The sequence below is a fragment of the Bidens hawaiensis genome, unplaced genomic scaffold, assembly GCF_021521415.1.
Source record: "Bidens hawaiensis isolate Kalapana, Puna unplaced genomic scaffold, B.hawaiensis_p1.1 tig00047360_1, whole genome shotgun sequence".
NCBI lineage: Eukaryota > Viridiplantae > Streptophyta > Magnoliopsida > Asterales > Asteraceae > Bidens > Bidens hawaiensis.
In genome coordinates, this window is record NW_027498447.1 from 13,709 (window position 1) to 85,797 (window position 72,089).

Consider the following 72,089-nt stretch of genomic DNA (forward strand, 5'->3'; position numbering starts at 1 on the left):
TTGAAATCCTTGATGAGTTGACAAAAAACTATAGAAACCCAATGAATGGCTAAAATTGTATCACATCTCTCTTGTAAAACATAATAATTTAATCAGTAAGGGTATAATTGTTATTTTACACCCTTGTTGCCATCTCGTATTCTAAAAGTTTCCTGACACATTATTCATTGTATCCACGTTGTATATCTCTCTTGTAAAACTTAATAATTTAATCAGAAAGATATTGTGGGTGTAGCTCATACAAGTTATGAGCAAGGTAAAACCAAGTTTAACAGATTCTGTTACTTTTAATGTAGTTATGTTTAAGCATCCAAATTGGGATTTACAGAAAAACCTTCACATAAGACGTTCTCGTCCTGAATGTGAAAGGAAGATAGTGGTGATAGCATAAAAAATATTAAGGACTGTCGAAGATATAGACTATTGTGACAATTTCAACCCACACATGCCAACTAGCGGTGGTTCAACAATTTAGCATCCAATTGGTAGAGATGCAACTAAAATAAAAGGAAAATGTGAGGTTTTATAATGAGTTTGTTGAAGAATATCATGCAATGAGGCTTACTAGAGATAATGAAGTTAAGCTCATGAGAAAAAAAAAGACTCAAACTTAAGAAACAAGGAGGGTAAAAAGAAAGGAAATGGAAAAGATATAGGAATGGAAAAGAAAAATAATAAGAAAAAAGGAATATAAGAAACAGAAGAAGGTACATTTTATGCACTTGAACACAAGGATTCAAAAGCAATTATTGTCGTCTAAAGAAAAGCAGCTTGCATTTTGGCAAGCAGCTATTCACAATAGCTTGCATTTTAGCAGCTTCAAGGCTACGAAGAATTGTCAAGAACAAGAACACAATCTTCCTTTTGCATCACGCACTTATAACACAAGACTCATACATTTGTAGCCTTAGTTTACTACCCATTTGAAGTTGTCAAAACATCAAATTTTACACCCTCTTTGGGCAGTGAGAACTATCTAAGGAAAGAGAAATCAAGTTTCCTTATAAAGGTGGAGAACAATATGTTTTTTATTGTGGTTGACCAAGATCTTATCGAGATCTCACATAATTAGTTTCTTGCATTGGAAATGTTAAATGGAAAAGACAAGAAATGACCTAGAGATTGTAATAGATATTAAGGGCATCTCCGGAGGATGTGTTGGAATCCCAAGTGGAATTGTTTAAATTTCAAACAAGTGTGTTTTACCGTTGTAGGTGTTTGTCAAAATTGACTTGTCTCGGCAGCACGATCCATTAATTTATTTGAATATGGGGCCAACAACCACATTTATAATGCATGCGAGTAATTTCAATAGACACCTTTCTATTTTTTTACTTGAAATTGATAAATTATTAATAGATAAAACCCTATAATATACCATATGTGTATATGTATACACACCTTCATTCACATATATAAAACAAATAATCCCTAGCTCCACTTTTTCTTTACTGATTTAACATTCCTTTACACAAACAATGAGCTCGAGCGACGACAAAACAATGCATTCTTCTCCTTCACGTGGTCTTTTAGACACATACGACTCGAGTAACGAAGAAAACACTCAATCACCTCATCATCATCCACCCACAATTCCTATTTTTACTCATTATACTATAGATAATATGGTCATGCAATGCGTCATACAACAATTCCAGGAACTTTTGTCCGACGACATCATAAGCATGTTTATGGCGGTTATGGTCTGCCAAGTACTGGGGCAGGCTCGAGTTCTACACCACGTCCAAAGCGAAAGCACAAAATAATATATAATATATAGAGTTTGAGATGATGGAGGTACACGTCTTTGGAGCGACTATTTTTCTCTGATACCGGTGTACCCCGAACACATAACTAGATGTCGGTTTCGGATGATTCGTACACTTTTCCTTAGGATTGTCAATGATGTGACTTCCAATTGCCAATACTATAGACAAAGAAGAGGTGCATTTAGTAACAATGGTCTTTCTCCTATTCAAAATGCACACCCGCCATACGTTATGTAAGGCCCCGCTCCCGGTGCCCTACTTTAGCGTTGGATTTACTCATAAACACAGTTCTAAATATCAGAGTTAATTAAAACTTTCGTGAAATAAATAAATCTTCAACATTCATAACTTATCTTTAAAACACAACTTAAAACATGTCTTTTAGTTCAAACATAAACAACTGAGCCTTCAGATGTCAACTTCTTTATTCATCTGTCATGTGTCCCCTTTCAAGCCAACTGTCTCATCCTACTCACCTGCGTGCATACTAAAAGTTTGCTACGCTGAGTGAGTTCTAGTTAATCACGCATATGCAATACATTCACATATTTATATATACGTTTCCGTAGATACATATTACGTACTTAACCTGTTATCTTTCTTTCATTCGTACATACATACTTTCTTTCTGTCTTTCATACTTTCATACATTCATAATACATACATAACTATCTTTACCATCTCAGATATTTATAGGGTCTGGTCTCTTCCTTCTCTATCTCATATATTATTAGGGTCTGGTCCATTCCTTCTTTATCTTAGATATTATTATGGTCTTGTCCCTTCCTTCTCAATCTCAGATATTATTAGGGTCTGGTCCCTTTATTCTCTATATAAGATATTATTAGGGTCTGGTCCCTTTCTTCTCTATCTAATCAACCATTCCTGCGCTTCTTGATACATACATTCTATTATATACGTTCATATATATTCTTACTCATCATACATCATTCATGCATCTTATATAAGACACACCCTTCCTGGCGATACGTGCAATCTCCAAAGATCATTCACGTACCGGTAAGCATACATTCATAATATTCATACATACTATCACATCAATCATCATAGCATACACTTACCATTTAAGGTAAGAGTATTTAACAATCACATTGAGTATGCACACAGCCCCGAAAACATAACAAAGAAATGGGGCTAGAAACTCACCTGCGTTCTATTACGTTCACCGTTAATGGTTATTCCTTTCTTTAGCTGTGTGCGACTAACTGTATAACAATTACACGTATCAGTTAACTATCAGTACTCATATCGTGTTTCTAGTTTAATTATAACCCTTAACGAACGGGGGTCCGGGGGCAGCGCCCCTAGCAGCAAGGTTCTAGGGGCGGCAACCCCTAGCGGGGTCCAAGGGGTAGAGCCCCTGGCTGGGGTTATTTTCATTAATTGTTCTTAACAAAATTTCCATTAGAAAAATGTTTTATTGTTAACTCATTAACCATTTAAGGTATCTTTCATCGATTAATAAAGTTCAAGGGCTTCTATGTAATTAAACCATTTATTATAAGTCCAGGGACCTTTCTGTCATTCTTCAATCTTAATTCGTTATCCAGTTCGTTAACGAAGGAGGCTCCTTTGTTATTTCATAACGAATGGACCCCTATAACGAATGGACTATTATAACGAATTGGCTTTTATAACGAATTGACCTTTATAACGAATTAACCCTTATAGCGAACTGACGTTCATAACGAATGGACTCATTCGTTTGGTCTGGCTAACGAATGAACTCTATAACGAACGAGGTTCATTCGTCCCTCACTTAGCGAATGACCTTAACAAATGGGGTTAGTTCGTCATTCTTCCTTAACAAATGGGCATAAAAAATTAAGGCTTATTTGTTACTTTTCCTTAGCGAATGGGCATAACGAATTAAGGCTCATTCGTTAATCTTCTGTAACGAATTATGGTTAGGTCAGAGAATGTCAGAATATTCTCTGACATTCCCTTTAACCTCGTACGCCGTTTTCCGGCGCCATCATCGCCGGAAAAGCGAGATCTCACTCGTTTTCCACCGTTTTTCGTCTCGTTCGATCCAGATATGAGCTAGAGTGACCCCTAAGCTCATCTTTTGATTGGTTTATACCCGATTCCATCTGGATCCCGTGACTTTAATAGTTTAAGGTGTCGGCTCGTTATTTCACGACTAGATCTAGCGGGTTTGGATCCATATAATATCATAACATTATTACCTTGGATCGATGCTCGGGTTTTCTTAATTATTTCGGCTAAAGAGAAGAGAAAGACAGAGAGAGCTTAAGTGTGTGTGTTTTTTTTATGGTGTATGGAATGAGTGGAATGAATAGATTATGGGTTAATTAAGGTTTATATATCATGGGTCATGGGCTTAAGCCCCTGGTCTTTTCTTCCTTCCTTTTTAATCCAAGTCCACAACCCATATCTATTTAACCCAACACTAGCCCGACTCATAATAACTCATATTTTATTTTATTAACCGAAACGAGAAAACAGGATGTTACACATTAGTTAGCATACGGAACGGGAGCTGACGCAACCAATGAATACATATAGATAAGTGAAACTACAGCCATGGAATGCTTAACAATATTTTATCGGTATGTAATCAAACTATATTTGAAAACATATCTTAGAAGACCTAATGAAATCGACATCCAACAGTTTTTCGAGACTCGTGAAAGCCGACACGACTTTCCAAGAATGCTTGGTAGTATAGACTGCATGCATTGGCCATGGAAAAATTGTCTAGTTGCTTGGTAAGGGAAATATACACGAGGTGATCATGGATGTTCCACCATAATGCTAGAGGCAGTTGCATCATGTAACCTTTGGATTAAGCAAGCTTTTTTTGGAGTTGCAGGGTCGATCAATGACATAAGCGTCATAAATTAGTCACCGAAATTCAACGAGGTGTTAGACGGGTTTGCACCATCATGCGGTTTTATAGTGAATGAGGTGGAATACAATCAAGGATACTATCTTGAGGATGAAATTTATCCAAAATGGTCATCAATTGTAAAAACCTTATGGTTTCATCCAAAAAAGACAAGAATATGGTATACTTCAAAGAAAGACAAGAATCGACAAGAAAGGATGTTGAGAGGGCATTTGGTATCATCCAAGCTCGATGGAACATTATATGAGAGCCAATAAGGATTTGGAGCTTAAGAGTTATAATCGATATAATGTATGCATGCATACTACTGCACAACATGATTGTTGAAGTTGAAAGCTACGCAATATTCGAGTGGTCGGATGAGGATGATGTGGAGTTGCCACCAACGAACCATGGACCAACAAAAGATTTCCCCGAAAGCTTACAACGAATCGGGGATTTACGTACCAGAGAAACTCATCATACGCCTCGACACAATTTAGTCGAGCACCTTTGGTCAATACAGAGCAAGAGTAATTTTCTAGGTTTATGTTTAATTTTAGGTGTGATATATTTAATTTTCTAAGTGTATGTGTAATTTTAAGTGTGATGACTGTCGTTTGAGTCAATCAAAAACCTAATTAAACTACCTAGATATGATAAGTAAGGTATCGTATTGTCACAACCCCATCTTAGGCCTAGGAGTGTGACCAATAGTTGGTACCATATTTGTAAATATATCAGAGTTACGGTTATTAGCGGAAGTCTTATAAAAACATAAGGATCAAAGTTGTAAATATTTACATTACAAAAGATGAGACGAAAGTCTCATTTGAGTTTACTTGTTTATAAGTTTTACAAAACCACCATATGTAATATTTTAAGTTTAACAAAAATATCCGAGCCATCGGATTCTTGAGCCCTTCGCCTTCACAAGCCCTATTCTTGATTACCTGCAAAATATTTAAGAAAATACGTCAGCAACAAATGCTGGTGAATATGCTGATGCTAAAATATTTTTCTTTACTAGATCACCCCTCGAGACCACATAAGCCTCGCCCCATCTTGGCTTAGGAATAATCTAGTTAAAACATCATTATAAACTTGAGTCTCTACACTAGGTCACCCCAGCAAACACCAGTACCCGTATGTATACACATGGTCATTACTCCCCGCAGGCGAGCGTGACTATAACCAAGTGTGGTGCGATGTGCCCACCGCGTTATTACCACATATGTAAGGATCCAGACAAACGTATACCACGTCCTGAGGGCTAGGCTTATACTCTTATTTACAATATTTTTAGAGATACTTAATCTCATGTAAAGTTTTTCATATAACACTTTTGACTCATTTGAAAACAAGTTGTAAAAGTTGGGGCGTATTCACCTTTTTAATTGGGATCGGCTTCAAACATCGTCCGTGGACCTTTCCCTTGCTATCTCGCACCTATAGTACGAGTATAACTTTTGTTAGTCGGATATACAATCCGGCTTAAGACCTCTAGTCTTAGTTTTATAATTGCCACCTCGATTCTTTTATTCTTTTACCTTAAAACCTTTAGTTAAAAAGTAATATTTATAAACCTTTAGTTTATTTTATAAAACTCTACGTTTCTTCTTCTTTAAGAAACGTATTCTTTTCTTTATTATTTAAGAATACTCTTTATTACTTAAATAATATTCATAACAAAGAATTATATATTTACACACATATATATTTATACATATTTATATTTTTTTCTTTTCTTTTTTATATATTTCTTTTTATTTTCGAGGTATCGAGTATAACCTCGACTTTAGGGTTAAGCCTTTATGATATTTTATTATTATTTTATTCGGGCATTATGCCTACCTTTATCGGCTTAACAAAAACCCTATACTCTTAAGCAGCACTTCGTCGCCGCTTGATCAACACTCTTTCCTTCCTCGTCTCTTATTGGCAATCCTTCTCCACACCTTGGCACGCTTTACGAGGCACCAATTCATCTTGAAAGGGATCGTTGGGACGTCGGGATGATATCGCCTTCTTGAACGTTGTCGGGTGGTGGCGCGAATATCGAGGAGTCGAAGGCACGCTTATCGAGGAACCAGGGCACGTTTATCGAGATGGATCGAATGCACGTTTATCAAGTTTTAGATAGAGGTTAGAGAGAGTATTGTATGTGTGTTTTGGTGTGTGGAGAGTGAAGCCCCGAACCTGCTATTTATAGAAAAATTTTGGAAGCCCATCGCGGTACGCGATGGGTTCATTGGCTAGCCCGTCGCGTATCGCGATGTAGGCTAGCTGAGTCACAGTGTAGACTTGCCACGTGGCAGGTGTTGCGCCGCGTGGCGGCATATGGTGCCACCGTTTGCCACGTGGCACACGTGTCACAATTTGTCAGGCAACCCATCATGATATGCGATGGTTTCCCTTCTGATCCATCACGTATCGTGATGGGTTAGGAGAACATAATTTTCAGTTTTGACCCTAGAGTTTAGAAATTGGCAGGATTGGTCCCTTGACTTGGGAATCTAGACATTTTTGGCTCGAAATTTCCGTGATGTTATACGTATCCACCAGGAGTATGTGGTCAATGTAATTCGTGTACAGATTTAATATTATGAAGTGAATGGTTTTTAATGCTGATCACACAAGCAATTAAAGTGAATTTAGAGAACCAAGTAACAAGCAAGTAAACGAGTATCAAGCAATTAACAAAGCAAATCACACCCGAGAATTCAAGTAAGTAACCTACAGCTATCTCATGCAACCTAACAGATTAATTATTAACCATTAACTAAAGACTGATCAATCTGACAAAACCTTAGACATCAACAATCACTTTACACACGGCACTAGTTATCAAATAGTCTTTGCCAGTGTGACTCAGCTAAGGGTAATTGTATGTTTTATTGTATTCAATCTAACCAAACAGTCTTCAATTATCTAGCAACTGGTAACAGATCATTCAGGCTAACGTAAATGTAAACCGACCGAACACTCAGAAATATCAAACATCAATAATCATATATCAATCATAAATAAACATTCAAAAGTATTCTTAATCACATGAGAAAAAACTGTAAATGTTACAAACTATACATCCCGGGTGCGATTCTAGAAGATTAGACGAGCCTTGACATCATTGGATCTTCAATACGGATATAATGTATCATGTGTAGGGTCTTGGCACAAGCTATGGTGGTGAAAATCGCCTCTTGTAGCTGCTGGAATCGCCTCTTGTTCGTCCAAACGGAGTTAGGGTTGTTTATGATGAAGAATAGGATATAAACCTAATTTTCCCGTCTGCATCGCGATGGGGTCTTCACTGGTCCATCGCGTATCGCTATGGACCAGAAGTCAACATCATTTTAAATCCCATCGCAATACGCGATGGGTCCTCAGCAAGCCCATCGCGTATCGCGATGGGTCTTGTCACCAGCAAACATTGTTATATTGTCTCGTTTCGCATGTTGGACATCCCGGGTCTTCATTACGTGTCATAAGAGGTCCAAATTGAGTACTTTAACACCTGTGACCTGAAATCCAATAATACACGTATGAAGTATCGAAAGTTCTAGGATAAACAATTAAAACTAAATAATAAACGAACTAAAACATATACAAATTAACAGACCATCATATATTTAATTTTCAATGTATATATTTGGTGTGATATATATTATATAAAGTTGTTTGTTTAATTTTTAATGTGATATTTAATTTCCTAGGTGTAAGTTTGGTTTATTATATGTTAAATAACCTTTAATGATAAATAAAGTTTGCAGGCAATAGATTTGATGCAATGTTTTAGTAATAAAGTTGTCGGTAATACATTCAAAAAATTAATGTGTATTGCAGGTAGAATAATGTCTTTAGGTGATATATTTATTGCAATGTTTAGGTGACATATTTATTGCAGGTTAAATAATATTTTTATTGTTGTTTCACACTATAATAACTCTTTCAATTCACACTTTGTAATTATCTTCCATTCATTCACATTACCATGGATGATGAAATTCGTTTACAAGATTTGTTGGGTGTCGGCTCAAACTCGAACCCAAACAAAACTATCCCGAACTGCGGGTATACTCAACAACCTAGTGTTGAACTAATTCGATTAAGTGAACCAAGAACAGAAATTCGATGTTTCATAAACCTTATGCGACTCTTTTTAATAATAATAAACGAGAACACAATCAAATTACTAAAAAAATGCCTTATTTATAAACAACCAAGTTGAGCAACAAGAAACTTAAAATAGGAAACAAAATCAAATTACACGTCTAATATAAATAACAAAAATAAATAAAATATAATTTAAACACAAATTTATTCAACTTGGTCCATGATCTTTAACTCCCCACCAAGTTTTCCCTCGAGATCAGGCATCAAGTTTTACATTTAAAGATCCAAATTTATGCTAATGATCCTTAGGTAGAGTGGTTGAGGTGAGACGCTCAAATACTTCAATTTAACCTGTGATACAGAATAGAAGGCTTCAAGTTGAGTCATAGGATTTTCTCACCTATGGTGATATCCTCCTAAAAGCGGGGTTTTCGTGAAATGTAAACATACAGGTGAGCCAGTGCCCCGTTAATGATACAAATTATTAGCTGTAAAAAAAACCAAATTTATGAGTTTGTAACAAAGTAAAACATTACTAAAACTAGGTTTTATACGCGCGGGTTTGTGTTGGTGCATTTTGTGACCGTCGCTATGCAATTCTGATCAGCGGAAATGAAGTACGAAGTTAGGACAACTTCGCCATAGGCGAAGTTAGAACAACTTCGCCTACTGGCCCAAGCCCAAGCCCGCGAAGTTGTTTCGATATATATATACGTGTCTTGTTTAGGTTTGAGAATCCAGAAAATTGGAGTGTTTTGTGATCAGTTTATTTGTCTAGAGAGAAACCGAGAGGGTGAGTCGTGTGGGACGACCCGAGGTAGAGCTCACCTCGGGTCGGCCGTCATTTGTTTTCATGTTTGGTATGTAAGTGTTTCGGTTATTATATAAAAGATCAGCAGATGTGTTTATCCGTTCGTGTGTTTGTTCGTGTGTTGGTATGTGTGTAATCGTGTTCTTCGTCTTCTACACCATAAACGAGTCTAGGAGGATTCCGCACTCCTAGACCTCGTGCGGATCTCGTATCGATCGGAGACGCCCCGGGGGGACTTACAAGTGGTATCAGAGCCTTAGGCTCTTATGCTATGGTTCGAGATCTGCGTTTTGGTGTTTCTGGCACGTTTCTGATGCGTTTCTGGCTGAACAGCCGCCGCAGGCGAAGTTATGGGGTTCAGGCGAAGTTGTCGCTTAAATTTTAGGGTTTAGGCGAAGATATAAGGTTAAGCGAAGTTATTCACAACTTCGCCTACCTCACAAGTTCGCTTATCTCAGGCGAAGTTATGGCCAGGCGAAGTTATGGACAGGCGAAGTTAAGGAGGGGCGAAGTTGACTTTTAGGCGAAGTTGACTTTAGGCGAAGTTAAAAAAAAAAAAGTGTTTGGAGTTTTCGTCTGTATGGCCAGGTGTACACGATTATTGTGAGACCGAAGACGTTGTTCCGTCAACGAGTGAAACTTGTTATCTCTTGGTCTTACGTGTGAACAAATACGTGTCAACTCTGGATATGGAGTTGAGGTTGTGAATGGGATATTGATTGATACTGGATATTGACACATATTTGGGTGTTTGTGGGCAATGAATAGTTGTTGTTCGAGGTTGACCAACTGAAGAAAGTCAAATTGAACTGAAGGTTTTTGTCATTACTGGATTGCGGTCAGAGCATATTATTTATGTTATTTTCAAGGCGTTCGAGAATTGGATCCTGAAACGTGATGCTTATTTATTAAAGTGACAACTCTGGAACAAGTTGGATTTAATCTGGAATTAAAGTGTTTATGTTCTTGATCGTTATCCCTGGTGATTGAAGATGCTTCGGATTAATTAATGGTCATGTGTGTTAGATTCTGTCAAGGTGGTTTTGTGATGAAATTGATCACTTGATGTTGAGTAGTTGAAGATTAAACCTTATCGTATGCCGACGTGTTGGTGAAGTTGTGGAGAGAGCCCAACTTCACGTGTTAGTGAAGTTAGAAGGACTCACGTGATTGGTTGAGATGATCAATTAGGCACAGGGATGCATGCATTTCAAAGACCTCAATCTATTTAGTCAGAGAAGCTTACACTGAAGGGGAGATCTGATATGGAAGACGCTGGGTGATTGGTAGATTTGTAAAGCTGCAAGACAGTTTCAGACACGGCTGGTTGAAGAACAAACAGAAGATCATCAGTTAAGAGGGAGTCTGTTGGTGCATGTTTTGTAACAGATGATCTTTTGTGTTTGTTAGAATTGAGAGCAACGGTCAAAGGGGAGTCTGTTGGTGCATTTTGTGACCGTCGCTGTGCAATTCTGATAAGCGGAAACGAAGTACGAAGTTAGGACAACTTCGCCATAGGCGAAGTTGTAACAACTTCGCCGTAGGCGAAGTTGTAACAACTTCGCCGTAGGCGAAGTTGTAACAACTTCTGCCGTAGGCGAAGTTGTAACAACTTCTGCCGTAGGCGAAGTTAGAACAACTTCGCCTATTGGCCCAAGCCCAAGCCGCGAAGTTGTTTCGATATATATATACGTGTCTTGTTTAGGTTTGAGAATCCAGAAAATTAGAGTGTTTTGTGATCAGTTTATTTGTCTAGAGAGAAACCGAGGGGGTGAGTCGTGTGGGACGACCCGAGGTAGAGCTCACCTCGGGTCGGCCGTCATTTGTTTTCATGTTTGGTATGTAAGTGTTTCGGTTATTATATAAAAGATCTGCAGATGTGTTTATCCGTTCGTGTGTTTGTTCGTGTGTTGGTATGTGTGTAATCGTGTTCTTCGTCTTCTACACCATAAACGAGTCTAGGAGGATTCCGCACTCCTAGACCTCGTGCGGATCTCGTATCGATCGGCGACGCCCCGGGGGGACTTACAGTTTGTGTATAGCTTTTATAATCCATGTGTTGCATCGGTTTGTGATTTCATGTAATTAGCCACAACCTCTAGCTAGGGTAACGTTCAACATAAAATTGACTATGTATGTTACTTCATGTTCTTACCAAGGTCCAAGAACATATACCATTTTGTTACAAAAAATATTGATTCTAACAACCTAACTTTACGACACAATGAAATCTTATTATGCTAAAGATTGACTTTGGCTTCAATTTCAATACAACCTGCAGCCTCTTAACTAAAAATCAATTTGCCAACAGCCAGCCTCTTAACTAAAAATCAATTTGCCAACAGCCAGCGAAATACCCTGCAGCAACAACTGAATACAATAATTTTGCAAATATATTTATCTATTAGTTAAATTCTTCATAAGTTAATAAATGATGTAACTGTTCTTCATTTTCTTGTTCTAATACTACAATTTTCAACCCCCTCAATCAATAGAAACTCAAACATCCATCTCTAAGGCTAATCTTGAATTTTGTACCATAACTGACTTGAACTTAAATATGTATATATAATATGTAAACCGACCTTAGATGAGCTAATTGTCATCATCATCGACTCAACCCCACCAAATTTCACCGACAACTCAAACCCATAAACATCTAAAAAATCTACAATACTCAAAACTAAAATACAATGAAAAAATATAAACCAAACTATAAAAAAAATCAAAATGTAAAATAAATTACTTGAGGCTCAGATCTTCGCTATGGCTGCAACATAGGCTGCCATGCCAAATAGCAAAGCGTCATCATAACCTAAAAACAACATGAGGCACCAACCTATAGGCTCAGATACACAATTCCTCATTGCCATTGTGAACAAAGTACGGCTCAACGCCGCTACGGCTGCAACCGAGGTTGAGACACCAAGTAGTTGACCACCATCATCGCCGACTAAAAGATAGAAAGAAACCGAATCTTGCCACGCCACGATAAGAGATCACAAAGTTGTTCTCAAACAAAGTCAAAATTGAATTGTTGATTTCTAAAGTCAAACCTTCCAAAATACTTAATGTCCAACAGTCCATGACACATTATAGTTTAAGATGGGTAAAATTTGAGCTTTTGATCATATCCGGTTCCAAATAATTCTCATATTTCCAAACACGTCCAGAACTTCAACAATCATAAGAAAATTATTTTGAAAGTAAACACTTTCACATTAACCACAAATCATTAACTCATCCTACTGCAACACATAAATATATACAGTTGATTCATTTTCTTTGTATTGATTAAGCAAAACACTACTCATAGGCTCAGATACACATCATCATCATGTTTACCTCAACCAATGCCACCACCCAGGGTGCCAAAACAGAACCCGACAACAGTCACAACATCTAGTCGCCTAGGGTAAACAAATACCAACCCGGCAATAGAAGAATCATAACCATTATAAACGACATCGGAGTCACAAAAGTGGCACAACACCACCGTCATACTTTCGGAACCCATCAAAGAATTAGAATCACACGTGACCGACTTCATTCTCATATCCTTTATCAACAAAAAATCAACATTGTAATTCAACCGTCGGTTTTCTTTTCATTCTTTCTCTCTATAAAACATCAACGTTGTAGTTCAATCGTTGCCATAAACAACGATGGCAAACCAACCTGAAGATGGGGGTAAAACGTAGAGCCCCATAAAGCATCACAAAACATAAAAAAGTAGTTTTGTGAAGAAGCATCGAGATAGAAATATCATTTGACTTATCTAAAAAAGAGGATAAATTATTAGCATCTTGTGAAACATCTGCAATTCCCAAATTATGATAACCTTAAATCTCAAATAAAGAAAATTAGGACGATAACCCTAAATTGTATCAGCATTCTTGAATTCCCAAATTAATCGATCTAAAGTGCCAAATTGAATAACTTTCACTCAAAACGTTAATAAAAAAAATAATCAAATCAATTACCCCCATCGCCATCTTAATATGCAAAAGCAGTCTAGAATGTAGAATAAAGTCTATTGGAAACCTCAGATCCCGTCGCTGTCGCCTAGGGTTCCAAAATGGAACCCGACAACAGTCACGACATCGTCGTCACCTGGGGTTCCAAAATTAAACCTGGCAATAGTCACAACATCGCCATCGCCTAGGGTTTCCAAAATGGAACCCGACAATAGACGAATCGGAGGCGCAACAGTCAAAACCGAGGAGACTCCCACCACCATGAACTACCGCTTGGCATCGGTGGCCGGTAATGTCTCAATAGAGAGTGGGAGAAATACAAATACAAGTGACTGAGATACGGTGGGTGTATGACGTATCTAAAAGAGAGATGCTGGCAGGCAACGTGGACTAAAGCGAGGACGCGTGTAAAGATAACAAACAATATACAAATGACAAAGCATAGTTTACAACTTTTAAAGGCCTGGTCACAACTTGTGAAACACATTGTACAATCTTTAAAGCACAATCATGTTGAAAGAAGTTGTTATTTAATATATAGTATAACTAGGTTATAAACCCGTGTATTACACGGGTTTGAAATATTAAATCTCATAAATTATCTTATTATATTATTATGGTTTTCAAGTTATAATAATCATGTAAAAAAACATATCAAAACTCTTAAAAAGTTAAAGAGCTGAAAAATATAAACAAACTGCTTCTAAATATATTGTTCTGTTAGTTTCAACATATCTTGCTACCGGACTAACAGTTGCAAGAGGTTCTATCAGTAAAAAAATTACCAAATGATTCAAATTGAGGGTTTAATGATATTAAATTATTAACCATCCATAACCAATAAAAAATAAACTTTCTAACTCATTCCTTATGTTATAAAATTAGAAGCAAAGAAAGTGCAATGCTAATAAAGTTATATGCATTTTATCATAATTTTTTTCGATTTCAAACATGTCATCTTATTAAACTTTTAATTTTAGATGATCTTGACACACTTTACTCAACTCCAACGACATGCAAGAAACTAAACAGTTATAATGAGTTTTATATTTTTGTGTAAAGGTAAAAAAAAGTGTAAGGAAAGCATGTTCCGAACCAAAAGTAATATTTCTCTCGTCCCATTAAAAGTGTCTATATTTCATTTTTTAGTTTGTCACATATTACAACTGTCCACTTTCAAATTTTATTAGCCAATTTTTAAGTTTATCATTAAACACACACAACTAACAATAATAAATAATATTGATAAACGCAATTTCCAAGGGTATTATTGTCATTTGGTAAGCAAAAAAAATAATAATCATTCAATCTACCTTAAACGTTGTGTTTTTCAAGCCATGACACTTTTAAGGGGACATAGGGAGGATTTTTCTTAAAATAATCAGTTTTAACTCTAATTTATACCGATCAAACCGGTTCTTATGTGTTGCCCCTACTGGCACAACAATTATATTTGTTTATTATAATAGTAGATCTGAAAGAAAGAGTACTGATATGCACCATCATCAATCTATTATTATCCTTGAGTGTTGAACTATGTCAATTTAGCAAAAGTTATCAATACATATAACAAGGTTTATTATATAGAACTAATAGTACAAAATATCAAATGAGTTTAACCATTTTCGTATTGTTCAGAGTAAAGACGAATCGTGGCATTTTCTGAATCGGTCACTATTAAACTAAAACCATACAACACAAATTTACACACACTAAAATGAATTTCAAAAGTTCTACATACATTCTTTTGTTTAACTTTTTTATTTTATATACTACTATAAAATTATATAGATAAATCACTAATATGGAATGTTTAAAATATTCATTAATTGTTTTAATTAGATAGTTAACTAATATGGAATGTTTATATAGATAGTTAAGACTTATGACTTTCAAAGTGGAATAATAAGTATGCCATTTGGCAGAAAAATGGGATAATTAGGTGATATGTGGCACAAAAATGATTTTTGTTTATTGTAACAGTAGATTAAAATTGAAAAAAATAATAATAAAAGATTAGAAGGTAGGATTTGTTGAAGAAATAGTAGTAGGTTAAAAAAGCATAGGCCCGAAAGAAAGAAAGAATTGGAAAGAAGGTTTTGAAAATATTTCAATCCCCCCACAAATTTTGGTCCTGGCGCCTCTCTTTCCAAAATAAATAAATTGATGGTTTCTTCTTTCTTTTCTTTTCTTTTCTTTTCTTGTTGAATAAATATCAAAAATAATATCTTGTTGAACCAACCGAATCTAATATCAAACCCTCCTGTTTAGATCTACGGTCATGCCTATCAAGAAAGGAACTAAGCGTAAGGCCGCCGCAAGCCGCAAGGATGAAGCCTCCACCTCCACCTCCACCGCGGCCGTTACTCAACCGGAAGAGAATAAGGAGGTTGAGAATCCTGCGCCTAAAACGAAGCGTGCTAGGGCTTCCAAAGCTGAAGCGGAGCCTGAGTTCTTCGATGACCAGCGTGAATTGGTAAGGATACGTCTTCATTGTTTGCTGAAAACGTTGCTGTTTGTTTCAGTTTTCGATTGATTGAATTTGTGGTTAATTGAGCTAGGGTTGAATGTAGCATATGGAGGTTAATTTGAACAACACATATTTTGATTAATTGATACGCAGCTGAATCTGTGGTTAATTGATTGTATGATAAGTTAGGGTTAAAAGTAGCATTTGGAATTGAAAGCTAAAACAGTTATTTCATATGTTCAACAATTGTTTGATTCATTGATATTAAGCTGAATTCGTGGTTAATTGAACGTATAATAAGTTAGGGTTGAAAGTAGCATATGAAATTGAAAGGTAAATAGTTAATTTGAACAACACATATGTTGAACAATTGTTTGGTTGATTGATGCTGAGCTGAATCTGTGGTTAATTGGTTGTATAATAATCTAGGGTTAAAATAGCACATGGAGTTAAAAGTAAGTATAGTTAATTTGAGGAAAACAAATGTTGAACAATTGTTGGATGGATTGATACTGAGCTGGTGGTTAGTTGATTATCTAATAAGCTAGGGTTAAAAGTAGCATATGGATGTAAAAGCTAATACAGTTAATTTGAAAACACAAACAGAGAATTAACTTATTGGTACTTTTCTATTATGCTACACCATTGCAGGTAGGAGATTAGATAAATACTAATAATGAGATACAGGGGACATGGTTAGCAATTCTTGTGTAACTTGGGTTAATTGTTAGCATGCATCAAGGTTGAATCATTAGTTAGACATGTATATTCTTTTGCAAATTGATGTGCATGTTAAACTCAATCTTCAGAATCTTGAGGTTAAAACTTATATGGGCCCTGTTACGGATTTATATGCAGATGCTTCTATAATGCTATAGTTTTAGAGGTTGTGCTTGATTTATAATGAATTGTGTAATTTTCTCTTATCAAAATATGTATCACAATAGTTTTGCATTAATGCTTAACTGGTCATAATCTGTTTTTATTGTTGAATTTAGTTATCTTTTTGAAACACTTGAACATGATGCTTGTTTTTACTCTCTCACTAGTCATGACTAAGATTATACCTTCTTTTCTTTCAATGGTTTTATTTTTTTACTTGTTTTTGCAGGAGGATTTATGGAAGCAGATCTTTCCTGTTGGGACAGAGGTGTGTGTGATCATTAATGTTCATTTTTTATATTGTTCTTTTTTTTTTTGGTGTAGGCTACTTATTGAATTTTACATTTTCTTGACAGTGGGACCAACTCGACTTACTTTCTGAATACAATTGGAATTTCTCAAATCTAGAGGTGAGTAATACTGTAGCGTTTGTTTAACATCCAAAAAGAATTGATTATTTTTTAATGTTTTATTTATCTAATAAATGTCACATAACTAAGCAACTTTTTATCTCTTCATCAAACCGTGCAGGAGGCATTCGAAGAGGGCGGGGTATTACATGGGAAGAAAGTGTACCTCTTCAGTTGTACAGAACGTAAGTAGAACATGACACTCAAATATTTAGATTTTGAAATTCACATGTTTGTGGACTTATAAGCTTAGATTATTGCCTGATATGTTGCATTTTTTTATTGGTTGAAAATGATGCTATAATCCATGTTTATGTGACTTGATTTATCTTTCTTTCAGCACAATTGCTCTTTTATAATGGTCAATCAAAAGTCACATGCATACCTGTAGTGGTCGCGGTAAGTGTAACACAAGTTTTTTTTTAATTTTATTATATTTTTCATTTTTACTGTTCACAGTGTGCAAGATTTGCATATGTATTCCTGATGGTCTTAGGGTATAAGTGACCCTTTTGTGTAACCAAAAGAACACGAATGGAGCGTATTGTGTTCTTAACTTTAATTGAGCCAATGATCAAACATGAACCATTAACGAATGGGTTTTCTTGTTTGTGTTCATTTGCTAAGAAAATGAACGTTTATGTTCGTTCGCTAACAGCATAAATGAATGGTTCATGGACTGAAACGGATGAACATAGTTGAACATAAGTGAACGAGCATAACAGCTAAAACTAATTAAATTTAATTGTGAACAAAATTGTCCTGGCTTTAAAAAGTTAGCAACACCTGACAAAATGTAACGAGCATAAAAAGTTTAAATAAATGTATGAACGAATGTAAAATTCAAATGACCGAACGAGACATGTGTTAATGTTTGCTGGTTTAACTAAAAAAACACAAATTTGTTTTCATGTTTGTTCGTTTACTTAATAAACGAACATAAAGGAACCTTCTGCTGAACTATTTACAAACGGTTCACTGAACTCTTGGTTTGTTTACAGGCGTTTTGTTGATTGTTTTTGTTTATTTTAATCTTATGCTTGTTATTGTACTCTTGAGCAGATTGTGTCTCCATTTCCTCCTTCTGATAAGATTGGAATTAACTCTGTACAAAGGGAGTCTGAAGAGATTGTTGATATGAAACGCATGAAAATGGACTGGGTCCCATATATTCCATTAGCCCAACGGTAGTTGTTTCTTTTATATGAAAGACCAGGGTTAATAAATAATTTGTTTCAGTTAATAACCATAATTTTAACTCTGATACTGATATTTTTAATCTTTACAGGGGTTCTTCAGTTGAAAGACTCAAATCTCAAATCTTTATACTTACATGTGGTCAAAGAAGGTATCTCAGCTCTTCAAAATCACAATAAAGTTTATCTGAGAATCTTGGGTGCTTCAATCATCCTTGCTTTATTGTAGCTCATGCTGATAGTTACTTTAACTCAATTTGTCTTTTGCTTTATTATTTTCCCATAAACTTAATGTTATTGTTACAGTTGTCTTGCGTTCAGATGGGTAGATAATGTTGTTTACAACTTGTTTCTAATTCAGGGCCGGTTTAAAATTTTTGACGGAGGATCGTGTCAAGAAATTTGAGTACTGCTTACCATGTAAGTACATATGCAGATTCATTAACTGTATCAATTTTTCATCAATACTTAATTAAGGGCAATCTAATATGCATTATCTTGTGGTGGATTAACTTGTTTCTATATTTTTTTTGCAGACTTTTATCATCCTTTTAAAGAAGATGAAACTGAACAGAGTACTATTGTGGATATCATGTATCCAATTGAGCCAAAACCTGTAAGCTGTTTTTTGCACTTTAATTTATGCACTCAATCATGCTATTGGTTTTAAGTTTTTAAGCATTACGTGTATAACCTTAGAAGAGGCAATATATTTTAAAAAAGTTAAATACACTAACGAACAGAATGTTAAAAAACACCAAAACTAATCACCATTGAAGCATCTAGAAGTCGATACACATTAATTTTTTGAATGAAAAAGTGTTTGGTAACTAATACTGTTTTACACTTGTTAATTTAGTTATTTAGAAAAAGAAGGTTTAGAATTATGTACAAAAGGAATTTCAACCCTGCTTTAACCCGTTTTGATCCATGTAAAAAAATATATGTTTAAACTTGAACTTGCTTTGACCCTTATCCAATCTGTCATTTTCCTAAGTTACCACCTTTAAACATGTTATTATTGTTATGGCAAGTATATTATAATATATCACTCAATATGATATTTATGCCCGTAACCAACCGAGCATTCAGTGAACTCTTTAACAAAGATGAACACATGTCCCGTTTGTTCATTTATGTTCGTGATTGTTTATTTATGTTCGTGATTGTTTATTTATGTTCGCTCATTTAATTGTTTGATATATATTCGTTTATGTTCATTTTTTTGTATATTCATCTATCATTTTTAGTCCATTGCAATTTAGTACATTTTTATGAAATTAAATTATCAATTACACTTTAGTCTAGTTTTATTAATTTTTAGGCATAATAGACTGATGTTCATGTTTATTTTTAATTGGTGTTGGCTCAGTTATGCTTGTTTATATTCGTTATCTATCTTCAATTACATCTGTTTGTTTATGTTTGTTTACGTATGTGAGTCTTTTTTTTGTACCATTAAACACACACAAACACATTCTTTTTTCTTAATGAGCAAATGTGAACAAGAACTCCATTTGTTTAATTGTGATTGTTCGACCGTTTGCTCGGTTAAGCAAACAAACATTAAAACACACCATTCATGTTTTGTTTGGTTCGGTTCGTTTACAGGCCGATGATATTTCATAATGCACTCATGCTATGACTTTTGAACAAAGTCAACACTAATTTGCTTTATCATTTTGCTTGAATCTTGTATAGGTTGTCTGTGAGTTTGACTGGGAGTTAGATGACCTTGAGGTGAGCCATACTTTTTTGTTTTAAAAGACTTGACCAGATAAAAAAGGGTGTTTGACTTGGTTTTGGAAAACAAGTATCATTCTTAAAAATTTACTACTTATACCAATGAAAAGTTTTTTACATTTTGTAGGATTTTACTAATGACCTCGTTGTTGCTGAGGAGTTGTCTGAAGATCAGAAGGATGCCTTCAAGGTAAGCTTACTCGAGTACTTAAAACTAAACTATGCTTTCTTCAATTTATGTGACTATTAAATACTATATTTTTTTATATAGGAGTTTGTCAAGGAAAGGGTTCGAGAAGGAAAGAAAGCTAACCGTGAGGTAATTTTTCTAACTATTTTGTTACATTTTGTTTGTTTTAGAAGTAATTTGTCTAATAACAAGTCGACTTGCTCATTGCATGGTAATTTGTAAAGTTTTTAATACAACTTTTTTTTACTATAAAGTTTTAGTTATATTTTTTAATTATGTGATGTAGGCAAGAGAAAAGCGAAAGAAAGCTCGAGAGGAACTAAGTCAAGAGAAAGTGGCTGCATTTGAGAATATGAGGTTTTACAAATTCTATCCAGTTGCTACACCTGACAGCCCTGATGTCTCGCAAGTGAAGGTTTGATTATTATATGTTATTTTCACATAAATCTTGGATATTTGAATGACAAATTAGATTAACCATGTGTGTAATGCGTTGTTGTTGCAGTCTGCATTTATAAATAGGTATTATGGCAAGGCGCATCAAGTGCTCTGAGCTGCTTATTTGTTCGTGCAAATTTTGGTGGCGGTGGTGGTTGTAGGGTGGCTGAAGAGACTAGGAAAAAGGCTATTCTCATATATTTTAAGTTGTAGGAATTTTGAAAATTATGTAATTCATCATATGTTTACTTATGAAGTTTGTTTTTTTCACCTTAAATTTTTCAATGAGAGTTGGACCTATCTTTAAAAGACCCCACAGACACAATTTCTTTTTAAAGTTACAGATATTGTATATCAACCTAAATCGAGAGGAGCGAAAGTGTCATTAAATTTAAACATTACAAGATAAGGCCTGAGAATGGTCTTTCTACTATCAAAAAAGAGAAGCCAGTTCTGTTATATAACCCAAGATTTACATATGAACTCCTAACGATTAAATGCTAATTGTTATCCTGACTTGACGCATGCTGCTCTTATATGAAAGTAGTTTCAAAAGCTAACATTTTCATATATTTTATGAGTAGGCTCATTAGAAGTCAAGTAAGAGTATCAGAATAACGCGACGAAAATCCTAGTTATTCACATCACACAATCATGTGAATTACTACTAAGAGTAATTAGGGTTTAGGGTAAGTATAGTAATTGATGTAAACTACTTGTGTTGATGCGTTTGATAATTAACTCATACTCAAGTAACTTATAAAAATTCAGCTACACAGTTCCTAAACTTCATAAAAGTGGCATTGTTGTTAACTTTTGTCCTTTAAATAGATAACAGTTTTTATGAAGTACTTGTGCGTGAATTAAACTAGACTTTCGGACATTTGATCATTTATAAACCACACCATGTTTATGTAACGTTGTTATCAAATTATATTAAACAAATAAAATTAAAAGGGACGTTCTATATAATTATATATCACATTTGAAAGAATGGTAATATATATATATAGTTTTAAAAGAAATAAAGAAGAAAGAAACTGATTGATGTTAATACGGTTCTAGAAATCTACTTATTTGGGTTGTGGTTATTCAACTCTACCTAGGCCAAGCGAGGATAGAATGGCGTGGTTCCTCATATTACTTGTTGTGGGGAGTTAAGAGGACGGCAAAGGTGATGTGGCCCGATCTTAACGCATGCTACATCGCGCCAGGTTGTTTTGGTGGGTTAATTAACATAGCAATAAGGCCTTTAACAAGGAAATGGTGGAGGCGTGGAGCCTCTCTTAAATAACCATAACAATTTTTTTATTATTTTTTTACTTAATGCCTATTTTATATCATAACGCGCGAGTTAATGGATGAGTAAGTTAAAACCACACTCCCTATATGGACCTGACATGACTTTTTTTAACTAATTATCAAACCCTTCTTCACAAATCACAAGTTCACAACCAACCTCTTAATATATGTATTTTTAACTTGTTATAAAATGAACCATAATAAACTTATAACAGGATTACATACATAAATGATTACTTGATAAACTGAATTAAATCATGATTCACAAACACCTTGATACTACATGTTTGGGATTCTTTATTCTACCTCCTTATAACTTTTCTCATAAGTTAATAAGTTATAACTTATTAACTTATCCCCTCATAATAACACACAATACCAAACACCTTTTAACTTTTTCAAAATTTAATAACTCATAAGTTACTTAAAAAAAGCAATCCCAGACACCCTGAATGAAACGGACATAAATTCATCGGATTATTTATGTTTGTGTTTAGACAAACAAACAAAGAACACAAATATTTAAACGGACAGTCTTTTTTTTTGTCGGCGTTGTTAGTTAAGAATTGAAAATGTATTTCTTTGTTAAATCAAAATTGTAAGAATAAATATATTATGTATATCGCCGTCATTATCATTTATATAATAAACTAGCAAGATAATGTAACTTGTAAGACAAATTCATGTTGCAAAAAATATCATGATTCTTGACACCCCATATCAAACTGAAACAAAACTGATCATTTCACTAAACCGACGAATCCATCAAGTGATGCTGACTAATTGACTATCAAGTATCAACTAACAATGACTTTTACCACCGGCGATGCACACGAGAAGCTTAAAAGTTTTTTCAAGACCTGCAATTTTTCATCCGTATTCAACTGATCCCATAGAGATATCCTAACCTTCTTTAGCACAGGTGACTTAGCCAAAATAAGCTTCACAAAAGCCAAACCATTCTTCGGATCACTAAAATCTAGAATCTCTAATTCGTTAAGATGCTCCAACGAAATATCTGAATAAAACTCTTTCAACATCATCCAAGTGATCTTCAGCAACCTACACGAAGCGTCTTGTGTGAGTGCATTTTGACATAAGAATAAACAACAAGTTGAATACAACATAAATTTTTGCTATTTACCTCTAGCTTAAGTTTTTCGATGTTTGGGGCACTTCTAATTAAAAGAACGAGAAAAGGTAACGAACAAATGTGACCGAAAGGTAGACATTCCACACGCAAGTATTTCAAGTGGACCAATGTTGTCGAAACCTTTCCTGGAAGTGGAATAAAACACTTGAAGCGTAAACGAAACAAAGATTAGTAATTACAAATTAGCAGACCGAGGTATAATCGTATATAGCATGCGGATAGAGTTACCCCATAAAAGGAAACCCAGATAGACAAATATTCAATAACTGGTAAACACTCCATGAAATCAGCAAGTTTTGAATCTCCATCAACATCGATAGTTGAATCGTCACTATCCTGCAAAAGTTACAAAAATGAGCCAAGTTATGAAAGTCCGTGAGGATTGACATAACATTCAATTCTATTACGAACTTACAACGGTCAATCTCTTAAGTAATGGACAACTCAATAAAAGACGCCGGAGCGCTTTTTCACTGATATATACTTCTTGCAAATTCAAAGTTGTAAGGCTACTAAATCCGGTGAATGATGGTAGATTGTCAATGACTGAACCATTGAGATATAGATCCGTTAACTGATGTAACGAGAACAAAGACGAGGGTAACGTGTAGTTCCCATAAAGGTCGAGTTTTAATATCTTGACGGTGTTTTTCTTCAACAAATGAAGTAATATATGGTCAATCTCGACACAGGAGCGATCTACATACATATGAATGGTGAAGTCATGGATTGGACCTTGGTGCATCAACAGAACTTGGTATATAGCGTAAAACAGTTTACACCTGCTCGTCATTTCTTTCCTTTCACTTGGTCCGTCGAACAATTGCTCCAAAACGGATGGCTCAGCCACATCGGTCGATTCTTGTAATATGTCTTGAATAAACTCAAGTTTAGGGATTTTGAGCCAGTGGTACCTCCATTCCTTGGAAAGAATACTTGTCCTTGCAGCCTCTTGAATCGGTAGGAAACATAATATGGATTCTATTATGCCTACAGGAAGTCTGCTAATTCTATCCATCTTATGATATTCTTGTTGGCTGCAAAAAAACTCCAAACAAACAAAATCATAACCAACAAGTCTACCCTTTACACTGTAAGTAGCATGATTGAAATTGCCCCTTACAGTCTAATTTCTAATCACATTAAGGTCCCTTGCACCCACCAAATGCAACAAAACAAACAAATAATAAAATGTCAATGTATTCAGATAAATAGCAAAAACCCAGAACATGTACCAGTGTTGCAAAATTGATTGGATTTATGTTAATTGATGATACGCATACATACCTAACAAGTAAGAACAACCACCAGCGGTTCACATTTGGGGGTTAGGGTTCAATATTCAAATCAACTTTTTATACTACACACATTTTGTCCCTCTGCTTTTATCACCACTACCAAACCATAAATGATATAACCGATGGTGGATAGGTTTAATGAATTTACGAAAACCACTAAATACGTGTCGGTTTTCATTAAAGATAATTCCAATATGTTTAACCGACAACATGTTTGAGATTAAATTCCACCAAACATTCTGATTATACCATTTGACGTTAGTTATTAAATTAACTTGAATTTCATTTTTGGATTTTTATAATGCCCCCTTTTTAATATTTTTTCTATTAATATTATGGATTATATATTTTTGTTGGATTATGTTATGTTTTTTTTGGACAACTTTATAAAATAGTAATAAACTTTCACCATTGCACCAATTAGGTTACTAAAACTATTTTTTTTTCAATTATGTTACCCGTAAACCTTTTTTTTTTGTCTCAATTAGGTTACACACAAATTTTTTTGTCTCATTTAAATCACTCAACTTTCACCTATGTACTAATTATACGTTTTTTTTATCATTTAGGTAGATAATTATGCTGACGTGACTTATTTTTTATTTAAAGATTGTTGTAAATAGTGATGTGGACCGATGATATAGAATTTAAAATTAGTGACATGGGTTTTATTAATTAAAGAAATTAACAAATTAAAAAAAATGTTCTTTTTTAATTATTAAAATATAAAAAAAATTATGTTTGTTTGTTTATTTTCTCGAAAGCACCATATTTCAATTTTGTTTTATTAAAAATACTTTTTTTATTAATTTTTTTTAGTTTTTAAATTTCACACTAATTAACTTTTTACCATTTAAGGTTAAAAGCATGGTTAAAATTCTAAAAAAAAATATATTATACAACCATTCCAATATAAAGGATTAGTCAATCAAATAATAAATAATAAATGCATCTAACATTAATTTCATCGAATGATATAATAATTAGCCATTCAAAAGAATGGTATAATAATTCAAAAAGATAACAAGGAATTCATCATATAATCTAACTGAGACAAAATAAATAAATAAATAAACGTTTGTAAATAACCTAATTAAGACAAAAAAAAAGTTTGTGAGTAATCTAATTGAACGAAAATAAAGTTAGAATAACCTAATTGGTACAATGGTTAAAGTTTGTTACTATTATATGAAATTTCCCCCTTTTTTAATTAATATTTTGTACCAAACTTTTAGGCCCAATTACATTTTTTGGTTACGGTAACCTACCCAAAACCGACTCTCCATAACTTTTAATACCAATTAATCGAAACCACCATAACGGATCGGTTATGGGCAAGGTTATGCATTAACCGACATATTGGTTATGGGTTTGGCCGAAAACGACTCATGCACACCCCTAATCACCACCACACCAGACACAACACACTCGTCCTTGTCCATATTTCAAATCATCAATGCCACGCATAACACATCAAATTCTAGAGCGTGTTTGGGATTGAGTTTCAAAACAACTTATTCATTTTTTTCAAAAAGCCAGAATTTGTAGCTTTTAGAAAACAACTTTTTAACCCATTCAAAAAGCTAAAATAAAAAAGATTTTTGTGATTGTCAAAACACTTTTTTAACTTATTGTGTTTTGAAAAAACCAATAATTTATTTTCAAACTTAATTCCACATTTTAGTTCACAAGTTGTTTTAAATCAACCTACAAAAAAACCTTTATTTCTCATCTAGTGACCCTTATCACATATTTTCCCCTTTATTTAATTGATAATGATTTAAAGGTGTGTGAGTGTGTTGCGGAATAAGACAAATGTTATCGAAACTAAAACAGAAAATAAATCCAAAAAATTATAAAAATTGAGGTGGACCGATGGGGTGGCGTCGGTCGGTAAAACTCAGGTATTGGTAAAACCCGAGCGTTGTCGATTCCGGGCGTTGAGGCGGTTAGTCTAGGAAAATTCGGTCGATCTCCATTACGTTTGTTACGGTACCAGGACTAAAAAGCAAAAACAAAAGCAAATTTGTCATTCGTTTGTTTTCGTTGCGTTCGTTACATTACCATAACTAAAAACAAAATACAGTGAGTCTATGCAAATTCGGTCAGTTTTCGTCATGTTTGTTACGGTACAAGAACTAAAAAATTGGCATTCTGCCAGCTTACGTGATGTTCGTAACGGTATCGAAACTTAAAAAAAGAAGCAAAATGCCTTCAAACTATTATAATGTTTTCTATTATTATATTGAAGAATTAATCAACATATGGTAATATAGCGATGTTGATTAATCATTTTTTCACATTTTCCACGAATCTGCAATTAAAATCGGAAGACATTGATTATGATTAGAACCTGATAAACCCTATTTTTCGTATTTGGGTTTCATCAATCTAAAACCCTTTTTATCACGTAAATTGTTTTGAATGACAATTAGATTAACCATATGTGTAATGTGTTATTGTTGACATCAAACATATGCAAATCGTAAAGGACACAATCAAAATGAGTGATTTGCAAAACTAACCCCACACTCGAAAAGCGACAAAAAATCCACTTCTTCCGTCGGTTGTTTGATTCGTGGCGTCAGACCACCAAACAAACAAACAAATCTCCCTTCCACTGTTCGATTTAAGTATCGTGTGAAGTTAATATACCCAAAATCATCTATAGTATTTTGTTTTATGCAACCGTTCAATTTTAAACGGGTTAAATAAATTAACTAGTAATATCTTATAGACCATTTGCATTGAGAATACGCCGTACTTACAATTAGCTACGTTCTATTCAAAATAGTAACAATGATTATGACACTACACATAAGCCAATAACAAGAAGAATTATTCTAGACATATTGTAAATCATGACAAGATAACGTATTCACACAATTACATAATATTTACTATGAGACAATCATTACAGCCTGAACTTGACGAAGCAATAGGTAGTTCACTCCTTAGTAAAACACGCCATTTATCAATGTATTTCATTGTCTCTAAGTCGAAGTTCGGAAGTTGACGAGCTTTAAGAATCTTTAGGATCCTTTTGGATTTACCAAAAAGATGAGCTGCATTGCGGATGTTATCTCCCTTTTTCTCTAATACATCATGATGGCACTTCATTTTTATGATGCGGGGTATATTGGTAAAGCAAGCGAGTAATACATCCGCAATAATAGTTGATATCCATTCAAGAAGTTCTTCATCATTTGACAAAGTTTCTTGTTCATTGCTTTGGAACAATATAGTGAGACTAATTCTATACATAGAACTTGCAAGTATAAACTTATAAGGTGAGTGATCTATACTTATTTTTCGTTGCTCTTAAACTATATCACAATTTTTGCTGCTTCATCGCCTAACCATCTAAGAATCTCCTTTGATGTTTTTCCCTTACGCTCCTTCATTTGAAGATCAATTTGTAGCCACTTACGGTATACTTCAACTTCTGTCCACGCACATCTTGCTGCTTTTCTAGCCTTTACTAATTTAACATCTGTATTGAGACATTCTTCAATATGTCTTACAATTTGTAGGCCTTCCCTCGTGCTCACAAGTAACCCCTTGACACGGCCATTTGTGACGTTAGGAAGTGAAATGACAATTGTTGTTAATGTTACTACCACAAGGCTCCAACAATTGTTGGTTTCTTCTGTATATAAAGGTGGGACTTGGTCATTATCGAACTCTACTACTCCGTTGAATCCTGTAGATTTCTCAAAAAGCTTTATAAAATTGCGTGGTTCTTTCTTCTCACACTCATCAAGGAGATGAGTTATAGAATGAAACATATTTCTTAAAATTATTTTTGAAAGTTTTTCCTCATCTTCAACTTGTACGACACATTCTTCTATTTCTGAATTCAAGTTGTTATTAGATGTGTTTACTACCTTCTTAAACCTTTTAAATAAAGGCTAAGAAAACCAAACCACAAGATAGTAAGGCCAAAATAGTTCTGGGAAAAAGACAAACTATTTTACATATAACCAAAACCATAATATGAAGTGCTATACATAAGTACAAGAAGCTTGTTAAGGTTATGGAAAACTATCTTGCAATGACGACCTGGAATATTTGAAATATCATGACTATGTTTCCACTCCTGAAGCCATTGGATTCAATGTTTTTCCACTCGGAACACGCTTAAATGAGTTTTGCTCCATTTTATGGAGAGATTGTAATGACCAATATATATGAAACTTCGAAAAATTGGTGCAATACTGCCTATTACAACCCCAAGTGATTGCACAATAAAAATTATCATTAGTGACCACTTATAATCTGAACTACCATACCAACGTTGTTTCATGTCAACTACCATCTCAACTGAAGTGTAAACAAGGATTGGGCATATAAACCCAAAAGCAGAAGAAATCGGTGAACAAGCAATTACAAATTGTGGATTATGAGTTTCCGCAATCATCCAATACTTTTTTTTTATTTTTTATTTTATATCATATTATATATAATTTACTATAAAACGATTACAATAAAGTGGCATGCAAACGGGCAACAAGCTGCGCCGCAACCCCCCTTTTGAATAGCAAAGCCAATCCTGCTAAAAACGAAGCTTTAGGACCTAGAAGCTGAAGAGGTTCCGTGTACGACACGCTGAACCCTACTAAAAAATTTCACCGCCTCTGGGCCAGAAAACCAAATGTATCAAAGGCAAATGGTAGAAAGACATGTTGATTATCTAAACAAGCTTTCTCGTGTTTAACAACTTTGCCCGATTCAACCTTCAATGTAGCCTGACCCACAACAAACCCACGGTCCCTGAGCCCAACAAGAGGAGACACTCCTGTAAGATCCACACAGACGTGTTTCCCCCCTGCCCACCCGAACACAAGAATATCAGCTGGTCGTAAGGTAGACCTCCCTTCAAGAGGATCCGTGAGAAAGTTAACAGAAGCCTCCTTTTTAGCAGAAATCCCTGCCCGTTTAAGAACATCACACAGAACATCCCTAACTAAAGCATGTCTGTATTTAAAGCCTGGTAATTCTTTGCAATGCACCGCATGATCACCAAAAGAATACTTTTTAACATAGCATTTGAGTTCCTTGAAGGAAAACCTTTTTTCTTGGTTACTAGAAACCAATCGTTATAACTTTTTGTACCTGTGTTCTAATTGTTTTCAAGATGTAGAAACACTTAAAGCTACTGAAAATGGGCATACAGAGTAAATATCAAAGTAGTGATTGCTCTAATAGATATTAAATGCACCTGAGTAAAAGTTTGGATAATTGTATTTACAATAACGGTGAGCACGAGTAGACCCAAGGCTACCAGGTTCGTTAGAAGCTCTCTGTCATTGATACTCCCTAAAGAAGGAAGAAATTTGACTAACATTGTAACCAAGAAAATGATGCTACTTATCTTTGTGTATTCGTTGCTGCTCTGTCTCGTATAAACTTGAGTGTCATCATATGTATCTATAGTTAGATCCACTGGTAGCTTCATTGCTATTGCCATAAGCGTGATACCAGTGGCATTAAGAGTGAAAAATTTGTTTGGAAACCAAAGTTTCCATTGCCAAAATCCTTGTATGACATCGGCCGCAATTGCAAGGGTGCATACGAAAGATGCTAAAGCGGTATACAAGCCCACCTACATTTCCTGAGGAGAGTCCATCTTGTTGTACAAAAGAAAATAAGGATTCAACTTAAGTTACATAAAGCAAGAGTTAACATGCTTGATATATATTTAGAACTAAAAATGTTATTATAAACATATACGTTTACAAGTTCCACGAAGGAGTGATAAAGAGTATTTTTTCCAATTTTATATATTCTGTTCAATTATTGTTTCTGTTCCTACCTAATTCAAAAAATTAATTTGTGAAAGCATATTATTCCAAGAGATTCCTGTCTTTAGTTTGAATATACATTATTTACTTGGAAATTTCTCTCATGAAAAAAAAGCGAGACACGCTATTATTATTATTATTATTATTATTATTATTATTATTATTATTATTATTAATCAATTTGTATGACTTTGCTCATTAATATAGTCACCAATCTTATGAAATTAAGACCAACAAAATAAATTATCCTTTCATAGTTTCTCCGTGCCGTCACATAAAGAAAAACCATACTATTTTCAATGGGATATCATGAATGAATTATTTTTCCTTTGTTTCCACGTGTTCTCACAAAAGACCATACTATGTTCTTTTAATGAGATGTCACACCTAACACCTTGTTAAATAGGTAGATCAAACATGTTTCTAGACTTGTGTGTGGAGTTTTTTTTACCAAATTAGGGAGTGGGAAAAATATTTATCATAATAGGTGATTTTGAAAATATCTACTAAAATAAGGATTTTTTTGTTTCTATCACTTTTTATTTATTTCTTTTTTTAGGCGATTGAAAAAAAAATTAAAAGGAGTTTGAGTAAACCAACATTGATTGTTTCGATTTGTTTTAAACAGGTATCCTCACATATTTTTTATTAATATTTAAAGCAACTAACTATAATTTTAATTTTTTAAAAACTATTTTTCCTATCTTTTTTTAACTACAACTAGTCATCTAAATAAACTTAAAAAAAAAATAAGAAATGGAGAAAAGAAAACTAAATAACCATTCAAATTAAATAGTCACAATATTAAATACATAAAAATAAGAATGTCAAATAAAGTCGACTTGCTTAATACAAATTATAACAAAAATGACGAAATGACTCAAATCGCTTAAGCATCCATTCTTTTAGCTTAGAGGGACATGTTGACCGATTATAACCGGGTTTTCTACAAATTCCATAATTGTTAGCACTTTTACTTCTTTAATGTCCATTATTTTGTAGCCTTGTTGAGCGAGGACGACTCTTTTTATCCCGCTTTAAATGCGAAACTGAAAGTAATTCTCTAAAAGATGTGGATGGCCAATAAGTTTCACAAGGAATCAGAAAAAACTCAGATGACCAAGTACCTCAATAATCTAGAATTAAGTAACGCTATGAACAAATACAACAAGCAAGAATCAAACAAAATATTAAAGAAATCAAATAATATTAAATCAAATTGAAATATCACTTGAGTTTATAATAATCAGTAGAGCCCAACATCACACTTTACTATTCATCATCATCATCATCATCATCATCATCGTACTCAGTATATCCCACCAATAGCAAAGCTATGGTAGGGTCTGAGGAGGGTAAGATGTAGGCAGTCTTACCTCTACCCCATAGGGATAGAGAGACTGCTTCCGGTGAGACCCCCGGCTCGATAGTAGTTTTGCATCAAGCCTTGGACATAAGGCACATAGCACTCAATTATCGGGACACCGGCTGATCGGTGCATGTACCCTTATCTTTCAGCTATCAACGCCACTACATGATGCCTGATTAACCGTCCGTCACTTTTAACGTTATTTTCACGAGATTAGTAAAATAACGTCAAAATTAGTGCAATTTCACTTTTGCCCACCCGAGGGTTCACACATATATACATCATATGTGCGCACCGCAAGCACCGCAAGCAGGGCAAATCACACATATATACATCACACTTTACTATTGAAGAACCTATATTGAGAGCCATGAAAAATCTTCTACAAAATCAAAATAATAACTGTGAAGTTCTTTTTAAAACCCTTTACTAAAAGGAAATAAATAAAAAAAGTGAGAGAAACAAAAAATCCCCATTTTAATAAATATTTTCAAAATCACCTATTATGGTAAATACTTTTCCCCCACTCCCCATTTTGATAAAAAAAACTTGTGTGTTGTGATGAGATTGTTAAACTGAAGAAAAAATTAGACTTAAAAGCATTAAACGATGTACACATGTTAACTCACGAAAATTAGATAAAAACGTAAAACATAGAAACTAGTCAACAACTCGAAATTGTTAAGAACATAAAACATAGAAAAGAATAAATAAGTCAAATGATAAAGAACATTACACAATCGGGTTAGAATTAATATATAATATTACAACAACAACAGCAACAAATAGTTAATTACTATAGTATAAAGTTTATTAAATTTAAAAGCATAAAGGATATGATTTATCAAAATTCGAACGAAACCATTAGGTTGTAATGTAAGCTTATAAATAGGCTAAAGGAAGAAAACTAAAACTCACTAAAGTTTAAAGAGAAGAAAAGTGAAATAGTAAGATAGGGTACAAATTACAAAACAAAAAACAAATTGTACAATTCAATAAAGCATAACAACAAAAAAATAATAACTTTGTGAGCAAGAACCATATTAGCAGAAATTATAATAGGTATATCTGAATTTTATTAAGTATTATATTTTTAAAATATTACAAGTAATTAAGTATGAAATTTATTAAAAAAACCATTTAAGTAAACAAAACAATAAGATTTTACATTTAATAAACAAAACAATAAGATTTTACATTTGATAAACAAAACAATAAGAATTTACACTTAAAAAAAATTATTGGATTCAAATACTCTCGGCTTTCATTCTTTGGTTGGGAACACTTCCAACTACATAAAATATTTAGTCTCAACTTTCATTTTATTTTTTTTGGCACTCCCAAACTAACGCGACCATAATTCCGTTAGTTTTATTGCTGACATGACAAATTTTTAATAATAAAAAGCAGTAAGTGGGTCCTAAATCCTCATTCTTCCACATAAAACCCTAACGTCCCCTAATACCACCAACTACCTCCCACCTACACCATCATCGCCCAGCTGCAACCACCAACCATCTCCACCACCACCCGTATGCAACCACCGACCACCATCTGCAACAGATTTAAAGCCAATGTGACAGATTTGTTTCCACTGGTTGTATCGCCAAATGTATTTCGTCATTCTAACCTTTTGAACCAATTTACTCACCCAAGCTCTAGTTGTCACTACACAATCCTCCTTCTTAACTTACTGTGTGTTAGGAATGTTTGACAATTTAGGTGTTATGAAGGTTTGATGTTTGACAATTTAAATGGTATGTTAATTGTGCTTTGTTGTTTTAGTTTTGCATTTTATATGTTTGAGACTCTGAGGTTATGTTATGCACTTTCATGGTTTGACAAACATCATAGCATATATCATCAACATCTATCAAATTGTTCTATTAAACAACCTTTTTCCTAGTCAAACATTACAATACAAATCAAGTCAAACATTACTACAAACCAACTACACGACTACTTCCAATGACAATCATCATTTGACCAATCAAAGTCCCAATCATGCTTGACTTCGTATGGATCATGGTATGGGTGTTCAAAACTATCCGAATCCGTATCCGAATTATCCGACTATCCGTATCCGAATTATCCGAATTTTCGGATATCCGAATCCCGAATATCTGAAAATTCAGATTCGGATTTGGATATCAGTTTTTCGATTTTTCGGATATCCAAACTATCCGATATTTTAATTTTAATATTTTTTAATTTTATATAACACATATATTACTAAAATCCTAGATCTAGTAACTAACATAACACAACAACAACATCGCCTCTTCTCCTTTCTCTTCTCAACCCTAAATCTCCTCTTCCAGACTTCCAACACCCATCATTGATCCCGTCTCCAGCCACCTTCCAGCAATCCCTTCCAGCACCACCGTCTCCAGCCACCTTCCAGACTTCCAGCACCCATCAGTCCCTTCCAGCACCACCGTCTCCAGCCACCATCGTCCGTCTCCAGCCACCATCGCCACCTGTCTCCGGTCTCCAGCCACCCGTCTCCACTTGGTTGTTTTATGTTTGTTTTTTTTTGGATTTAGAAACTTGTTATTTGATTGTTGTATGTTTGGTTTCTTGGATTTGGAAACTTGAAATGTATGGTTTTGATTATTAAAACAAGTTTTTTTTTTCTTTTTCGGATATTCGGATATCCGAGGTTCGGATATCCAAAATTTCGGATATCCGAAGTTTCGGATTCAGATTCGGATAATGATTTTCACTATCCGAAAGGTTCGAATATCCGGTTTCGGATATCCGAAAGTTCGGATATCCGGTTTTGAACAGCCCTAGATCATGGTAATAATCTTCCTCCGGATCCATTGTATAATCATAGCACCTTTCAAAACCTTAGGGTCATAATCATACTCTGACTGCAATTCATATTCTTGATTTGGTCTGAAGATTTCATCTTCTTGCACTAAATTGACCACATGTTCATGTTCTTCCAATAGACCCGCTTCTTTGTCAACATTACCAACATGTTCTTGCAATTGACCAGCTTCAGTGCCAACCTTACCAGCATGTTCTTCATGTTCTTCCAAGTGCCCAACATCCTTCTCAACCTCAACAACTTCATCATGGTTGCAACATGGCTACTAAGTCCAAAACAAATAATGTAAATATATTGTACACCGAAATGTGAAGATTTATTGTCACATGCCTAGGAGCGTGACCAATAATTGGTACCTGTTTTGTAAATATATCAGAGTTTAAAGTTGTAAAGCAATAGTTATGATTAAAATATTAAAATATTCCAAAAGACGGAATTAAACAATCTTAGTTTGTTACAAAAGAGTTGAAGTTTTAAAACATAATTTATAATATTTTAATAATAAAACTTCATGAGCCATTAGATCGTCTAACGACTAAAATCCAAATCCAAACATCTACTCTTTGTTACCTGTAAAACAGTTTATAAAATACGTCAACAACACATGCTGGTGAACATGCTGACGCTAAAACATTTATGAAAATTATGAAAACCTTTAGTTCGTACTCGAAATAATCAGCGACCCTCTAGATCGGAGTACTAATTATATCACATTAGTCAAGCCCTCACAGTGCTATAGACTGGCTCAATGAGACGGGAACTTGTACCACACGTGGAGGGGTACGCTTACCCTCTACCACATATGAGAGGATCCAAACACACGAATAACTAGCCTAATTGCCATCAAATACTAAAGTTTTAAGCATACATTATCCCATGTAAACTTTGTTTCTAGGTAAATGACTCGATTAAAGAGTTTTAAGTTATGAGCGTATTCACCTTTGTTTTGATCCACTTTCACTAATTTTGTTTTAAAGTTACCTCAGACCTATAGTACGATAATAACCAAGTATAAATACTAGATCAACGATCTAGCTTTAGACTTTTAGTCTATTTGCATAATCATTACATTGATAATCACTTCTTTATACTTGGACCTTTAGTCCAACACATTCATTAATAAAACACTACATTTCTTCTTCATGAAGAAACGTATATACTAAGTTTCCCATTTGTTAAAAAAAAATTAGAAACATTTATAATTATAAAGAAATAATATTTTATCTATACCCTTGTCTTATAAAAACTATATTTCACTTTATTATCTCATCAAGGTATAGACCATACCCCCGACTAGGGTCTAAGCCATATATAATAAATAATCGGGCAATACCCTTACCTTGTATGGCTAGCTTATATGAAATGCCTAAGCTTGACGCCGGCAGCACTTCTACTTGTCGGCGGGTAATAGCGAATACAAACAAACAAAGCTTCAACACTTGTACGTACTTCGAGAAACGAAACGTCAAAACGTCAAAATCAAGGCACGGATATCGAGATAATATAAATGAAGTTTGATTTGGGATGCACAAGGCAGAGCCCGACACCCCTATTTATAGGGCTGAGATTATGACCCATCGTGGTACGCGATGGGCTAAAAGGGGGATCCATCGCGTATTGCGATGGACTGCTTAATGTAAGGCCCCGTTACCGATGCCTCACTTTTGACGTTGGATTTACTCATTAACACAGTTCTAAATATCAGAGTTAATTAAAACTTTCGCGGAATAATATAAACTGTCAACCATCCATTACAAACATCCATAACTTGCCTTTTAAAAACATAACATAAAGCATAGTATCAAAACATCACGACAAATCTTCAGATGCCAGCCTCTTCAATATTTCCATGTGTCTCCCTCAAGCTAGCTGTCTCAGTCGATTAGCCTCCATGCATACTAAAAGTCAGCTACGCTGAGTGAGTTCTAGTTAATCAGGCAACGTACAATACATTCACATTTTTACATATGCACCCGAAGGTACATGCCTTCCTATTATCTTACCTACTTACATACTTACGTACTTTCATTCCTTATTTCATATTAACATACATACTTTCGTTCATACACATACATTTTAAAGAGCCTTCCGCCCTATAACCTTTGCCGACATTATTAGGTTCGGTTCCCTACATTCGCCGACATTATTAGGGTCGGTTCCCTACATTCGCCGACATTATTAGGGTCGGTTCCCTATGTTTAGTACATTGTACCCTACCTGTCTTTACGTACCTTTCTTATTAGTACATGCACTATCCGAAGATCGTTTATGTGCTAACATCTTAACATACATACATCTTTCACATATCATATATATACATCAATCATCATACATAAATCGTACAAGGCATACACTTACCACTTAAGGTAAGTGTATTAACTATCATATCGAGTATGCACACAGCCCCGAAAACATAACAAGGAAGTGGGGCTAGAAACTCACCTGAACTCGATTACGTTCACCGTTAATTGTTATTCCTTTCTTAGCTGTGCTCGACTAACTGTATAACAATTACACATATCAATTTAACTATCACTACTCAAATCACGTTTCTAGTCTAGTTATAACCCTTAACGAAGGGGGTCCGGGGGCAGCGGGATCTAGGGGCGGCAGCCCCTAGTAGGGTTCAAGAGGTAGAGCCCCTGGTTAGGGTCGAGCTGCCAGGTCAGCTTGGAAAAATTTTATTTCCATTAACTGTCTTAACACATTTTCCTTTAGGATTTTGAATCATTATTAAATTGGCTAACTTAAAAAGTTCAAGGGCTTCTTTGTAATTAAATCATTCTTTTATAAGTCCAGGTACTGTTCTGTCATTTCATTAAACTTCTAATTTGTTACTTGGATTTTTTAACGAATTGGCCTAACATAACGAACAGGTTCTTGTAACGAATTGAACCCTCTAACGAACTGGACCCTTCACGAATCAGTCCATAGCGAACTGGTCCATGTAACGAATTAGTCCATGTAACGAATTGGACCTTCTAATTCGTTATCTCTGTTTAACGACTGGTCATATCGAATTGGGGTTAATTCGTTATCTTTTCCCTAACGAATCAGGATACGAACTAAGGCTAGTTCGTTATTCTTTCCTTAGCGAATCGGCTGACGAATTGCCTCTAGTTCGTTAACCCCCCGTTAACGAATTAGGGTTAGGTCAGAGAATGTCAGAACATTATCTGACATCCCCTAACCTCGTACCACTTTTCCGGCGCCGCCATTGCTGGAAAATCGGGATTTCGCCGGAAAAACGAGTTTTGACTCGTTTTTCACCGTTTTTCGCCCCGTTCGATCCAGATCTGAGCTAGGGTGATCCCTAAGCTCATCTTAGGTTCGGTTTATAACCAATTCCATCCGGATCTCGTGACTTAAACGTTTTAACGGTGTCGGCTCGTCGTTTCGTGACCTTATCTAACGGGTTTAAGCTCATACAACATCATACTATCATTACCTCGGGTCGGTGCTCGTTTCCTTGGTGATTTCGGCTAGAGAGAGAGAGCAAGATGAGAGAGAGCTAAGTGTGTGTTTTGGTGGTGTATGGAATATGTGTAAATGAATGAAAAATGGGTAATTAAGGTTTATATAATTATGGATCATGGGCTTAAGCCCATGGTATTTTCCTTCTTTCCTACATGACCCAAGTCCATAACCCATATCATTTTACCCAACACTAGCCCGACTCATAATAATTCATATTCTCATTTTATTAACCAAAACTAGAAAAACAGGATGTTACACTTAACCGCCTCTGATATATTATATTCCATCGTGTATCGCGATGGAATTTTGGTTTGGCCATCGCGTATCGCGAAGCCACCCACTAGGTCTGATTGGTCACGTAGTAGACCTGCCACGTGGTGCCACATGGTTGGACACGTGTCCACAATTACTTCGCCTGGTTATCGCGTATCGCGATGACCCAAAAGGTTAGGTGATCGCGTATCGTGATACCGCCCATCCTGGGGCAATGTGATATACCCGTCGCATATCACGAGGTCATCTTTTGATCCATCGCGTATAGCGGTGGGTCTTGAAATCCAGAATTTTCATTTTAGACCCTTTAACTTTGATAACTTTTCACTTCTTGGTCACACTTCCATGTTCCAAAAATACTAAAGTATGCTCTTAAGCGGTGATGTGAGCGTGCCCATGCGCCACATTGTGCCCATCGCCCGTGATCATGCGCGTCGGGTGCTTTGCACCATTCGCTAGGCCACTGGTGCATGCATGTCATATAAGAATATTACCATGGAAACTCTTATCATTATAAAGAACTTCCAAATATTTCCTACTTTCTATATGGGATGGACTTTATGAAGGAGTTCTATTTTCTTCATTCTTTCCATGTGGGATGGATTTCTTTCCCCCATTTCCTTAATATGAAATTCTTTCAACTTAATAAAATCTATATATGTTATTATTTCTTAACCATATTTATTATTAAAATATTTTTGGGTCCTTATATTTTTTAACCCGAATATAAATATGGTATTTATCGAGATGTTACATTAATAACACACTACAATGACAATTACAACCGTTACAGGATCCTATAGTACAATTACAAACTACACTAGAAATCAACAAACACAAATACAAGGAACAACAACCAACTAACTTCTAAAACAGTCTTCAATCTTGTAACTTCTTTGGTTTTGGTTCTTGCAAACTCATTTTTGTTGTTCATCATCTTCATCATAAGATCGATTGCCTTTTCACAAGTGTGGGAGGACTAGGATTATCAACCCACTTTAGCCATCCACAAATCCCCTTCTGCAATGAATTTAACATATCAACAGAAAATCAGCCTAAATTTGTCCTAAAACTGACCTAACCCTAATTATCGTAAGTTACAGAGAACTAACCAAAATTTTAACATACTTGAATCAAATTTAAAAATCATAATTGAATCGTAAATTAAAAATTACACTTACTCAACACAAGAATATCGCCTCAGGTCGATCGTATGTTTGAGACCTCGATTGTGTGGAAGACAAAGATTGAGCCATTATAGCTCCAAATCGGTCATCGAGATTGAAGACGAGGTCCTGGATATCATCGGTGGGTTCGAAAGACGAAGACGATGCCTGGTGATTATAATTGAAAGCTCAAGGGTAAAAACGTCATTTCAGCACATTTTGGACGGGGCAACTACCGGTCAGCAGACGGAAGAACTCACATTAGCCAACCCGAAAATCACCAAGATTCAACATGCGTATTTTAAGAATCATCGCTACAACATGGTTCCGCCCATATAGCATAGAACAATAGCTAGTCGGGCGGTGGGGTGATGACTAGTTGTTATTATTATTATTATTATGGTTTTGGTTTTGTGAGGTTAAAACAAAAAGAGAAAAATGTTTGTCGTCTTCAAGAATGTGATATTTGTTATAATATTAGCTCTAATTATAACAAGATTATTGAAATGATAATTGATCTTTATTATATCTAAGAGACAAGAGAGTGAAGAAATATACGTGAATTGTTAATTCTACCGGGGGGTAGTTCACTTCGTTACAAATACATTCTATTTATAAGGCAAAAACTACTGTGCAAAAAGTAAATTACCGACAATCTAAACTATTGATGAACATTTCAATAGTTTGACAATTGTGAATAAAACGTGTGAATAAAGATGTTTGACAATTGTGTCATCCACCATTCACCAATAATTCATGTTCGTGTGAATAAAGGTGTTTGACAATTGTGTCATCCACCATTCACCAATAATTCATAACACTCCCCCTTGGATGACACCATTTCAAAACGTCGGGGTCTTGAAGAACTGCCTCATTAAAAACCTTGCTAAAGAAAAACCCAATGGGAAAAAACTTTAGCTAAGGGAAAAAGAGTGCAGTATATAGCTCCCCCTCAAATTGCAGGTCGTTACATTGTTCGTACATGGCGCATGCCAATATCATGAACATGTTTCCTGAATGTTGCTGTGGGAAGTGCTTTTGTGAAAAGATCAGCTGAGTTGTTGCTGGACTGGACATATCTCATTTCAACCTGATTGTCTTTAATAAGGTCTCGAGTATACTCAAAGTATCTTGGTGGTATATGCTTTGTTCTGTCACTTTTGATATATCCTTCCTTCATTTGCGAGACACAAGCTGCATTATCTTCATAGATATGAGTTGGAATTCGATCTTTCTCTAGTCCACAAGAAATCAATATGTGTCGTGACATAGATCTTAACCATACACATTCTCTTAAAGCTTCATGCAATGCAATGACTTCAGCATGATTTGAAGATGTTGCAATGAGTGTTTGTTTCTGAGAACGCCATGAAATCGCAGTTCCTCCATTCTTAAATACATATCCAGTTTGAGATTTTGCTTTATGGGGATTAGATAAATAACCTGCATCTGCATAACCGACTAACCCTTCTTTTGAATCGTTAGGATAAAATAAACCTAAATCAACAGTTCCTTTTAAATACCGAAAAATATGTTTAATGCCATTCCAATGTCTTTTAGTAGGGAATGAACTGAATCTTGCCAATAAATTAACTGCAAAAGAAATGTCAGGTCTTGTACAGTTAGTAAGATACATAAGTGCTCCAATTGCACTGAGGTATGGTATTTCGGGACCAAGAATCTCTTCATTATCTTCGCAAGGACGAAATGGATCATTGTCAACATTGAGTGATCTAACAACCATCGGTGTGCTTAAAGGATTTGCTTTGTCCATATTGAAACGTTTTAAGAGTTTCTCAGTATAAGTTGACTGATGCACAAGTATCCCATTATGCGTATGCTCAATTTGTAAACCAAGACAATATTTGGTTTTTCCAAGATCTTTCATTTCGAATTCTTTCTTTAAAAGAGCAATTGCTCATTAATTTCTTTTTGTGTCCCAATTAAATTTAGATCGTCAACATACACAGCTATGATCACATATCCTGATGTTGTCTTCTTGATGAAGACACATGGACAAATAAGATTATTTGTGTATCCTTTGCTTATCAAATAATCACTCAAACGATTGTACCACATCCTTCCAGATTGTTTCAGTCCATACAAGGATCTTTGTAATTTGATGGAATACATTTCCTTAGGCTTTGAGCTTATTGCATCGGGGAGTTTAAATCCTTCGGGAATTTTCATATAGATGTCACTATCTAGTGATCCATACAAGTAAGCTGTGACAACATCCATAAGGCGCATCTCTAAATTTTTAGAGACTGCTAAGCTGATTAAATATCTAAACGTAATAGCATCCATGACAGGAGAATACGTTTCTTCATAGTCAATTCCTGGCCTCTGAGAAAAACCTTGAGCTACAAGTCTTGCTTTATATCTTGTAACTTCATTTTTCTCATTTCGTTTTCTCACAAAAACCCATTTATATCCTACAGGTTTCATTGACTTTGGTGTAATGACAATAGGTCCAAAAACCTTTCGATTGTTTAGTGAGTTTAATTCAGCTTGCATAGCATCTTTCCATTTGTTCCAATCTTGTCGATTTTTACAATCATCTACAGATTTTGGTTCAGGGTCATCATTTTCTTCCATGATATCGCTTGCCACAGAATAAGAAAATATATCATCAATATTTTCCATTTCATCTCGATCCCACATTATATGTGATTTACCATAGTTTATTGACAATTCTTTTTTGGAATCATTTATTTCTTCCTGAGGAAATGTTATATCATTTATTCTTTCCTGAGGGAAGGTTTTGTCAATCATTCCTTCCTTAGGGTCAGTATCCTTCTCAGAACCCTTTCTTTTTCGAGGATTTTTATCCTTTGAACCGATTGGCCTTCCACGTTTTAAACGTTTTTGAGATTCATGAGGCGCATTATTATGGTTTTGCTTGCTTGGAATCTCAACTCGAGCTGGAGCATTAGCAGCTGGTATATGAGATTTAGTGACCCTGTTTATATCAGTAAATGCATCAGGTAACTGATTTGCAATTTCTTGTAGATGTATTATTTTTTGAACCTCTGTCTCACTTTGTTTTGATCTTGGGTCTAGGTGTAACAATGATGGCACACACCATGATATATCTCTTTCTTGCCTTTTCATTTCTCCCCCTAATGCTGGGAACATTGTCTCGTTAAAATGACAATCAGCAAAACGTGCTGTAAATACATCACCTGTTAAAGGTTCAAGGTATCTTATGATGGAAGATGTTTCATATCCAACATATATTCCCAACCTTCTTTGGGGACCCATTTTTGTGCGTTGTGGTGGTGCAACAGGAACATACACAGCACAACCAAAAATTCTAAGATGAGAGATATTTGGCTCATTTCCAGAAACAAGTTGTGTGGGAGAGTATTTATGATTTGCACTTGGTCTCATGCGGATTAATGATCCAGCATGCATAATTGCATGACCCCAAATAGAAACAGGGAGTTTTGTCCTCATTATTAATGGTCTAGCTATTAGCTGAAGGCGTTTGATCAACGACTCGGCTAAGCCATTTTGTGTGTGTACATGAGCAACAGGGTGTTCTACAACAATTCCCACAGACATGCAATAATCATCAAAAGCATGTGATGTAAATTCTCCCGCATTATCAAGCCTTACTCTTTTAATGGTATAATCCGGAAAATGTGCACGTAATTTGATGATTTGAGCAAGAAATTTTGCAAAAGCAACATTACGAGTCGATAATAAAGAGATATTAGACCATCTGCTGGATGCGTCTATTAAGACCATGAAGTATCTAAATGGTCCACATGGTGGATGAATTGGTCCACATATGTCACCTTGAATTCTTTCAAGAAACATTGGTGTTTCTTTATCGACTTTTAATGGCGAAGGCCTTGTAATTAATTTTCCAAGAGAACAAGATGTACATTGAGGCATTTTATCTATTTTATGGATCTTTTGACCTTTCAGTGGATGCCCATGTGTATTTTCAATGATCCTTTTCATCATTGTGGATCCTGGATGGCCTAATCTGTCATGCCATAAGTTTATGATACCAGAATCGCAACAATTTTCTTTGACTGCCATATGTGCTTGAGGCACATTTATATATGTATAATGCAAACCAGAATGGAGCATTGGCAATTTTTCCAATATTTGATCTTTGCTCATGATATGCAAATATTTTTCATTACTAACAGTCCTTGACTGAGTATCATATCCATTATGATATATGTTTCTGAAACTCAACAAATTTCTTGTTGATTTTGGGGAAAATAAAGCATTTTCTATTTTGAGCTTTGTACCATTTGGTAATGCTAAATTAGCTTTTCCCACTCCTTCTATCAAGTTTGTAGGACCTGATATTGTATTGATGATCCCTTTTGTTGGTTTCAGTTCATAAAAATATTTTTTAGATCTAAGTATAGTATGCGTGGCTCCACTATCCGCTATACATATATCTTCTTCATTTGTTTGATCTTGTGCTCCGGTGATTTTCATTTTAAATCTTGAAAAATATTAAGAGAAAAAAATAAGTGTATAACGAAGACATATGATATTTTAATAAGAACTTTAATTGAAACACAAGTAGTACATGGAAGAGAAACTACATAATTAAAGATAATGAGAACACACTTAATAATTGCATCTAATTATAGTAGTCAAGCAACTTTGTTTCAAAGTTCCATCCCAAAGTCTTCAACGCTCAGCTCAGCATTGATATTATTAAAGTTATCAACATGGTTCACTTCTTTCTCTTTTCCTTTTAGAGAGGCTTGGTACAGTTCACACAGATGTGGAGCTGTGCGACAAGCCTTTGCCCAGTGGTTTGTACTTCCACATCTAAAACATGAAGTGCCATTGTTTTCGGACCTACCAGCTTCATTCCATTTATTTTGGTGGTTGGAATTAGTATTGTGTGGGACATGATAATTATTGGCTCTCTGGTTACGACCACGACCACGACCGTAAGAGTTATTGTTCCATTTGAATGGATGCTTACGATCATTAAAATGCCTTTTGTCAAAATGACCACGTCCACGTCCACGGCCTCGTCCTCGACTTTGTTCCCATTTATGATCAGAATTTTTATGAGAACTTTTGTGAGCAACATGTGCTTCTGGTATTGCTAATGAACTCGTGGGACGAGATTGATGATTTTTCATCAATAATTCATTATTTTTCTCGGCTACAAGGAGTAATGCATTTAGATCAGAGTATCTCTTAAAATTCTGCAAACGATAATGTGTTTGCAAGTTTATATTTGATGCATGAAACGTGGAGAAAGTTTTCTCTAACTTTTCTTCCTCTGTTACGGGATACCCACAAAATTCTAGCTTTGAACAAATTCGGTATAAAGCAGAGGTGTAATCATTTACCCTCTTAAAATCTTGGAACCTAAGACTGTTCCATTCATCTCTAGAAGTAGGAAGTAAAACTTCCTTTAGATGACCGAATCTGCTTTTCAAATCTTCCCATATCATATATGGGTTATCATAATTAAAATACTCATGCTGTAGCAATTCATCAATATGTTTATGGATGAAAACATCAGCTCTTGCTTTATCCTGGTCAGAGCAATCATTGTATTCTTGGATTGCGTCTAACACATCCATAGATTTTAAATGTCTTTTGACATTTGCTGTCCAAGACATATAATTTTCTCCAGAAATGTTGAGTGCTGGGAATTCGAGTTTTGCTATATTTGACATTTTGTTGCTAAACATAATAGAGCAAATAATAAGATAAATATTAGAATCCATATATATCAATCAACAATGAGATACAATACATTGGTAGAGCTATAAACATATAAAAGAAAAAGAACATGCCGAACTCTTCTGATGGGAGATTAAAAATTAGAATGAGAAGTAGTATAAGCATTATAGTGACCAACATCAAAACCGGGTGAATCATTTTGAGAATTTTATCTTGGATAAATTTAATAAGAAGAATGTTTGTTGTAAATGAAATGGGGTTAATGATTGGTTATTTATAGTGGAGGTTTATAACCCATTTATAACGGTTATATTACCGTTTATAACGGTAATATTACCGTTTGTGTGTGTGTGTATATATATAATATATAATATTAATTATTTTAAAGTAAGATAATAAATAAGATATTAAATACAGTTTATTTTATAAAATATATATATAATTAGTATGCACAATAATAAGAATAGAATTGTTAGTGTAAATAAATCTAACTTCTAAAATAGTTATCAAATTTTAATAACAATGTTTATACACATTATTGCTATTACTCAGTATATTAGTTAGTATATGTATATGCATAGATATATATCTAATGTACATAATTAAAGAAGTGTTTATGATGCTTATGTAGATACCTTTGTGTCTATTACCTTTCTTGGTTAAGATATAAGCGGCTCGTGCTGATAACGTGTTATAATATTAGCTCTAATTATAACAAGATTATTGAAATGATAATTGATCTTTATTATATCTAAGAGACAAGAGAGTGAAGAAATATATGTGAATTGTTAATTCTACCGGGGGGTAGTTCACTTCGTTACAAATACATTCTATTTATAAGGCAAAAACTACTGTGCAAAAAGTAAATTACCGACAATCTAAACTATTGATGAACATTTCAATAGTTTGACAATTGTGAATAAAACGTGTGAATAAAGATGTTTGACAATTGTGTCATCCACCATTCACCAATAATTCATGTTCGTGTGAATAAAGGTGTTTGACAATTGTGTCATCTACCATTCACCAATAATTCATAACAATATTCAGGCAGATACACCTCCCACCTTGTTTATTTATTATTATTATACTATATACTATTCAACCCCACTTTCAAAATATATAATAATTTGCTCAATCAAAACACATCCAATCTATCTTCTCATCTCATCTCTTGCTGTTAGTTAGATTAGATTAGATTAGATTAGATTAGATTAGATTAGATTCATAGCACCACTCACACTTAATAATCAATCAATCAATCAATGGCAGTCAACAACAACTCTACTGAAGAAGAAGAAGAGGTTAATTAATTAACCCCCTACATTTTGCATCTACTTGTAATTTAACTTCATCTCCACTCTTTTCATTTCGCATTCCGTCAAAGTTAATCAGATATTTAGGGGATTTGTTGACAGATATTTCAGTTTCAGTCTTCTTCATTGTGATTTCTAGGGTTTCGAATTGGAGATAACAACTTTCATCCAATCAGATTTAGGGCTGTTTGTGATCTTGTTCACATCATTAGCTTCTAATAATTGAGATTGTGACACCATATATTAATTATACATCCATCTTGTGGTTGGTTACAAAATACATGTTTTCATAGTCTTATGTATGCATACCAGCATTTCTAATTTCTGCTAAGTTATAATGTCTTGCCCTTTTGAATAAAATGATTTACGAGGGTTTATGCGTTAATGAATCAAACTTTGCTTCCTTCTAAGCAACTTCTTTTACTTAACTTGAGTTGCAATGTAACTTGAATAGGTCAATATACTTGTAAACAGGTCAAAATTGCCACATTTACATTAAATCCTCTCAAACAGGTTTTGGCAAATGGTACCGGTACCAAATTTTTAAGAAAATCAGGATCGGGAAATACCAAGTTTTTGGGGAATTTGGGATCCGTACCGGTCGGTAGTTGTACGGACGTGTCCGAGCTCATCCCTATTGATAAGTGTTTGTTAACAGGATATGTAAATACTTGTTTATAAAATACTTAAATTAAGAAAAAGAAATTAGATTCAGAAAAACATGGTCCTCTTTTCGTCTACAATTGCTCATTCTTGTAATTTTACCTTTCTTTGTACCATGTGATAAATTCATCGAACGAACATACGTTTCAAAATGAGTTTCCAAAAAGAAATCCAAACACCCCTTTTGTGTAACCCAAATTGGAAGCTCATCATGTGCTCTATATTTCAATAATATAGGTAATTAGAACGTTGATATTATGGTTATGTTGTATGTATGCAGGAAATTGATGCTTACAGTATTGTAGTATTATCTGATGAATCCCAACTACCAATGGCTCTTTCAACTCCTTCAACAGCAGACATTTGTATTCCACTGAAAAGCCAGCTGTCATTGGATGCGCGATTGGGCAATCTGCTGATGGAAGATGCAGTTGCATATTCAACATGCACCGTAGATGATGATATTGAAAAGGGCGAAAAGTTAAAAAGTCAATGCAATGAGCAAGTATTGACTGTGAGTGGATGAAGTTATTACGTATATGTCGACTAATATCATAATTGTTAAATATATATTAGATTATTAGTATTAGGGTTTAATTTTTAATAGCATTATAAACAATGTTATAATTGTAGTTTCTTCTTCTTTCTGATTTACATAATAATAAATGTATTTTGCAGAAATCACTGCAGAAACAGATCAGCTTCGATATGGGAGGTAAATACATGCAGCTGTTGATGAACCACAGCCTGATGCTATCCAAGTTTTCCACTCGAGGTACGTAATTTCCTTCTAACTCATGCCCTATTGAATACATTTCTTGTTAGTAAATTACTATTTTGACCCATTTATGTAAAACATATTTGTTTGGTAAATAACTAGTCAAACAGGTAAAGTTTAAAAAAGTATAAAGTAAATATGGGAAGCCAAAAGTGTTACAATTCCAGGGTTTTACAAGCTTCTAACTACCTTTATGTAAGATAGTTCGGATCACTATTTTAAGAGTTAATTAAACGGACTGTCCCTGTGTTATGACTTATGACCATATTCCGGTTTTGGTCCCAAAGGCTCATTAAGTCCAACTATTTGCTAAAACGTAATACATATGGTTCCTAAAATGGATGGATGTTAAAGCTTTATGTTAATTGTTGTGTGTGAAATGACTAAACCCCATCCCACTTAAACAAGAAACCTATTCAATGTGGGGCCCGCTTGAAAGTCTTCTTGAAACCGCGAGGGTAACTCAGTCTGATGGTGTGTGTGATTTTGTTTAGCTGATAGAATTGCAACTGAGAAACTTCTGGATGCTCCGAAATCGAGGAAGTATAAGCGTGCCGCCTCTTTTAGTTCAAGAAAAGTTGTTCTCCTGTTCTCGGTCTTGTAAGTTCACAGCTTTTCATGATTTTAGAAATTCAAATGTAATTTTACCCGACACCATTGACGCCCCTTGTTTTTGCCATTTAAAAGACCCAAACAACCCATGTTGGTGATTTTCGTGTCAACAATCAAGGGGGGGGGGACTCAAATAACCCCAATTTGTGTAATTTATGTGTTTTTCTGACTTTAAATTGGATCAGGCACCAACTGTCTCACTCAATAAAAAACTTTTTTAACCAATGACTTAATGAATCAAACCCTCAACTGAAATAGATCATTAGACCCAATTAAAAATGGATGGAGCACAACTTTTTCTTTCTCTTAGATGGATCAGGCCCTCAAGAAAATCTAATACATCATACTTTATTGTTATTATTATTATTATTATTATTATACTTATCGAATCCTTGAGCCGAAGAGATGCGAGTAGTAAAAATCAATAGAGTATAGCAATACAGATTAGTTGAGGTGTAGCTGGCTCCAAGGTGTACCAAAATTGATTAAATATTTTTTTTTATTTTATTAGTTGTTAACTTACTTCGTGTATCCATGTTTATTAAAATCCTTTTTAATTTATGATCTATCTGTTTAAAATTCTCAATATGACATCTTAATTCTTACTTCTTCGGAGTAGGACTGTACTTTAACTGACTTCTCTTTGACTTGTTTGAACCCGGTTGTTATCTTTGAGTTGTCTTAACCGATTCGTTTAAACCCGGTCTATCTTGACTCGTTTTTTATGAACCCATTTTTTTTGCCCCCACCGAAGAAAACTTCTGGATTCGCCACTGTCAACAATCATTTTTGTGTAATTGAAATTTACACAAGACTGAAGGGATGTTAGATTAAACTCTTTAACACAAGTTATAAGGTGCAGAGTACATGCTTGTTTAAATTGAACTTATAGGATTCCAGACCTTACAAATGGCAAATAACAAAATTAGCTAAAAGGGCAACGGATCAAACACTAACAGGTTTATTTCAAATAGGTCAAATAAGAAAATAACTAAAAGGGTAACGGGTTAAACAAAAATGAAAAATGTTTACAAAGACTTAGCTTATTGGTGTAACAATATATATATATATATATATATATATATATACATATATATATATATATACATACTAGACGGGTGTTTATGGTTCGGTTCAAACCTTGAAATCGTTTAAATCGGTCATTGGTTTGACTTCTTTTTTCTTTTTTTACTTTCGGTTTGTTGGTCGGTTTCAAAATTTTCAAAACGTAGTGAACGGTTGGTTCGCGGTTTATATCGGCAACCGGCCATATGAAACCAGAAAAGACTGTAAATGTTGAATGCAATTTAATCTTTTTTATTATTAATTATTAGATATGTTTTGTAATTTATATTAGATATAGTTAAAATTTAATTGAACATAATCTTTTTATTACAAATAACTTGGCTATACAACTTCAAATTAACCTAATTGCAATATGATTTCTTTTGTAATCTTTGTTGTTATTATTTCACGTCCTAGATCTTCCATTAATATTTACCATTTATGTGGCTAAAATTATCATTTTTTATTTATGATCATCTCAAGTATCATATTATGTTGGTTTTTAGTTAAAATTGACGGTATATTTAAATTATTAATTATTTTAAACTAAATTTATTATTAAAGTTTAAACTGTGAAACCAAACTGGAACCAGACCGTTAGTAACGATTCGGTTTCAACTTTCAATGGTTGAGTTTGGATTTGGACGAAAAAAAATCAGTCTTAACGGTTGGACTCACAAGTTTAACTTAAAAAACCATCAAAACCGACACTGAACACCCCTACGTAACATGTTAATTTATTTAAAATGTAAAAAATTACAACAATATCATATCCAAATTAAGGAGAATAAAATGCTCGTTTTTATGGTGCAATTTGTTTATAAAAATATTAATGTATGAAAGGGCTATAGTTGTTTAAAAATCATGGGTGGGAAGTTAGTTTACAAGTTAAATTAAAAACATAATATGGTTAAAGTTGAGGGACCAAACTTGTAAGTTGAATGGATTGTGTTTAAAAGACATCTTTACCCTTAATAACACATGTACCTCATGCTTTAAGTGTTGTAAATTACTTAAAAATGGGTGTCTTGATTTGCCCTTGTTTGATGTATTATATATACTAGACGAGTGCCCGCGCGATGCAGCGGGTGTTTGAACGCGAACCCTATTAATCACGTAACAGTTATGAGTGTTCATGGTTCGGTTTAAAACCTTGAACCGGTCATCGGTTTGGTTTCACCGCTGAGTTTTTTACTTTCAGTCGGTTGTTTTTTACTTCCTTTATCATTTCAAGTATCATATTTTGACTTAGTTGGAATTGATGATACGGTTAAATAGATAATCATTTTAAACAAATTTTATTATCAAAGCTTAAACTGTTAAACCAAACCAAACCAGAACCGGACCGTTAATAACAGTTTGGTTTCAATTTTTAATGGTTTAGTTTTGGTTTTGGATGACAAAAGATGGGTACTAACGGCTGGACTCACAAGCTTATAACTTAAAAACAATCAAAACCGGCATTGAACATCCCTACGTAACATATTAACTTTTTTAATGGAAAAATTTATAACAATATTATACTCAAATTAAAGAGAATAAAATACTCGTTTTATGGTGCAATATTTTTACGAAAATATTAACGTATGAAAAACTTATTGTCGTTTAAAAATCGTGGGTGAGAAGTTGGTTTAAAATTGAAACTAAAAAAAGAATATGGTTAAAGATGAGGGGGCAAACTTGTAAGTTGGGTGATTTGTGTTTAAAAGACAAGTATGCCTCTAATTACACATGTACTTTATGTATTAACACTTGTAAAACTCTTAAAATCAAGTGTCTTAATTTGCCGTTGTTTGGTGTATTATATATAGTATAGATAGTATAGATATAGATATATATTTTGTAATGATTTTAACACGCTATATATGAACAAGATTTCTTTATAACAGGTTTATCTTAATTGTTTTTTGTCCCCTTTGTTTATACAGGTCGAGTTTGGGAACAATGATACTTATTTATCTGACATTGAGGGTTAGACAAATGGGCGACACCTCAGTTCATTCAGGCTGAACTTACCTTTAATTTGTAACCTCACTTTTAGAAATTCAAGGATCGTTGCGTATCCAAGTTATGAGCTCTTTAATTGTTTTAAGTTTTGACAGACGAATTCGTAAGTTTTTAGGAGTTGCATTTTGTTAAAATGTTTAGCAGCCTAATTCTCTTTTGTTATGTACATAACATCAGAAAACATTGTTGAAATGTAGTAGTTACTACTTAGTGATCTTCTCCCTTTGCTAATTTGACTTGTGATTGTGACATGGTTATCAAAAGTGTTAGACGCACTCAAGGCGCATAGGCCTCTCCGAGGGCCTAGGCGCAAGGTGCAAAAAAAAGCGTGGGCCTCAAATAAAAAAAGCGCAGTTAAATAAAAATTCTAAAAAGTATTTTGTAATAGATATATCATTTTAAGTGTGAGATTCACTAACCAGAGCTTATTGTTATTCAAGTCAATCATAAATAATAAACATGTTTCAAGCTGCTGGTTTAACAATCCAATTTCTAAAAGGACATACATCTAAATATCTAACCAATCAACGCATATCAGCAAATATTTCGAATAACAAAAACAATATAAAAACTTTGTGGTATGCTATCTAAAAATTTAAATATCACCAACTGAAAGATTGTTGATATTTACAGTTTACACACGAATTTGCATCATTATTAAAACAAAGCAACTTCATAATCATTAACAAAAAGCATGCATCTGCAAGTAATTAAAAATTAAAAAAAAAACAAACATGAGAATCGATCATTATTGTTACTAATCTATTGACCATTTTGGAACGTGAACTATGTTAACTGTGTTCTTGGCCTTTGCTTTGTGATACTGCCTATCCCAATTGTCGATCATAATAATATTGGAGTTACGATAATTAATCCGATTGATTTAGGTAAGTTGTTTAATTGGGTTAAATGATAACTCAAAAAGAAATCAAGCTAAAATAAATCAAAAAAAAAATTTGGCAACTACGACTAATTTTCTAAAAAACACATGTAGTCCTTGATTAAGGAACACTCCGCTTAAAAAAAACCGCCTAGGCGCAGAGGCGCTGCGCTTTTAATTACTATGGATTGTGATGATTTTAAGATGAGGCATGGGCCCGGCCCATTCCTTTGACTTCCGAAAAGTTTTGAAAGACCAAGAAACTGCATTTGATTGGGTGAAATTTTTGCATTTTTTTTTAACATTTTTGATCTTGAGGTGAATCCATCTTAAATGCGCATAAAATGCCGGGTTGGGTACTGAACCTGGTATGACTTTCTTGGGCCTAACCCGACCCGGTTTCAATCCAAACTGATTTGGGCACCCCGATGCCCGGGTGACGAATTGGGTCCAGATAATGGTGTTTCAATTTTAATTTCAAAAGTCATGCATAATCTTTTTTTTGTTATTTAACATTGTGTTTATCATTTGTTTTGAATTTTGCATTATCTGTTTATTTCGAAACACTATATGTACTTTGGGTTTTACATTATGGAATTTATGAACTAGAATATAATCGCAACTTTAACTTTATTTCTTTGAACCATTCGGTGCTTAAGCTTTTTTACTTTAATTATTGAGTAACTCTTGAGTCATTTGATCACTTCTCTTTCTGCGTCAATCTATCTGCTGAATTCAACGAACCAACTCCTTTTTTTTTACTTGCGTTTAGCTATAAATATAAACCATTAGCTATTTAAGAAAACGGGTCTAATGGAGTAAAAAGACATATAAAATGTATGATTAAAAAAACCATTTTGATATTTGATCATACACAGACATGTCACGGCGGCACAAGTTGAAACCGTTCTCTATACAAGGGCTTCACTCAGATCTTAAAATAGAAAGGAAACCAAGTTAGATAGTTTATTGTAGTCGAATCATGTAATTCACTGTAACGCTGAAGTCAACAATGAATATTGGTTACACAACAATAAAGTTACATAAATAGCATGTATACTAAAGCTACATATCAAACATGACTTGATCATCATGTATATATATATATATATATACTAGTTTTTATTCCCTGTATTACGGGGTTGTTTTATCTTATTTGTTTATAATATTTATTTATTTTTAGAATTTTTATTTTCTTTATTGTATGAAAGTTAATAATATACTTATGGTTTAATGATAAATTCTTTCATAAATAAATGAGATGTTATAACCTTGTTTAAAAGCTATATGGGTTTGTGAGACCCAAGACTCGTTTATTTTTTTTTACTATAAAATTGGTTTTTTAATTATAAATAATATACAACTTTTTTTAAATAAATCAGATATTAATTTTGAGTATATCCCCACTTTATAGGATTCTTAAATCAAATATTTAGTGAGATTTTTCTACTCAAAAAATAAATTGTTGACTTCCACAATCGTCACCTCCGAGATCATGCTCATCATGTGCTCTACATTTATTTCTTCATAATCTTATTTTCTTCAATCATACGGTTTTTTCAGTTTCCTTTTTAATGCATGCTTCAGAATTTTTTTAATAGCATTTGACCCCCTCCCAAAAAAAAAATAAATAAATAAATAAAAATAATATTTGAGTGAGTCTTTCTGATTTTGACACTTCAAGTTTAACTCACTCAGGAACACCATCAAGAAGTAAACCCATCACTATTGGTAAACCTCTTGAATCATGTTTCGAACCTGGACCTTGACCTCAAGGGTCTCAAACATTGACCATTACTCCCACGCCATTAGACCAGAAGGTCAATTGTTTGCTCCCGAAATTTAATATGGTATTTTGTTATTGAAGGAATAGAAATTTTGGGTTTACTTGATGTTTAAAATTCATCACTATTTTTCTTTAATGGGAGATAAACTGAAAATATATCGACTCAAAGATCAAAGATGATGTTAAATGGAAAACAGATGCGGTAAGTTTTTGTGAGAGTATAAATGGAAACTCAAGATTTTAGAACATTAAAGTTAAAGCTAGAGTAGTATTACAAGATGAGATCTTTGCTATTTTAAAACACTAGTAGGTATTGGGTATGTTTGGCAAAACTAGTTGGTGGCTGTTGGCTGTAGTTTTTTAGAAATATTTAGGTGTTAGGCAGAGTAACTGGAGCTTTTAATAAAACTAGACGGGTTCCTGCGCGGTGCACTATTCTAATCTGAAACATGTTCTGATATGACCCCTTTCGACTCAAAACCATACTAACACGAACCGAACTAAATTAACCTTTCTGCATTGACTCGTTCCGACCCTAATCTGGTCTTACTCATGACCCAAGCTCGCCTGACTCGACTTGTTGCCGATCCTAACCAGTAATTACATAATATGTTAACACAGTATAATGTGTCATCGTGATGTTGCGGATGTTGCATAGATTTTCCTATGTCAAAAGTGATAGCCTCGTCATTGACCCTAAGAGTGAGTTTGCCGGTGCAAACATCGATAATAGCCTTTGTAGTGGCTAAAAGGGTCTTCCTAAAATCAAAGTTACACTTTTGTCTTCCTTCATGTCTAAAATTACAAAATCTACTGGTAAAACAAATTTATCAATTTTGACAAGCATGCTTTCAACAATGCCCCGAGGATATTAACGGATCTGTCAGCTAACTGAATGCTCATGCGGGTAGGCTTTGGTTCTCTTATCCCTAGTTTTTCAAAAACCACATAAGGCATTAAGTTAATACTAGCTCCTAGGTCAGCCAGGTCATTGCTAACAGACAAATTTCCTATGAAACAAGAAATAGTAAAGCTCCCTGGATCGATCATTTTTTGCGGCAGCTTGTTTATTAGGACAACTGAGCATTCTTCACTCAAGGTGACATGCGAGAGCTCCTCCAGCTTCCTTTTATTGGTCAGCACTTCTTTAAGAAACTTTGCATATTTCGGCATCTTAGCAATGGCTTCGGCGATAGGGATATTGATGTGAAGTTGTTTGAAGAGTTCTAAAAACTTCCTGTACTGAGCTTCCAATCTCTCCTGTTTCAGCCGTCCAAGATATGGAATAGGTGAAACATAAGTTCGGACTAGTTCCTTAGGTTGTATGGTGCATGTTGGAATCGGTCTTTCATGCGTCTTATCAGGGACTTCCTTCTCCATAACTGGTTCTGAAGTTGGTGAGGAAACAGTGGTTGTGCCACTTCTCAATGTAACAACGTTGGCTGTTGCATTTGGGTTTGTTATTGTGTTTCTTGGAAGAGCGTCGGGTGGTCTTTCAGACAATTGTCGGGCAATCTGTCCGATCTGAGTTTTTAGATTCTGCAATGATGCTTGTTGACTTTTTAGGTCAGCTTCATGCTTTAACAATACTCCACTAATATCAACGGCTCTTGAGTCGGCCTTATTTTCTACTTCATTTGTCTTGGTCATGATTTGGATTAACATTTCTTCAATTTTTTAGTAGCTTGGATTTTGATTGCTATTGGAACCTTGTTATTGAAATTGAGGTTTAGGTTGGAAGGATTGATTCATCGGCCTCTTTTCGAATCTAGGTAGAGTTTGAGTGTTACCTCCTTCATTCAGCTGAAATTCGGGTGTTCTAGTTTTTGCTGAAAGCGTTGTTTTGACGGGCGATGAAGTCAACTTCTTCCATAGCCATAATGACTTGTTTGCAGTCACTCGCCTTATGAGTTCCTCCACAGGTTTCACAGGTGATATTGGTTTTTGATAGTTCGGCTTGAAGTTGTTTGTATTATTTAGCGAGTGCTTCAAGCTGTGCGGTGATAAGAGTGTTGGAATCCACATGGTGCATTCCTTTATGTGTTGGTGTAGATCTTGGTGGATTATAAGCGAAACTTTTCTTTGCTGCCTTCTCCAAGATTTCAAATGCTTTGTTAGGTGATTTGGATCCCAGGTCTCCACCGGCGACTTGGTTGATGGCCTGTTTCTTTTGACTGAATTGTGCGTCAAAGAAAATTTGTACTTATAACCATACGCTCAGTCCATGATGTGGGCATCTACTCAGAAGATTTTTGTATCTCTCCCATGCTGTGTGTAACGAATCATCATCATCGGTCCGGAATCCGGTAATGCTGGCTCGATATTTGGCAGTTTTATCAGGCGAAAAATATTTTGAGGAGAAAGTGTTCAACCATCTGATCCCAGTTGGTTATGGAACCAGAAGGAAGAGATTATATCCATTCTAAGGCTTGAACCCTTAGAGAGAAAGAAAAAAGTTTGAGTTTGATATGATTTTCCTAACCGTTTTGAATTTTAAAGGTTCCGCAGATTCGTAAGAATCGAGATATATGAGAAAGAGGGTCTTCGTCGAGTAGACCGTGAAATTAAACTGAATTTCCCAACATATGCATGGTGTTTGATTTGATTTCGAAATGTTCGGTGATATCGGTTGGAGCCACTCCATTGCCATAGCCTTCGAGGGTTGGCTTGGTATATTAGCTCATGTTTGGTTCATTGTTTTGTTCTTCCATCATTTATTCGGTTTGATTTCTTCTAATGTCGTGGCGTCTACCGACTCGTCTTTGATTGTTTCAGCGGTTCCTGCAGTCCGTTTACGCATTCATCAGCGAAAAAGTCATTCCGGTTCAGAAATTGGGGAAACAAGCTCAAGTCTGAATGTAGAGGACATACATGGGATCAAATTTAAACTATTTAAACTAAAATAAAGTAAAGGTTAGTTAAAGTTAAACTAAATGTTAGGCTAACCTTAAAATAAAAATCTAATCTAATAGTTAGTAAAAGGAGAGTAAAATAAAAGTTAAAAACATATACAATTATAAACAATGATTAAATTAAAACTTGGATCGTTCTAAGAAACGTACCGTGTCCCCGGCAACGGCGCCAAAAACTTGATGTGGTTGTGCGTGAGGCCGTGAGTGCATAAAATGGTTGGAATGAGGATTCTAGCTTTCACACAAGATCGTGTTTTAAATTTATAAAAGTGATTTCTACTAAGACTAAACACACACAAAATATGCAAGTGTACCTATCGTATATGTAGAATGGTATTGGTAAGAACCAAGTATAGATCCGTGGACACAAATGTTTCCAATAATAAATCTTCATTTTATTTCAATCGAGTAGGATAATCATTTTGGGGTTGATTTTTAAACTTTATTTTTATAAAATAACTTATATATGATATATAGGTGACAAGAAGAGAAATTCTAAATGAGTAATACAATTATATGAAGGTTACAATCTAAGATCAAGAATCCACCCCTTTCTTCCTTAATGATTATTAAGTAAACATGTGATAGACTTGCCCTAATAATATATGATAGAATATCCCCTCATTTCTAAGTGAACATATACTACGACATAAAAGAAAGTGGCATGCGTATTTTTAAGTCCATCCTTGCTTAATCTCATACTATCACGAGAATGTCAATTTAAGTAGGCAAGTAGTTTGGTAAAGTAGAAAGATTAGGATTGACTTCTGTCACATCCCAAATCACGGCCTAGGAGTGTGATGCATATGTTGGTACCACATTTGTGAATAAATCAGAGTTACGTTATTTAGCGGAAGACTTTTTAACTTGTGGGTTTAAAGTGTAATATTACAAAAGACGGGATTATAAAGTACCCGTTTAAGTTATAACAAAAAGTATTACATGTTTTTAGTTACAAACCACCATTTATATTTACAAAACAAATCCGAGCCATCGTATATTCATAGCACTTCGTCACTCCAAGCGCTAACTTTGTTCACTTGCAAAATGTAAATAAAATACGTCAGCAACGAATGCTGGTGAACACGCTGACGCTAAAATATTTTCTTTTACTTTATTACCCCTCAAGACTACGCCTGCCTCGGCCCATCGTGGCTTAGGAATAACAAAGTCAAAACAACACAATTATAAATTCGAGTCTCTACACTAGGTCACCTCAGCAAACACCGCAACGCTCGACTTAGTTAAGTACCCGTAAGTATACACATGGTCGTGCTTCCTATAGGAAAGCGTCCTACGACCAAGCGTGGTGCGATGTGCCCACCGCGTACTACCACATATGTAAGGATCCAGACACACATATACTACAGCCTGAGGGCTAGGTTTATATTCATAACGGTTTTAGGAACACGTAGTTCCTTGTAAATACTTTTCATATAACATGTTTGACTCATTTTAAAATAAGTTTGTAAAAGTTTGGGGGCGTATTCACCTTTTCGCTTTGGGATCGGCTTCAACACCGTCCGAGGGTCTTTCCCTTGCTATCTCGCACCTATAGTACGAGTATAACCATTTGTTAGTCGGATATACAATCTGGATTAAGACCTTTTGTCGTATTTTATAACTCTACCTCGATGAAATTTAGTTCATAAATCTCTTTAACTTGAAAACCTTTAGTTTAAAAGTAATTATAAACCTTTAGTTTATATATAAAACCCGACGTTTCTTATTCTCTAAGAAACGTATTCTTTTTCTTTTATTATTTAAGAATACTCACTATTACTCAAATAATATTTTCATAACAAAGAATATACATATATACTTACACACACATATATACATATTTACAATTCAATCTTTTATTCTTTTCTTTGTTATGTTTATTTTTCTTTTATCGAGGTATCGAGTATAACCTCGACTTAAAGCTTAAGCCTTTAATATAATATTATATTATATTTATTGTTGTTACGCCTAACCTTAATGGCGTTTTAGAAACCCTAGGAACTTGAGCAATACTCCAACGCCACTTGATCAACGTTCCCCCTTGTTGTCAAACACCAATCTTCAACACTCGTTGACACGTTTCTCGAGACTCATCGCCATAATCACAAACGCCTTCTTGGTTGTGTGTGGGTGGAGGGTGGCACGAACTTCAAGGAAACGAACACGGAAAACAATGGATCGGGCACACTTATCGAGGAATTATGGCACGTTTATCAAGGTGAATTGTTAATATGGTTGGGGTATTCTAGTGAGATGTTAGAGAGAGAGAGGTAGACTGAGTTTGGAATGCATCAAATGAGATCCCGGACCTTGCTATTTATTGACAATTTTTGGGGTCCCATAGCGGTACGCGATGTCCTCCTGGGCACCCGTCGCGTACCAGGACGTAGCCCTGGCCAGTCACACACTAGACCTGCCACGTGGCAGGCGTTACACCACGTGGCGACACGTGGCTGCAGTGTTGCCACGTGGTGACATGTGGCGGCAGATGATGCCACCGTGTGCCACGTGGCACACGTGTCACAACGTGTCAGACCACGTCATCGCGATACGCGATGACGTTGGTTCAACAGCGATCGCGTATCGCTGTTGACCCTTCCAGAAGTTTTGACCAAGCCCATCGCGATACGCGATGGGCTTGTCTTTTGTCCCGTCGTGTATCACGATAGGACAAGAAAACAGAATTTTCAATTTAAACCCTAAGTTTTGGAATTTGGCATATTTAGTCCCTTGACTTTGGAAAGTTGACATTTTGAACTCGAAATTTTTCACGATGTTATATCCTCCCCACTTTGAAATAAATCTCGTCCTCGAGATTGCTTCACAAGAACAAGTGGGGGTATTTCTTTCTCATTTCTGATTCGAGTTCCCATGTATATTCGGGCCCTCTACGCGAGTCCCATTTTACTTTCACAATTTTCATTGTTCGTCTTTTAAGTTTCTTTAATTTCGAATCTTCGATTTGAATTGGTTTTTCAACAAATTTTAAATTTTCATTAATTTCAACATCTTTTAACGGCATCGAAAGAGATTCGTCGGTCAAGCATTTTCGTATATTTGAAACATGGAATATGTCGTGTATCCCTTGCATTTCCTCGGGCAGTCGCAATCGGTATGCAAAAGTGCCGATTCGTTCAAGTACCTCGAAAGGTCCAACGAATCGAGGACTTAGTTTTCCTTTCTTACCGAAGCGAACAACGCCTCTCCAAGGCGAGACTTTTAATAGAACCTTGTCATCAACATTGAATTCTAACGGCTTACGACGGACGTCGGCGTAACTCTTTTGGCGATCACGTGCTGTCTTAAGTCGTTCTCGGATTTGGAGAATCTTGTCGGTGGTTTCTTGGACTATCTCGGGTCAAGATAATTGATTGTCTCCGGTTTTAGACCAACACACGGGCGTTCTACACTTTCGACCATATAACGCCACGAATGGTGCGGCTTGAATACTTGTGTGATAACTATTATTGTACGAGAATTCCATTAGGGGTAAGTGGTCATCCCAACTTCCACCTAGGTCAATCACACAAGCCCGAAGCATGTCTTCCAACGTTTGAATGGTCCTTTCTCTTTGCCCATCAGTTTGTGGATGATAGGCGGTGCTAAGGTTAAGTTTTGTGCCTAAGGCGTGTTGGAAGCTTTTCCAAAAATGAGATGTGAAACGACTGTTTCGATCAGAAATTATAGACAGCGGTACTCCATGCAAAGTAACGATGTTGTTCACATAAATCTGTGCTAGTCTATCCATTGAATACGACTCATTGATGGGTATAAAGTGTGCGAATTTTGTCAATCAATCCACAATGACCCAGATTGCATTATGTTGTCGAGTCGTTTTAGGGAGTTTGGTAATGAAATCCATAGTGATTAACTACCACTTCCAAACGGGAAGTTCGGGTTGCTGGAGCAATCCCGAAGGCTTTTGGTGTTCAGCCTTGACTTTCAAACATGTTAAACATTTCGCAACATGTGAAGCGACATCTCTTTTCATCCCATTCCACCAGTAGTTCAATTTGAGATTATGATACATTTTGTCACTACCGGGGTGCATCATGTATTTGGACTTATGGGCTTCGTTCAAAATTTTCTCATGCAAGTCCCCAAATCCTATTTCCAAGTCTAAGGATACTATCGAGTCAATGGTGCCGTTACGTTTTTCATCGGAGATTTGGTTTTCATTGATCGCTTGAGTTTGAGCGGATTTGATTTGTTCGAGGAGATCAATTTGGAGTTCTAGACGCAACGCTTGGACTCTTTTGGGCTTCTCATGTTCCTTGCCACTTAAAGCATCAGCCACGACGTTGGCTTTTCCTTCATGGTAAACGATCTCACAATCATAATCATTGAGTGTTTCCATCCATCGACGTTGGCGTATGTTAAGCTCTTTTTGATCGAAGATGTGTTTTAGACTTTTGTGTTCGGTGTACACGCTAAATCTTACTCCATAGAGATAGTGCCTCCATATCTTAAGTGCAAAGATTATGGCGCCCAACTCTAGATCGTGAGTCGTATAGTTCTTTTCGTGTACTTTGAGTTGACGAGAGGCGTAAGCGATTACTTTCTTGCGTTGCATTAGTACACATCCCAAGCCGGAGTGAGATGCATCACTAAAGACAATAAAATCCTCAGTACCTTCTGGCAAGGCCAGTATAGGTGCTTGAGTAAGCTTTTGTTTAAGTATATCGAACGCCTTTTATTGCTTTGTTCCCCATTCATATTTGATGTTTTTGTGAGTTAAGGAGGTTAGGGGAACAGCGATTCGAGAAAGGTTTTTAATGAATCTACGGTAATAGCCGGCCAAACCTAAGAAACTTCGAATCTCGGTTGGCGATTTTGGGATTTTCAACATAGAGATAGCTTTAATCTTCGCGGGATCGACTTGAATACCGTTGACGTTGATGATGTGACCAAGAAATTGCACCTCATGCAACCAGAACTCGCGTTTTGAGAACTTGGCATACAACTTCTCGGTTCTAAGAATTTCAAGCAAAGTTCGAAGATGGACTTGATGATCAGCCTTTGACTTAGAATAAATAAGTATGTCGTCGATGAATACGATAACAAATTTATCCAAATTGAAAATACGATACATCATGTCCATGAACGCAGTTGGGGCATTAGTAAGTCCAAACGGCATGACCGTGAACTCATAATGTCCATACCTTGTTCGAAAAGCGGTATTTGGAATATCCTCGGATTGGACTTTGAGTTTGTGATAGCCGGAACGAAGATCGATTTTAGAAAAGAAGCTAGCACCCTGAAGTTTGTCAAAAAGATCATCGATTCGAGGGAGTGGATAACGATTTTGATTGTGACTTTGATTAATGCACGATAATCGATACACATACGCATAGATCCGTCCTTCTTGACAAATAGAATTGGCGCTCCCCAAGGTGACGAACTCGGTCGAATGAAGCCTTTCTCCAGAAGCTCATCGAGTTGTTTCTTTAACTCCTTCATCTCGGTTGGCGCTAAACGATATGGAGCTTTGGCGATTGGAGCAGTACCAGGAATGAGATCGATCCTAAACTCTACTTCGCGATTGGGAGGAATTCCGGGAAGTTCATTAGGAAAGACATCCGAAAAGTCGGAAACTATAGGTACGTCCTTTATCTCTTTTGGCTTTGATTCTTCAGGGCGTAGGCCATGAATGCTAAGCATCCTTGATTTAAACATTTGTTAGCCTTAATCATGGAAATTATGCTAACTTGGCCATCGTCTTTGTCCCCTTCAATTCGAATCGTTCGTTTATCGGGGGCTTGAAGTTCAATGGTTTTGGTATTGCAGATGATACGAGCATGGTTATGGGATAACCAATCCATACCAAGTACAATATAAAAACCAGTTAGTGCCATTGGTAACAGTTGAATAGGCAGAATATAACCAGCTAAGTGAATTTTTCCGTTTTCAAGGGCTTCGGAGATCTTAACGATTTCACCACTAGCAGTCTCGACATTTAGAGTTTTATTTAATTTTGTTAGCGGTTCGATTAATAGACTACAAAAACTATAATATATAAAACTTAAATTAGCACCTGAATCGAATAAAACTCTAGCATAGGTGTCGTTGACTAGAAACGTACGGGTAATGGTTTCCGGCATGTCAGCGGCCTTCTTTGTGTCGAGTACGAAGACTCGAGCATTTCCCTTCTTGTTCTGGCCACTTCCACCCGCACCACCAGTCACGGGTTTGTTCTTTGGGCACTCGAAACTAAGATGGCCTATTTCCTTGTAACTGAAGCATGTCATCTTTTTCTTCCAGCAATCAGCAGCCGCATGACCCGTACGGTTGCATTACTCACAAACCTTTGGAGGCGGAGCGAAATTGCATCGACCCTTGTGGTACCTTCTACATGTCTTGCATGGCGTAGCATTTGAATTGAATCGATTTTGGTTTACGCCTTTGCCTTTGAAGTTGGTGCTTCCTCCAATTTTCCCTTGAGCGGTTGTTGTTGTAACCTTCTTATCCTCTTCCTTGTTGCGGATCATACCGCCCATCAGATAACCAGCTAACTCGATTTCGGAATTAGCGGTTTGAGGTAAATGTGACCTCACCATGTCGCGGATTTCCCGCGGTAGTCCCCAAATGTATCGGGTAACTTTGCTGGATTCGGGATTCACCAGCTGAGGAACCAGGCGACAATATTCGTGAAACTTGGTGTTGTATTCACGAAGGTTTGTCCCTACAACCTTAAGATTGAGAAATTTTGTTTGGATTTGGTCGGTTTCATGCATGGGACAGAACTTTCCCATCAGTATCGCCTTGAACTCATCCCAAGTCAGGTTATACATTACTTCTCTCCCCTTACTCATGATCAATGTATTCCACCACTCGAGTGCTTCACCTTTAAACATTAGGGCATAATACTGAATCTTCTCTTCATCGGAACACTTACTTGTAATCACAATTGTCTCCATTTCCTCAAGCCACCTCACGGTTGTGATGGCTCCCTTATCACCATGGAACTCCTTCGGTACATAGTATTTGAAATCCTTGAATGAACACCCACTAACCTTTAACTTCTTAAATTTTTTACTAACTCCTCCATCAACGTTAGACTCATGAACACTTTCTTCGACACGAGACGGGTTCGGACGAGATTTTACGGATTTTCGGGAAGGATTAACGGAATGAGAATATTTTGAGTTTTTCGATTGAGACCTAGCCATAGACTCTTCTCTAACCGCATCCTTAATCATCTTTTGTATTTGGATTTTATATTTATCAGGGATCGGTTCCTCTTGGTTATTTACGGGGTCTTTCCCCTTTCTCATCTCATCTTCTTTTCGTGCATTCTCGTTATTACTTTGTTCAGACATTTTTCTTTTAATTATTTCGTTAACTGAAATTTAACAAATTTCTTATATTAAACACATGTCTTATTTCATACATATATATATATCACGAAGGGATATATATATTTTATTTTACATTACACACACACACACATACACACACACACATATATATATATATCGTTTGATATATATATATATATATATATCATTTGATATATATATATATATTGATCAACCTATCTTTATTCAATGAACGTCTCAACGTTCTTGTTACATACATAACATACAAGACTATATTACACATTACTTCATATTGCATTCTTCTCCACCATCTTCAATCCTTCAAGAATTTCGTCACCACTTTCGTTAATTTGTTGCACTTACGAATAAGTGTCTTTCCTATTTTCTTCTTTTTCTCACCTTCAATAGCCATCTTTTTCCTCCAATAATCTGTCTCGTGTAGAGCGCGGTCCAAGTGTTCTTCATATGACTGTGGGATTTCGTTGGGGTATCCATATTGCGGTGGTGGGTCGCGGTAACCCAATGTCACCATCTCATAGTGATTCCTTGGTTCTGGATACGGAACGTAAGTCATGTCGGATGCAAGGTAGAAGAAAGTTTTAGCAACTTGGTTTTGTTCTCGAATCTCATCAGCTTGTTCTTATTCTGTTGGGATTATGCCTTGGAATGGTGGGAAGCTTGACGAAGCTTGGTTCTTGAGTTTCTCGAGATATTGAACATATGGATCAACAGAACCGTAGCTTGGGTTTTGGGAAGTGAGTGATCCATCCATTGATGTTGATATCTCATTAGGATTATCGGGATTCTCTTCTTCCGGTTCAGACTCTTCCTCAGGATCCTCCTCTTCTTCGAGGTCCTCCTCTTTTCCTCAGGTTCTTCCTCTTCTTCAGGTTCATCCTCTTCCGTTTGCTGAGTGATTTCATTGTTTATCAGGGGCATTTGGAAACTTTCATAGGGCATCATTATCCTCATTTTTGGTTTGCGGGACAGATCTCCATCATTGTTGGGTTGAGAGTTGACTTCATTGAAAGTGGAGCTTCCGGTATGCCATAGTCGTTGATCGGAGTGACATTTCATTCAGTCGGAGGATGGGGATCTTGGTTCTTCTTTGATGGGTAAATTGGAAAGGAAGGCATATGATGGATGAGGATTTGGTGGTAGGTACCCAATTGGGTAGTACTGCGGTATCTCGGATGGTTGGTATGTGGGGATCTCAGATGGATGGTACGTCGGTACTTCAGAAGGATGATACATTGGCATTGTTGGTGGATGGTAACTTGAGTGTCTTGGTGGTTCAATTCTTTGTTTTGGTGGACTATTGGGAACTTCTATTGGATAATGTTTGCTTCCGGGATAGTATACATGTTTGGTTAAATCATGTTCCACATCTTGGTCGAAGTATGCTTCATAATAACCATCACTCATGTTATCTTCGGGGTAAGGTTCGGCGATTACAGCCTCTTTAGCCTTGCGCACATAATTCTCCATATAAGCTTTAAATGACATCTAATATTATGGGTGGTTTAGATTGTGGAGGGAAAGAAAAGGTTACCAGCCTATCTCATCCCTAAAACAAATAAACAATTATTTCCTATACTTGGATCGAAGCTTGGGTATTGTTTTATGATACCCAATTCGCTAAGATCGATGGCTCTGATACCAACACTTGTCACACCCCATATCACGGCCTAGGAGTGTTATGCATATGTTGGTACCACATTTGTGAATAAATCAGATTTACGATATTTAGCGGAAGACTTTTTTAACTTGTGGGTTTAAAGTGTAATATTACAAAAGACGAGATTATAAAGTACCCGTTTAAGTTATAACAAAAAGTATTACATGTTTTTAGTTACAAACCACCATTTATATTTACAAAAAAAATCCGAGCCATCGGATATTTATAGCACTTCGTCACTCCAAGCGCTAACTTTGTTCACCTGCAAAATGTAAATAAAATACGTCAGCAACGAATGCTGGTGAACACGCTGACGCTAAAATATTTTCTTTTACTTTATTACCCTCGAGACTACGCCTGCCTCGGCCCATCGTGGCTTAGGAATAACAAAGTCAAAACAACACAATTATAAATTCGAGTCTCTACACTAGGTCACCTCAGCAAACACCGCAACGCTCGACTTAGTTAAGTACCCGTAAGTATACACATGGTCGTGCTTCCTATAGGAAAGCGTCCTACGACCAAGCGTGGTGCGATGTGCCCACCGCGTACTACCACATATGTAAGGATCCAAACACACATATAATATATATATTTGAATAAATAATAGTTATTAAAAATTGATAAAAGTTTTAATAATAAAGACTTAAAGAAGTTTTAGTTTAAAATTATATAATTAAAAATATATAGATATATTTAATATGTTAGAATAAATAATTGGTTAAGTATTTTACAAACAATTATATTATATATAAATATTATTATTTATTATATAAAATATTAGTTTAGAGGTAATCTTTTATTAATAAATAACAAATCTAACTAAATTGTTATTTCACAAATACCGATCGATCTCAAATCATTATTAATATATATTATTTATTACAATGTTAAGTAAAAATAAATACTTATAATTAAAAGAATTTAGTTTTGTTACTATTATATATTTTAATAACATGTACAAAATTAATTTTAAATAAATTATTTTAAACTCTCAAATACTCATTCATTTCTCAAATCTTTATTAGTTTATTTATTAATTCGTAGTATTCTTCAATTATCACTCTTGTTTAGGATTTGTTCTTGCTAACTCTCGGCGAGCGTGACGCATAATGTTTACTATTCTCATACCTTTTCTTATTTGATAAGGTGAGTAATCACTCCCCTTCTTTTTACTTGTTTTCCAAACTTTCGGGGACATATGCATACTTACAATATTTACGTACTATTAGTATTAACATTAGCAACTATTAACCTTGTGTGCTATTAATTATGTGCCTAACTTTTTACTTATTGATTTGTTTATTTGAACGCATTCAGAGAGGTCCATCATATTCACATATTAGTATGATCATACGACTGTCGTAGTGGCCGGGGTCCCATCGCATGACAATGGTTTCACCGACAACTCAATTATGGTAACCAACGCCCGATTCGCATGGCAACGGTTTAGCCCACTTATCATTATTTGCTTACAATATTACATGCTTTGGCTTAATTGTATACCGCATTAAGGACAGTTTGCTTATGTTTTTTTATCTTTTCTTATATTATATTGTATTGAATTAACTGGTGTTTTACTCACTCAACCTAGTGTTGACAAAAATATATCTATTTTATACGCATATGCAGGTTTTAGAATGAGTTGATTGCATTATTGGTGAAGAATTAAGATTGCTTATGTTAGAAGAGTATTATCAAGACACAATATATCAAGACTTAAATTTTTAACTTATCTATTTTTGCTTTAATGAATTGTATTTGGTTATTTGACAATTGTTGGGATTTGTTTCAATATTTAATTAAAACAAATAGATATTGCCACTTTTGAATTATTGCATGATAGTAGCTTGAGGGATGTGAACAATTAGTTCGCGCCCCAGCATTTCCTCCTTATGTTGGGGTGTGATATGTCACACCCCGACCAAAGGCGACGGAACATGCCGGGGTGCAACGGATTGCCCAAAAACACAAGAAACTATTTAAAGTGACAACATTTAATCAACTCATTCATTTCATAAATCAACAATCAACACATCTTGTTCACGCAAACAAAGTGAATACAAGTAACAATTATATTGTTCGTTTTACTAATATCCTAATAGTCTTGGTAACGTTTTAAGCCAAGTCCTTGAGTCAACAAAAGTCAAACCTGTAACATTTCATAAAATAAAGTTTGTCAACACAAAGGTTGGTGAGCAATTCATAAGTTTGAGCATATAAGTATATAGTAATAAAAAGCCACAAAACTTGTATACGAAACGATAAATAAAAGCAACAATATGGATAAAATGAGATCGCTAACACATTAGCGACACCTGTCACAAGAGAATACCAGATGGTTCAGGATTTTTATATGAGGTCGTTAATAAGAATACATTAACGGCACCGTCTATAAATAGATTCGGATTTCATGAGGTCGTTAATAAGAATACATTAACGGTACCGTGCTATAAGAGAATACCAGATAGTTCACGGATTTATGAATCAACCTTCCAAAAGCGGTAAACACATAAGCATATAAGCATGTAAGCATAGAACACCAAATCGAGCATTTATCTAAGTAAAGTATATAATAATGTTTGTGGTTTAAGATTCAAGTATAAAGCATTTAGTTTGATAAGTATGAAATGTCACCCCAAAACGAAAGATGGAAAACGGGGTATGAAAGTACTCACCTCGAGTGACGAATTGAGAACTAATAAATGATCGACATATAGAAAGCTTGTGAACGAAACGAACGAATCCGACTTGAAAGCTAATTGAAAACGAATAAATAAAATATATTAATGAACTTGAACTTTAGTTGAAATTACATTTGAAACAATAAACTAGAAGGTTCGGTTGTTAATTGGATTACCTGTTAATTTGTTAACGATTAGGGACTCGTACTTAATTGGTAATTTAAAGTAAAATAATATTATTTTATTATTTTGGATTTTAAATAACTAAACCAATATTAAGTAGAAAGAAGACGGGTTTTAAATCAAGAGTTCGGTTTTTATAAAATATGAATTGATAATAAAGCTTATAATAATATTATTAATGATAAAGACAGTAAGGATAGTAATGATTTTAAAAATATGTTATATATATATATATATGGATATATAAGATAATCTATACATACTATTAAAGCAAGGAACAATTTCCACATGGAACCATTCTAGGGTGTCCACATAGGATGCCACCTCAACTCCATGTCACCCATTTCCTTTCTTAAACATGCCAACTTAGCAAATAAACTACATTTGACCCATTAACCCATTTAAGCTTATTTTCTCGCGGGTCTTCATTATCCATTTAACCCATTTACCCGTAAATTCAAATACTATATTTAACTCTAATTTCTTCTGCTGGCACTATTCAGAAACCCTAATTGCCGCTCTAAGCCTCTTATTTCTGCTTAATATTTCCGATGCAAGGTAAACTTATATTAATTAAATCCGGCAACCTTATTATTTTTTCCGGTTATTCTTTCTTATAAGCTTTGTATGTTTATTTTCATTGTTAACTGATTTTAAAAAAATCAGTTTAGGTTGTAAATCATAAGCGGTCATGAAGGTGATATGTGACGTTCTACGTTTTTCCTGTAAGTGTTGCCGGTTTATTTTTCCTTTAACTCTGTTAATCAAAATAAGATATTTCATTGTTAACAACGATATTTGTTATTTACCGGTAAGACATTCAACAATAATATTCTACTTTATAATTTCAAGTTAATGCCAAGATTACTAGATGCTCCTTTCGCTTATCCGGTATACCATGGTCATTCTGACAATATCGTTTTTCCGGTAACACCTTTTAAATTTTCCGTCTTTTAATTATTGTTTAAAACCCCATAATATAATTATTAATTGTCTAATTTATTATTTCAGGTTATTGTTCGACTCATCTATACTAATACCGCTTTTCTGGTATACCATGGTTGTTCTGACAATATCGTTTTCCCGGTAACACCTTTTAAATTTTCTGTTTTCTAATTATTGTTTAAAAGTTCATAATATAATTATTAATTCTCATTTTTATTATTTCAGGTTATTGTTCGACTCATCTACACTAATATCGCTCTTCCGGTATACCATGGTCATTCTGACAATATCGTTTTTCCGGTAACACCTTTTAAATTTTCCGTCTTTTAATTTTTGTTTAAAAGTCCCTAACATAATTATTAATTCTCGATTTTATTATTTCAGGTTATTGTTCGACTCATCTATACTAATACCACTATTGATGAAGACTTTAGTATCTGTATTTTTATTATTTATTCATGTATAAATTTACTTTTAATTTTCAATATTCATGTATTTAAATATTTCAATTATATATATTTTAGTTAAAAGTTATTATTATTTGTTTTCCATTTTGTTAATAAATTACACCATTAACTATTCCATTTATAATAGTTTGACTTTCCTAATTTGTGGACATAACCGAATTCGGTGTTATACATTGACTTTCCTCAATTAATACAATTAATTTAATTGAGTTAAGTGCCATTTTAGTACCTGTGATTTGTCCAATTACGCAAGTTTAGTACCATTTTTGAATTTATTGCAAATGACTACCTCATGTGACATCCGTGGCAAAACCGAGTACACCTTAATACTTACAAACTCGAATAAGCGTTTAACCGCTTATTGCGTAACGAACAAACGAATAACCAAACGGGTCTGGTTATGGTCCGGATATCCCAGGGTGCTATCTATAAGCGATATATGTGACATTCGTAACAAAACGAGGTATACTATATTCATTACGTAACAAGTAAACGATAAATCGGTTAATTCGTAGTGCTTAAACGAGTAACCGAACGATACTAATTATGACCCGTATATATACTAAGGGGTCATATACGAGTTATATATATTATTGAGGCTAACATATTGATATTTAGGCCCAAGTACGTTTAAAACTCTTTAAACGAAAAAGGTTTCGTTTATCGATACGCTATAAGCTTAAACGCAATCGTTAATATCAAAACGAGCATTGTAGCATCCGTTAAGCCGAAAAAGATTTATAAAACACTTATATGACATGTTCTAAGCAATCCGTGAAAATATTTTGGAACTTTACAACGAGTCAGTACGTTTTTCTTATTTTACAAAAAGAAGCTGAAAAACACTCGTTTTTGCGTTGGTTTTCGCACTCGAACTAGTTTTCTTGCGAAAAAACGAACCCGAACTAAATTTTGGACCAACTTTTACGCGTGGCACGAAAACCGAGGCACCATTGGGCCAAAAAGAGGCCCAATGGGCCCTTATTAGTTGCGACCGCAAGTTGGGGGGGGGGGTGGACCACTTTGTATAGCTTGTTATATAAGTCACACTTCAAAGATATTTTACACATTCCAAACCATCCAAGAACAATCTCAGCTGACTTCTTCATACTTTTCAGCCCAAACCCTAAAGGTAAACCTCTAAATACATGAGATTACATGCTTGATTAGTAAGGTTTAATCATGGAAAATTAGTTCTTGATTAGTTTTAAACATGTTTGACCATCCAAAAACCATAAAAATCAAGTAAAACCATGTTTTGATGTTAAACATGTTTACAAACCAGGAACATATACTTTTTTGGTCAAAAACGCGGATTAGAACATGAATACAATGTTTTTACGGTTTGAAAGTTCGGTTTGAACCCAAAACCGAAACCCTAATTATCAAGGCTGTCACATGGTTGATTTATGCTTGGTTTAATGTTATATGATATGTAGAAAAACTGAGTTTGAAACCCGAGACCCGGAGAGTCGTTTAAGCTAGCAAAACTCATCGAAAACCGACAAGGTAAACCCGTAACACTCGTTTAAGGGCTGTTTAGTATTAGTTTGT

The 72,089-nt window shown here is 34.9% G+C and overlaps 3 protein-coding genes across 5 annotated transcripts; 2 read left to right on the forward strand and 1 right to left on the reverse strand.

Moving 5' to 3' along the window:
- The first annotated feature begins 15,799 nt into the window (after positions 1-15,799).
- Positions 15,800-21,291, forward strand: LOC143596905 (protein HEAT INTOLERANT 4-like). Its single transcript, XM_077075564.1, has 14 exons — positions 15,800-16,021; positions 17,127-17,165; positions 17,254-17,307; positions 17,429-17,492; positions 17,648-17,706; positions 18,370-18,494; positions 18,596-18,655; positions 18,865-18,923; positions 19,040-19,119; positions 20,205-20,243; positions 20,374-20,436; positions 20,518-20,565; positions 20,723-20,851; positions 20,942-21,291. The coding sequence occupies exons 1-14, from the start codon at positions 15,827-15,829 to the stop codon at positions 20,987-20,989; spliced, it is 1,062 nt and encodes a 353-aa protein (XP_076931679.1). The 5' UTR covers positions 15,800-15,826; the 3' UTR covers positions 20,990-21,291.
- Positions 21,292-23,172: 1,881 nt separating this feature from the next.
- On the reverse strand, positions 23,173-24,356 carry LOC143596903 (F-box/FBD/LRR-repeat protein At1g13570-like). Its single transcript, XM_077075560.1, has 4 exons — positions 23,745-24,356; positions 23,558-23,665; positions 23,321-23,473; positions 23,173-23,238 (listed from the first exon to the last, which is right to left on the reverse strand). Exons 1-4 carry the CDS (start codon positions 24,345-24,347, stop codon positions 23,173-23,175), a joined length of 930 nt encoding a protein of 309 aa, XP_076931675.1. The 5' UTR covers positions 24,348-24,356.
- A 22,586-nt stretch (positions 24,357-46,942) lies between these two features.
- On the forward strand, positions 46,943-51,909 carry LOC143596904 (uncharacterized). 3 transcript variants are annotated; one of them, XM_077075563.1, is made up of 4 exons: positions 46,943-47,730; positions 47,907-47,995; positions 48,496-48,594; positions 51,600-51,909. In XM_077075563.1, the coding sequence occupies exons 1-4, from the start codon at positions 47,491-47,493 to the stop codon at positions 51,679-51,681; spliced, it is 510 nt and encodes a 169-aa protein (XP_076931678.1). In that variant the 5' UTR covers positions 46,943-47,490; the 3' UTR covers positions 51,682-51,909. The 3 variants fall into 3 exon arrangements, with proteins under 3 accessions (XP_076931678.1, XP_076931677.1, XP_076931676.1); XM_077075562.1 differs by having other exon boundaries at positions 46,946-47,721; positions 47,895-47,995; XM_077075561.1 differs by having other exon boundaries at positions 46,948-47,730; positions 47,895-47,995.
- The last annotated feature ends 20,180 nt before the right edge of the window (positions 51,910-72,089 follow it).

What these genes read in the sequence shown, in the direction of transcription:
- LOC143596904 (XM_077075561.1), top strand. Translation starts at nt 47,491, where the DNA reads ATGCAGGAAATTGATGCTTACAGTATTGTAGTATTATCTGATGAATCC. An exon ending in AAGTTTTCCACTCGAGGTAC is followed by an intron (nt 47,996 to 48,495) that starts GTAATTTCCTTC and finishes TTTAGCTGATAG; the next exon opens with AATTGCAACTGAGAAACTTC. An exon ending in GTTCTCCTGTTCTCGGTCTT is followed by an intron (nt 48,595 to 51,599) that starts GTAAGTTCACAG and finishes TTGTTTATACAG; the next exon opens with GTCGAGTTTGGGAACAATGA.
- LOC143596905 (XM_077075564.1), top strand. Translation starts at nt 15,827, where the DNA reads ATGCCTATCAAGAAAGGAACTAAGCGTAAGGCCGCCGCAAGCCGCAAG. An exon ending in ATCCAATTGAGCCAAAACCT is followed by an intron (nt 19,120 to 20,204) that starts GTAAGCTGTTTT and finishes AATCTTGTATAG; the next exon opens with GTTGTCTGTGAGTTTGACTG. An exon ending in CTGATGTCTCGCAAGTGAAG is followed by an intron (nt 20,852 to 20,941) that starts GTTTGATTATTA and finishes TTGTTGTTGCAG; the next exon opens with TCTGCATTTATAAATAGGTA.
- LOC143596903 (XM_077075560.1), bottom strand. Translation starts at nt 24,347, where the DNA reads ATGGATAGAATTAGCAGACTTCCTGTAGGCATAATAGAATCCATATTA. An exon ending in TCTGGGTTTCCTTTTATGGG is followed by an intron (nt 23,474 to 23,557) that starts GTAACTCTATCC and finishes TTACGCTTCAAG; the next exon opens with TGTTTTATTCCACTTCCAGG. An exon ending in TCGAAAAACTTAAGCTAGAG is followed by an intron (nt 23,239 to 23,320) that starts GTAAATAGCAAA and finishes CGCTTCGTGTAG; the next exon opens with GTTGCTGAAGATCACTTGGA.